Raw genomic sequence first — 68,466 nt, 5'->3', positions numbered from 1 at the left:
GGGGGCAATCAGAGGACCTCACACCAAGGTCAAAGGCATGGAAGTTGCAGGAGGCCAAGAGCAACCAGAGGTCGATCTTCACACTGAGGCTGCCAGGGCCATGGGGCTCTCTGAGGCTGGCTCCGGACTCCCTGCTGACTGATAGCAGGTCCTTCCTGCTCTCTACTGGGGTCAAGAGCCAGCGCCAACCTGCGGCCCTTATCAATGCCAGGGCTGGGCTGTCTGCCTGAGCCAAGGGTGCTAAAGGGGACCGATTTAGCCTGCCTGGGCAGAGTGGGGGCATGATCAGCCCTGGAGGGTATCCAGAGACAGGGGGCCAAACTGGCTGCTGCTCCTTCCCTGTGGCCAGCCAGCAGCCCACACCCCAACATGGACCTCTGTCTGCCCCTTCCTCACCCCCACTCCCCTGGACACTCCTCGCCTCCTAGGGTCTCTCTGCTCCGTCTCTCCTAGTGAGCTTTCCGGCACACAGATCCCCTACATGGCCTGCTCGGCCACTCCTGGTGAGCTTCCCAGAGCACGGATCCCCTGTTGTCCCCAGGTTCCCATTGAACCTGTCTCCTGCTGTGTACAGCACATCTCTGGTTTTCTTCTTGTGGTTGATGTTAAAAATAACTACCATTTTTTTTTAAACTGAAAAACAACACACATTCAGAACTCTGCAGTCAAGGTGTGGGCAGGGCAGTCTTTTCTGGAGAATCCCAGGCAGCATCCCCTGCTATCCCCAGCACTGGACACCACCTGTGCCCCAGGGCTCATGCCACCCACTGCCCCTACTCCACCTCTCATTCCCACCTCCCTCCTCTCTTCTGCAACCCGACCTCTTAGAAAGATCCATGGAAGGGCCACCTGAGCAGTCCAGGATGGAGGCCTATCTTGAATTCCTTAATCCATCAATCTGCAGAGGCCCTAATACCACATAAGGTAACATGCTCTGGCGATTGGGACATAGGCCTATCTGCCCCCGTTCCTCAGCCTGCCATGAGCCTCAACACCAGAGGCTCTTGATGCCTGGGTCCCTGAGCACCTTACCTTCCTGATCCATTTCCTGACAGCATCCCCAGGCCAGGTCCCTCTCCCACCCTCCCCAGGCAAAGCAAAGTGCCCTGCACTCCTTCAGCCAGGGCATTTACCAAGGCCTGCCGGCCGCAGCACTGCTCGGGACAGCAGTGAGCAAGGCAGCCCTCCTGTCCAAGGGAACAGGTCTCTCCAAGTTGGACAGCGTGGTCTTCCAGACACAAAGTGGCTGGTGTCCCACAGTCTCAGATGTGGCAGAGCTCGGATTTCAGCCCAGCCTGTCATACTCAGAGCTTGGGCCCTTTCCACAGTAACACACCTGGACTTGAACTTGGCCTGCTCTAGACTGACACTTCAACTTGTCCTCTAGACACCAGAAAGGGCAGCCCAGGCACAGGGAGGCAGGTGACCTGTCTGCAGTGCGGAACAGGCTGAGAGGCTGGGCCCTGCCCAGTGCTCTTTGTGCCCCCCCCCCCACCTCACTGGTCCCTATAATCTCCCAATTCAGAGATATGATTCATGAGCACCTGGCCTATCAGCAGCCCTTGGGCACTTCCTCATTCCTCAGTGCCCCTGCACTTGCTCCCCATGGGCGGGGATGCACCCAGACCCCCAAACGCCTGGCAGGCTGCTGTAGTGCTCTGCTCCCTCCTTCAGCCGCCGCCCCCTGCCAGGGAACCACTTCCCACCTGCCCTCCCACCTGCCTGCCCACCCTCTGCAGTCAGAGAGGACGTTTCCAAAAGTCCATCAAAGCCGGCTCCACCTCTTCTGTTGCACTTGGACTAAAATGCAAAGTTCATCCCAGCCTCCAAGGCTCTGCACCGGAGCTGCTGCCCTTGCCCCAGCCCTCTCACACCCAAGGAGACAGCCTCCCAGGCCACACCTTGTCCCCATTCAACCTGCCTCCCTGGGAGGTGCATGCCTGTGCTCTTGGCTGCTGAGTCCTGACACCTCGTCCTGTGCTCAGCCTGGAGCAGGCTCAGGGACTTTTTTCAAACAGATGATGAATGAATGAGTGAGCGAATGTCTTATCCTGGTCCCAGAGGGCCCTGAGAAATGAATAAAGCCACCTGCACTGTAGAGATCAGAAACTGGGTCTCAAAGAGGGAAGCAGCAGGAAGCCAGGGAGAGCTCAGAGATGACTGGCTCCTTTGCCACCGTGGCATTTTCCCACACAGCAGCCTCCAGGGACCGCTGGAAATCACTGCACCTCAGGGTGGCGACTGCCTGCCTCCCCAGCCCTGTCACAGGCCAAAAAAGTGAGGCTGTGTGCCACAAGCATAGGAAGTGGCTCAGAGTCGGTGACACACCTGGACTGGGTCCCCTGCGCCCCAAGGCATGTCCTGTTTGGCCAAAGGTGGAGGGCACAGGGAGGGGTGGGGCTGGCTGTCTTCTGCTCCAAACCCAGCCCCGGGGATGCGCCTACAGCTTCCGTGGGCAGCAGACGGAGCCTGTGTCTGACACACTTCTGCAAAAGAGCTGCTTCTCGGAAAGGAAGTTTCCTCCCGGGGCCCAAGTTGTCGACTCCTTCAAAACCCAAATGTGTCAACTTGTGCAATCCCGCTCACCAACTGGTATGTTGATGTTAACATTTCTGAGGAGTTCCTACGAGTGCCTTTGGCACGTGAGCCTCAGCAGCTGCCCTCAGACTAAGGGATGAAGGCTGCCCCTCCTGCATCTGGACTGCAGCTGGCTACCTGCCTCAAATAGGGGGTTTTCAGCTCTGCCTCTGGTTCAGGCTGCCCGGGGTTTCTCCCAGAGCGGGGTGGGGCAGAACCCTGTGGGTCATGGCCCCTGCTGGCTGGAGGAACCACTCACCATCCGAGGGGCCTGTCCTGACCTACAGAATGGTGGCAGGGGTCTACCTTGGCAGGCTGCTGGGACAAGAGTGAGGACAGCAGGCAGTAACACAGTCCCTGCGCCCCCAGCCACCTCTCCTCCTGCCTCCCTCCCACGGCCCTTTCCTCCTTTCTCTGACTCCTGCATGCAGAAGTCCAACCCTCTACAGCTCACCCACTGAAGGTATGCTCCACACTCAGTATGCTCAGAATTGGGTAGCCATCCTTACAATTAAGTTTGGAACATTCCATCACCTCAGAAGAAACCCTGTGCCCTTAAACTGTCACCTCTGATCCCCACATTCCATTCCCTGCACCCCCCGGGTCCAGGAGCCTGACCCGCTTTCTTTATGTAGATTTTCTTGTTCTGGAGGGTTCACATCCGACGTGGTCTTTTGTGTCCCATTCAGTTTCCAAGGCTTGTCCTCACCACCTTTTCCTTCTTCTGCTCCTTTTTATGTTTGCCATGCTCAGGTCCTCCCGTCCTCCCATCCTCTTCATCCTCCATGTCCTCCCCATCCTCCTCCTCTTCTGTCCTCCCTGTCCTCCTCCTCCTCCTCTTCTACATCCTCTCTGTCCTCCCCATCCTCCTCCTTCACATCCTTCCCATCCTCCTCCTCCTCTCTGTCCTCCTCCTCCTCTTCTACATTCTCTCTGTCCTCCCCATCCTCCTCCTCCACATCCTCCCCGTCCTCCCTGTCCTCCCTATCCCCTCATCCTTCCCATCCCCCCATCCTCCCCGTCCTCTCCTTTTTCCCCATCCTCCTCTATCATCATCCCACTTCTCCTTCACAAGTGCTCAGGCTCCATTGGCACTTCTTGGCACTTTCTAGGCCTGGGTGGAGGACTCCAGGTGTGAGGTTCTGTCACACCCACCCAGTTGCCCAAATCCCCAACTCCCTGCCAGGAGGACTTAGGGTGACCCTCCCCAGAACCTGCCTTCTGCATGCGGGCCAGCAGAGCAGACAGCTACAGCCAGTTAATCCACATCTTCTGTCTCTTCAGAGAGTTTGGGAAGTGAGACCCTCCAGCCCCAGGAGGTGAGGGAGAGGAGAGCAGAGAGGAGGAGGGGAGCCCTTCGCAGCCTCAGAGGTCAAGGAGAACACGCCGTGGCCCCCAGGAGTCTGGAAAGGTAGAGAACTTGCGCTCACCATCTGTGGTGGCTTTGCCAACTGGAGGCCCTGGCATGGCCTGGCTGGTCCCTCTCTCTCCCAGACTGCCCCTGCCCAGTCACCTCCTGGCTCCTGGCTCCTTCCAGGACAATCTGGCTGGAGCTGCAGGGCTGTGATTGAAGGAAGAGAGCTGTATCTCCAGGCCACCACAGGTATCTTTGACCCCAAGAAAAGGAGCACCTCCTTTCCCCCCAGGGCCCTTCCCTGGGGGACCCAGCCCTAGGACACAAGCTTGGCAGTCACAGGGAAGGCCAGACTCAGCTCCTCTTGACCAGAGCAGCCAGTGCAGTCCTGCTGGCATGGGAGAGTCCGTCCCTGCGGGTCACACAGGAGAGTGTGCATGGCCCAGGGCAGGGTCCCCCAACTTCTTCTGCAAAGGAGCAGATAGTGAATCTCACACCCTAAGCCCACAATCTGTTTCAGCCACTGCCCCACAGGCCCTCCAACCTCACCGACTGCATGCAGGACAATGATCCCATGGGGGTGGGCTGAACAAGCTGCCCAGGCCGGCAGCCCCAGTGTGGCAGAATCTACCCTGCTGGGTATAGCTCACACTCTGAGGCTCACAGAGGCCGAGGGTGCCTGATGATATGGTTTTCAGGACATGTCTGTCACCAAACAGCATAGGGCCATACCAACTCTGCCACTGTAGACAACACATAAACAGATTGGTGGCTGTGTTCTGATAAAACTTTACTTATGGACACTAAAAGTTAAGTTGCATAGCTTCATCATGAGTCATGGAATGTTACTCTATTTCTTAATAACCAGGTGGTAGGCTAGATTTGGTCTCTGGGCTGTCATTGGCCAACCCTGGCATAGGAGAAAGAAATGAGTACCAATTCAGCCCCTTGCTCTGTGACAGGGAAGTGCCTTGCCTTCTCTGAGCCTCAGTTTGCTCATCTGCAAAACGGGGATTAAAATGCCACCCTGGGAAGACTGTGGTGAGACTTTAGCTGCAATTTTTGCAAGGTGCCTGGCACAGCGTAAGTGCATAGTGAGCAGCAGCTTTGATCATTGTTCTTCCCATGGCCTCTTTGCAGAGAAGCAGCTGGAAAGTCTGGGGCAGGCTCTGTGGACTGTGTCCCAGCTGTGCTACTGAAGCTGGGTCCTGACCCCAAGACTCATGTCCCTCATCTGAAAACAGGGGACTTGGATTAGCTTCAAGGACCATTCCAACATAACTATATATAAATGCTTAACAAGGGACAAAATTATGCCCACACCCTCGACCCTGCTATGTCAAGAATCTCCTGGCAAGGGGCAGGAGAGCCTGTTTCTTATGCTAATGAATTGCTCAGAGTATGGAGGTAAATCCAGTGGAATGTGTCCTTGTCACAATTTGAGTTGCAGGTGCTGGAGCTGTGGCAGGCCAGGCATAGGAAAGCTCTGCAGAGAGCCCAGCCTCAGGGGTGGGGGACCTGGGTTTCTCCAAGCCTCTGCATGGGGTTTATGGCTGTATGACCTTGAGAAGGTTGCATCCCTCTCTGAATTCTAATTCTCTCATGTGTAAATAAGAGATACTGACAACTGTGCCTACCCCTAAGAAACAGCAATGAATCTCAGGGCTCTCTGCTTTGGGGTGACACTGGTGTTTACTGAACTCACAGTGGCTCTTTGTGACAGAGTATTGGGGTGCTGGGGTGTGCCTGAGATCCAGAATGGCAGGCAGGGCCACCACACCATCAGCATATCCACTTCCCCTGAGACTGATCCTGCAGACAGCTGCCAAGCATAGGGAAGGCCCTTCAGACAGGGTGTCCTGGGTCCATGGATGAGAAGGTTCTCCCTCGTCCAAGGTCTGCCATCATTACAGGGGGGCTGATGGTCAGTCGGTGGCAGTCCCTTCCCACACTGAATCAGGAGATGGAGTGTTTAGAAGACTTGATTGTTGAAATGGAGTGAGCACCACTGCTCTGGCCAGGTGAGCCAATGGGGTCAGCTTGCCCAGGAGCCAACTGACCTTGGGCACCCCACGCTCTTTATCTGTAAAAGGTGTGGCTAGCACCCATTGGAAGGATGGAAGGGCAGAGATTAGTACCAGCATGGAGGGGTCCAGAGACCACTGGTTCAGGCCAGCATGGGGTGGGCTGGGGAGTTCCTGCTTGGGCAAAGCACTTCTCCATCTCTGCCTTGCGTCCTCTTTGTGCTGTTTTGCTGTGATAAGAAACTGAGTATAGAGGAAACTCTGTGGCCACCATCTTTGTGCAGAGACTCTGATTTGTTGAGCTTATTTTCCTAGAAACTGGGTTTCTGGAAACAGAGTCACTGGCTGACGGGAAGGGATATTTTAAACCTCTATTCACCCTGCCTGTTCCCAGGACCAGCCACATGGCTTCCCTCTCCAAGGTGTCACTTCCACAAAGCCACCTGCAAGTGGGTGCTGGAAGTGCCATGGAGGATGACTCGGGCAGAAGGACAGACCACGAGGAGAGGCCCTGGGGTGTGAGGTGGGCAGGTGCAGGGAAAGGGGCAGGAAGACTGAAGGAGCCCAGGAGGGGGTTCTGAGGGGAGCCCTGTCCCACACCCAAGGCGTGGGCCATCAGAGACTGTGGGCCCAGCATGCCCAGGCAGGGAGCCTAGCCAGGATGCAGTGCCCAGCAGGCCTGGGGCGATTCCTGCTCTACTGTCATGGCTAGGTGGCGACGCATGGCAGGCCTGTTTCCCTGTACCTTGCCAGCCTCGCAGGGATGGGAGGTAGTGAGTGATGGGAACTGACTGGAAGTGTCTTGGCCCTCGGGGTCTTTCTCCATCAGCTCCTACTGGCATGAGTGGCCCAAGCTTCCAGATGTCCTCCAATTTTAAAAAAGAAATCCGATTCAAGACAGGGTTGGTCAAGCCAGCCAGCCTCAAATGGAGGCTGTTGGAGAGTTTGAGCGACTGGGCAGGGTGAGCCCAGGCCAGGACTGGGGAGCTGAGTGTGACACAAATACCAGGGAGGAGGAGTGGGGTAAGGGCTTCTCTAAGCATGCTCCTCGCACTCTGGGGAGGATGGGCAGGAGCTTCCAGCTTGGCAGCGGGGCCAGCCTGGGCCCTCCAGAGGCTGTGCTGTACCCTTTATTTGCTGCAAGTTCTGGGAAAATGACCCAAGTTCCTCCTCTGTCAGAGGTAACATAATAATGTGTCATGTATGTCACATGTGTGTTGGAAGTTACGTGATACCTGGCATGTTAAATGCCGCAGCCTTGGGCACTCTCATTGTGGGTTACTCAGCAATCCGAGTCCACAGCAGGAACTGGATGACAGGAAGGCAGGGGAGGGCCGACCAGGAAGCCACACTCCCCAAGCCTTCATTCTCCTCCAAGTTATGTGCCCAACAAGCTGTGACATACCCAGCACTGGCTTACCAGCTGGGTGACCTCAGGCAAGTTTTCTAACTTCTCTGGGCCTTTGTCGCCTCCCCTCTGTGATGAGGAAATTGATAATACCTGCCCCATGGGTTAGTATGTCAGGGTCCTGAGAGCCAGGCCTGCACACACGCTGCTCTGAGGGTGGTAGTTTTTCTGTGGCTGCTCTTGGGACTCAGTGCACAAGGTTGGGACCCAGCATACGGGGCATGGAGTCAGCATGTGTCCTCGGTCAGGTCACTTACCTGGTGGAGGGCCAGTTCCTCCTCTGTGAAGATGTTGGGGGTGGTGCTCAGCTGGCAGGGCTACTGGGAGGGGCCTGTCCAAGCAGAGGACATGCTCAACATGCATGCTGAGCCCCACGCTTTACCTAGAGCTCCAGAGAGGACTCCACCAGGCTGCACAGCCACCCCCTTTGGCCTCTCAGCAATAGGGCACACTCCTGGACAGAGAGTGTTGGGCAGCGTCTGTTACTTCACAGAATAGCCGAGATCATCACCTTAGAAGTGGGATAGATTGACTTTGGCTTGTGGTGTCAGAGGTTTCATGGTCAGATGGCCACGTTGCTCCTGGGCCTGTGCAGGCTCAGTGTGCCTGGCACATGGTGGAGCAGGGCCATCACCTCATGGCAGCTGGAAGCAAGAGTGAGCCAGGAAGGGGCCAGGGTCCCAGTGTCCCCCTCAAGGCATGCCCCAGTGATCCAACCTGGTTCCCACTCCTGCAGGACCCACCACCTCCCAATAGCACCACAGACAGGTGACCCAGCCTTTAGCATGGGGTCTTTAGGGACACTGCAGATCCAAACTATAGCAGAGGAACAAACTCCCTTCTGCCCCTGGACACTCACTGCCCCACACAGTTTGTAAAATCTCAGAGAATGTCCTGTCCAGGCCACAGACTGAGGCCCTACCTGGTCAATTCCTAACTCCTCTGCTCCACAGCCTTCAGTAGTACCCAGTGCCTGTCAGATCTCACCAGCCTCTTCAGGCAGGCTGTGATAAGAAACCTGCTGGCTGCAGAACCCTGTGCCTCCCCTCCCTCTGCATCCCACATTCTTCTCTGTCCTCAGAGCACAGCTCCCAGCGCATGCTGCTCCCTCTGCCTGGAGAACCCTAACAGCCCCCAACACTGCTGTGGAAATTCCCCCCACCGAACAGGCCCGACACAAATGCCACCTGCTCCAGGCAGCTGTGAGTTTTTGATGACCCCAGGGCAAAGCACCTAATGACGTGTGCATTGCAAGAAAAATTTCACTTTTCCCATATTTCTCACGGCTCCAACCTCCCTTTCCCCAGGTCTATCCTGGGCCTAGGCAGGAAGCGGAGCTGAGACCCAACCGCAGGGGAATGAGCTTGGGTCCAACCCAACACAGGGAGCCTGTTTCTGAATCGCATCCCTTCACCAGTCTCCCGTGCGCGGCTGCTGCCCAGATGTTGGCTAAATGGCAGTGTCCCCCTCTGTCTCTCCAGAGGTGAGAGGGTGTGTGCAGCCCAAAGCCCGCCCGCGGGGAAGGAAGGGAGGAAGCCACAGTGGGTCAGCTGCGCTGCTTTCCCCGCCCTCTGGTCGCGCAGGATGCGCTCCAGAAGCCTCAGGTCTGCGGAGACTTGCTGCGCTTCCGGCTCATCCAGCCACCCAGGCCCCGACTCCAGGGTGGAGGGGGGGCGGGTGCCGGCGATAAGACACTGACTTGAGTCTGGGAGACAGACAAGGGGGCAGGGTCAACTAGCCCCGTGGTAAGAGCCTTGGCAGAGGGGCTGCAGGTGCTAGGAGGGCACAGTAACCTGGGCCACCTGAGGCAGCTGCCCAGAGGTGATGCTGGACAGCCGGAATCAGGAGAGGAGATGGCCATTTGAGGAGGTAAAGGACTGTCATGCAAGGACACCGACGCCAGTCACGGCAGGATAGGAAGTACTGGGCGGTTCTGTCTGAGAGTGCGTTGACCCGCGGTGGAGGGAAACCCAAAGGGCAGTGGCGCTGCTCCTGCTGGGTCCCAGCCACCCAGAACCGGCCCTTGCAGGCAGCGGGTGCTGTGCCCTGACCCCTGGCGGCCTGCCGTGTTATAACAACCTCGTGCAGTGAGATTCTAGCAACATTTAATATCCTGGACGCTGCTGAGGTAGCAGAAGTTTAGTTACAGACGCGTGGGATGGGAGGGACAGGTGATCAACTCCGAGCTGAAAAGACCAAGGGGCTGCAAGCCTGCCTGGGTCCTGGAGCTCAAATGTCACAGGCATTTGTTTTTCTCCAGTTTTGGACTCGGCTTCCCAGGGTCAGACTCTCCCCAGGAAGCCACCAGGAGGCCAGGCTGTCCTTCTGTCGTGCAGAAGTTTCAGGTTCACGTTTCATTGTCTGGCTCGGGGTCATGGATCCCTCTGATCCGACTGTCACAAGCAACTTTGGAGCCAGGGCAAAGGGCAAGAGGTCACGTTAGCCTGGGAAGATGGGGAAGGTTGCCTCTCACAGAAGAATCAGGTGCTGCAGCTGAGAGAAGGGGAAGTGGGTGGAAAGGTGCAGGGGCTGTGGGAAGCACCTAGCAGCACCCAGGGCTCCTCTCCTGCACTCTCCAGCATCCCCTGCATCCCCTCAGGCCCAGGCTAGGGCTCAGGGGAGAAGGGCACAGGGCCCTGAAGGGATGCAGATCACGACTCTCAAGTGTGTGAGGGTAAGCTGGGATCTGTGTCCCTTCAGCTCACCCTGCATGGCTGGAAGGTCAGCAGAGGGGGGCACTGCCTGCCTCCAGGTCTTTAAGGTTAACTACTCCTGCTACAATGCTGCTTTGGATAAACATTTCATTTTTTTTCTTAATAGAAGGTAGATATTTCATATGATGTAGAGAAAAGAGAATAAGGTCAATTTAAATCAAGAAAGAAAAGAGAGGAGAGGAATGTAGAAGGGGAAGGCAAATGTAAAGCATTGTAGAAGAAATAAGTGAAAATGCATCAGTAATTTTATTGAATGTAAACCGAATAATCTGGCCAATGAAAAAATACCAAGATCATCAGATTTGATTTTTGAAATCCAAGCAAGTATCTTAATAAGCACAGACTTAAGGAAATAAAAACATTGAAAGTGTGAGGAAGAAAAAAATGTATACTAGATACTACACACAAATATTAATCAGGAGAAATCTAGTAGCTATATTAATACCAAAGTGAACTTTAAGCAAAAAGCATTACTAGAGATAAAAATGGCCACCATATTTTGATAAAAGATATAATCCAAAATCCTCCAGAAATATAATATTCTAAACTTGAACGTGCCAAATAATCTACTTCTAAAAATAAAGTTGACAAAACTACAAAGAAATAAACAAATCATTATAGTACAAAATGTATAACATACTTCTCTCAATATTTGAAGATCAAATATATAAAAAAATTAATCAGGATATGTAATATTTTGAAAACACAAATGAAAAGCTTATAAATCAATATTATTGAATAAAACACTACTTCCAACAGCTAGAGAATCCATATTCCTCTCAAGCATGCATAAACACTTAAAAGATTGACTATGTACTAGACCAAGAAGCAAGAATCAACCTATTTCAAAGAACTGTATGCATACATAATAAGTCACTGACTACAACTAAACAACAACAAACCTTTACTTATTTGCAGACACATTTCTTAGTAAATCATGGGATGAAGAAAATTCCTTATGGTCATTAGAAAATATTGTCAGGTAAGCAACAACGAAAACACTGCACATAAAACTTAGAGTACACCTCCGAAAGCTGTACTTAAAGAAAAATGTGTAGCTTGAGATGCTTATAATTTAAAAATAAAGCTGAAATGTGATGAACTAAACATCCAATTTAGAGAGTTAAAGAAACAACCAAGATAGTAAATCTCAAAGAATTCAAAGATAGTAAAGGAAAAAGTGAAGGCAAATTATCAGCAGAAGCCCATGGAACAGAAGACTGAGATTTACCAGCGAAGAGCAGCAACAGCAAAAGACTAAAAAAAATCTGGCAAAACGTACTGAAAGTGCAAGTGATACAAGAAATACAATAATGAGAGGGATATTATCTTAGATGTTGCAGAGCTGGAGACCAGTAATAAGAACACTGGGATCAATGCTCTGCCCATGGCAAAGGAAAATGAACATGAAGTGAAAGGTTGAGGTAGCACTATCAATCAGCAGGGAAATCCACCGGTGGTCTTTGGATATTAAAATTGGGGTTGGGAGCCTGGAGGGAGCAAGTAGGAAAATAAAATAGCCCCGAGTTTCACGTGATACACAAAGTCAATTCCAGATAGGCTGATGGGTTAAATATCAAAACCAAATATTTAACTTTTAGAAGAAAATGTGGAATATCTTTCTGACCTTGGGATAGGAAGGGATTTTTAAAATAAGAACCAAGATGTGAAAACCCAACCGAGAGATGAATTTGACTATTAAAATTAAGGAATTTCTGCTTCCCAAAAGACAAATCACTTAAGATAATAAAGTCTTGGAAAATCACGTGTTCAAAGTAAAATGTCAGAACACAGAGATGAACAAAGAAGCAGACCAACATCTCATTGTTCCTCCACTCCACGTCTTTTTGTTACATGTTGATTCCATCATTAGATGTTTTTCAATTGAAATACATTAATCATCCAAAGAGACTCTATATGGATATAAGATCTGTCTCCTTAATGGATCTATTAAAAGGATCTATAAAAACCTTTATAAAAGACAAGCCAGAAGTGGGTAAAGACTTGCAACACAATCCAAGTATTCAGACATAAATAAAGAGCTCTGTGACAGGCAGACCAGGAGAGGGAGGAGGGGAGGAGAGGAGAGATGGGAAGAAGACGAGGGAGGTGGTGGGGGTGAGGGCCTGGGCAGAGACCTGAGCAGCCTGCGGAGGAAAGAACAATGCGAGGACTTCAGCCTCTTCAGTAATCAGAGAGGCATGAATTTAAAAAGAGGGCTCTATTTCGCACTCACCAGATCAACAAGGTCTGAGCTTGATAGGATCCCATGCTGGTGAGGATGTCACCCGGAGCCACTGCACGGCTGTGGGACCTGTGGGATGGGAAGGGTCCTGCGCCTCTGGAGAGCAATTTGGCCAACCTCCATGAGCCTCGACTCCAGGCGTCACAGGAGGAATTGGAAAGCGTGCATCAGGACCAAGGTCCAGGATGCACCAGGCGGTGTTGTTGAAATGGTCAAGACTGGGAACAGTCTGGGTGGTCATCAGGAGATGAGTGGATGGACCAGTTGAAATGCATTCATACCACGGACCCAAGCACTGAGAAATAACAGTGGGTGCTCCCGTTTAATCTGAAAAATATCATGTTGAACAAGAACAGAAAGTTAGCTGCAGGAAAAAAATTCCCATATCACGATAGCACTGGGCTGGCAGAACAGCCCAATATGTTGTCTAGGGATGCAGACGCGTGTGCTAGAGCAGGTCAGGTGCTGGTGATGTTCCGTCTCTCACCCTGCGCTGTGGTCCATTGGTGTATTTTAATATTCTTTAAACCACGTACATGTGCTTTATAGAGTCTCTGGATGACAAGTTGTCTCATTTAAGAATACCTGATGACTGAATCGCGTGTAACAAAAGACGTGGGATTGGAGGAGCCATCTAAGACGCTGGCTTTCTTCTTTCTATCCTTCTCTGTGTTCTGACATTTTATTGTGAGCGTGGGGTATTTCTAAGGCTGTGTTCTCTCAAGCGACTCTTGAGCTGCTAGAAGAGGTGGCTATTTCCCAGCCTCTAGGAGCTTTTCTTTGACAACTCTACTAATTCCAGTGAGAGTGATTTCCCCAAAGCCATGGCCGCACCTGGAATGTGAGTCTAAGGGCTGATTCCTGCCTGCCTGCTCAGACCTGTATACTGCTAACACAGAAAAGGGTGCTCCCGAAATGCCAGAAGTGTGACATTCAGGTCCAGGCAGGAAGGGCGTCCTGGGGCTGGGCCGGAAGGGAGAGCCCAGGCCACAGGAGCCTCCAGCCACACAGAGAAGGCAGGGTGGGGCTGGCTGTGTCCTTGCTCCGAGCCTACAGTCAGGCCTCCAAGTCCACAGCCACCTTCTCATAGACTCCAAGGGAAGCACAGAGCTCCCTGTCTCTGTCTTAAAGGAAAAGGTGCTGGAGTCCTCTGGTGGCCTGAGTGCTCACAGCTGGTATTAATGCCACCTTCCCAGTGCATACAAGACAAGTTGCAGAGGCCCAGGAACCCTTTCATTCAGACTTGGAAACAGGGTTGGAGAGTGGCCCAGTGGGAGAGCGCTTGTTGGCATGTAAGAGACCCTGAGTTTCATCCATGGCACTGGAAAAAGAGTAGATTCAAAAATAGCAAACCTTAACTGAGCTCCTACTGTGAGCCAACCTGTGTGTGCTTTTATACATATTTTACGACACCAAATTCCTCCAAGAATTGGGGAGATTGCTGGGCATGATGGCACCCACCTGTTATTCCAAAGCCTAGGGAGGCTGAGGCAGGAGGATCACAAGTTTGAGGCCAGTCTTAGCAACTTAGTGAAACCCTAAGCAACTTAGTGAGACCCTGCCTCAAAACAAACAAACAAACAATAAAAAGGGCTGTGGAGATGTAGTTCAGTGGTAAAGATTTCCTGGGTTCAATCCCCAGTACTGAAAAAAGGAGGGGAAAAAAAGTGTTGCTTGAGAGGCTGAGGCAGAAGAGTCTCAAGTTCAAAGCCAGACTCAGCAACTAGTGAAGCCCTAAGCAACTTAGTGAGATCCTGAAAAAGGACTAGGGATGTGGCTCAGTGGTTAAGCACCCCTGGGTTCAATCCCCAGTACCCAGTACCAAACAAACAAACAAACAAACAAAAACAGAGAAAGAGAGTTGAGAAGGTGACTATTTACATCCACTTGAAGTTCAGAGAAGCTAAGAAACTTGACTAAGGTGTCCAGCATATCAGAAACAGAGTTGGGATTTGGAACAAGTCACCCCATATGTGGAGGAAAGAAGCATATGTTACCTGTGCCACTCTGGGCAGCGAAGAGGGGTCCCCGTCCTGCCCCTCACCCCTTCCCAAAGACCAGCTCAATAGTAACAAAGCAGAGCAGCTCCGACCTGTGCTTGTGTCTCCTCAGGAAGCCAGCGCTGTCCTGCACCACGTGCGCCAACAGCCTCCTGAACTGCTGCAAGAGCCTATGGGGACTTCGGTTCCTCCACAGGCAGCAGCGATGCCCCTCAGAGGAGCTGTCGGGGGAGCCACTGCCCGAGGACACCCCAACGACACTATCCCAGGAGGCTGTCTAAACCCTGCTCCAGGACCCTGAAGATTCTGCTCACCCAAGTTTGACCTCTGGAGCCCCCGAGGACCCAGCCTCCAAAGCCACGGAGAACTGGGGGCTCCCAGCACACACAGTGGGTGCTGTGGTGCCTAGACCCGGGCTAGACATCGGCTGTGTGCTCGGCACCCCACCCTCGTGCTCAGGACTCCTCTGGGCTGAATCCAGGGGTTCAGAGCACACGTTGGTGCTGGCCCTAAGTGTCATGAGTGGAGACAGTGGGATGCACAGAGGTGCGTGCATGCGGGAGCCCAAACACATATGCGTGGGAACCCGCTTGTCCTCTAAGCAGGGCAGAGGGTGCTGCATAAACAGGCCTTTCACCCTCTCATGGGTCAGTGGGACAAAGGGAAGGGAGCATCTGGTCTTCCATGAGCATCTACTATGTGCAGGCACCTTACCTCACCTGTGTGAGCTTTCATAACCCTTTAGCATGTCCTCAGGGAAAGGGTCACCATCCCAACCTCACTGAGGTAGAAACTGAGAGTCAGAAAACTACAGGGCCCCCCTGGGGCCACTCAGCCAGACTGGAAGAGGCACTCAACAGATTTTGGAATGGATGGGTGGGTGGGTGGATGGATGGATGGGAGGGTGGATGGGTGGAAAGCCATGCTCTCGACCCTGCACTGCCCTGTAGTAAAGAGGTGAAGCAATTTCCTTGCCTCAGCCTACCCTCTCCTGGCAAAGCCTAGAGCCCTGGAGCCTTGGGATCCTTTTGAGCTAAAGTCTGACCCTCTCTGCTGCTTGTTGGTGTGCATGGACTCCCGGGCACCGGTGTGCTGACTGGTGGAGGTGATCAAGGTGGTGCTGGCCCAGGGGTGCCTTTTGCTGGCTGTGTTTCTTTGGGCACATCTCCTGACCCCCCTGAGTACCTCTTTACTCCTCTGTTCAAGGGGGCAAGTTTCTCCTCCCTATCTGTAGGGTTGTGGGAGAGACCCCTGGAGACGGGGAGGTGAGAGCCCCAGGGGCATGAGAGTGTGGGCAGACTTCTCAGCAACATCTCTCTTTACTGGATCTGCCCCTCCATGATACCCTTCCTAAGCTTCCAAGATTCTGTCTGGTTCCCTCCCTCACTGTCCACCCAGGGCTTCTCAGTCCTCTCTGAGCTCATCACTGTCCAGCCGTGAGTGAGCGGCAGCCATTCTCTATTGCTCCGTCCAGCACCCTCCCCTCACTCAGGGTGTCTCCCTCCGTGACTTCACCTACACCCAAGGCCTCAGCTACGAGGCACCAGGAGCCTACACACAGATCCTGGGTGTAGCCAGCCTCCTCGGGGGCTGCGACCCCTCTGCCTATGTGCCCCCTCTGGCGGGATGTTCCCAAGACACACCCCACCTGAGTGTCCGTAACCACACTGCACGTTGTCCCCGTACCTGCTCCCCCAGGTTCCACTTCTCATGCAAAAATCCCACTGGGGCTTCCATAGCTGAGGGGGCCTCGTTTGCCTGCTTCCAGTGTCCAAGCTCTCCAGTCCTAGGCCCCATGGGGTCCGCCCTCCAGCTGATTCTGTCTGCCCTGCTGTCACTCAGCCCAGGGCCTTGTCTCCAGTAGGACAAATGGAACAGCTTCTGACGCCTCCCTTCATGTCCCCACCCCCTTCCTCCAGCCCCTCTCCACACATGGTGGCCAAAGCTGATGGCCCACAGGTGCTGTATATGCCCCGCATGCCCAGCCTTCCCTCCTGTCCTCGGCCCAGCCTTTGCCTCCTGGTTTCTGTATCTCGCTGCTCTTTCTGGCAGCCAGGCATGCTCAGTGCTGTTTCCATGACGACATGCTCTTGCCCTTGGGTCAGTTGACTTCCTGCAGATCTCAGGCACAACTGCCCTTCCTTGAGGAAGTCTTCCTTGTCTCTTCACTGGAAGCCCTTGGCATGGTGGGCCACTTGGCTGACTCCTGGAACATCATCTGCCTCCCCTGCTCATGAGTTCTGGTGACAGTTGTCTGTCTAGCCCCTAGAAGAGTGTTTGGCACACAGTAGGAGATTCATGAATGTTTGTTAGATTGGCGAGCAGAGAACAAGAAGAGTACAGAGTATGGTCAACGGCCTACCTGCCAATAAACTCAGAGACTTGGTTTGTCCTGGTAAGCCCCAGAGATGCTTAGTTTCTGGGCTGTTTCTTCTGGAAGTCCCAGAAACCTCTCTTTTGGAAGTTCCCCCAGGAGTCTGAGATGGCTGGGTCTCCAAGTCATGCCAAGTATTTGGAGGCATAAGATCTACAGTGCAAGCAAACTGCAGCCTGATCACAGGCACGGCCAGTCAGGGCTCCACCCCAGGAGCCCATTAGCCACCTGCCACTGCAGAGGACTCCTTCCAGCCTGCATCTGGGCTGTCCTGGCCCCTCTGGGGACCTCCTGGAGACTCCGCTGGCTGCACAAGTGGGGTACCTGCTGCCCAGAGGCAGCATATGTGGTAGACCTGAGTTAGCATTCTGTGTTACCATCATGTTCCAATAAAGCTATCAAAACGCAGGCTGCCTTGCTGTTTCATTTTTAAATCCCCAGTGAAGAGATACTCCCAAACTTCATCATACAGTATCTTGATTTAGAGTCACAATGGCCGGGCGGGCATGGTGGTACACTTCTATAATCCCAGCAGCTCAGGAGGCTGAGGCAGGAGGATTGCAAGTTCAAAACCAGCCTCAGCAAAAGTGAGGTACTAAGCAATTCAGTGAGACCCTGTCTCTAAATAAAGTACAAAATAGGGCTGGGGTGTGGCTCAGTGATCGAGTGCCCCTGAGTTCAATCCCTAGTAACTCCTCCCTCCCCCGAAAAAAAGAGTCACAATAGAATTCTGAGGTAAAGGCCAAATTAAAAATTACCTTAAAAAGTTAGGGAGTTTCCCCAAAGCTATGATTTGTCTTAAGACCTCCTTCAGAGGCCATAAAAAGTGAAACCACAGATGGGCAGACCACAGAAGGTCACCTCTCGAGGCTCTGGGTGGTCATAAATTTCTGAAGATATACCATTCAACCCAGTACACAACCAAACCGAGATATTGAAAAGGGAACGTGACTTGCCCAAGATTCTCTTTCCTGCTCACCTGGGGAACCAGCAGCCTCGATTCTGGCCAGTGCCTTTCCTTTTTAAGAGCCTGTCATTGGAATCTCTGGGATCATTCCTTGCACAAAATCCATGGATATTCTCTTGACCTGGTGTCTCTCATCACCCCACCTACAGACTGCTGCTTCCTTGCTCGACAAGGTTTCTATTTAAAAGATGTCTCTTTCTCCTAGGTAACAAAAGCATCTTGGCATCTGGGAACTCTGGAGACCTGCCACTGCATGGAGTCCCAGCCATACACCTGGTTCCCAGACGGCTCTCACCTCTCTGGCTCACACCTCGAACCACCCGGTAGGGCAGCAAGGCTTACTCAGGGCTAACAGGAGAGAGACAGAGAGCGCGCCAGGAGTGGCTTTTTATTGGGGAACAAGAAATTCAGGGGAAAATTCCATCCAATGGAGGTCGAGGGGGGGCAGCATTCCAAGGTCAGGGTCAGTGATTGGCCTCAGGGTCAGTGGTCAGTCACACCCCCACACGGACAGGCTCTCGCACCAGGAGAGGGTGGGGAAAGCTCTGACACAGTTTAGCCAGAGCGCCTCACACCCAATCCGGGAGGTGCCCAATCACGTGGGAGAATGGCTCCCCACACAGATCTAATAATAATGCTGTATCAGCTGAGCTCTCAATATTCCATCTCTTAAGAGAAAAATCACTTTCCACTCCCCTGGCCCACAGAAGGAAGAGCCAAATTGCTACAGCCTTGGAATCACTGAAATCCTGAGATGACAACTTACTGGAAGTGGAAGCCCTTCAGGTGTCCACAGAAAGGCTCCTAGTAGCACAAGACCCACCCACTCTATTTGTCTACGCCCTCTGACAATTGGTGGGCGGTGCCTCTTCCCAGCAGCCAATCATGCAGGGCCGTGGCACACAGGTTTCCCCCCCATGACGAAATGTGGGCGGGGCCAGGAGGGATGGTATATAAGAGTCACAGGGCGGGGATCCTTAGTGTCTGGCCCATCCGCTGGTGAGGTGACAGAGCTCAGGCAGGAGAGCGTGGGAGAGCCAGACCAGCATGGTCAACAGAAGGCCATGCGCGCTGCTGAGGTCACAGCCGTGTTGGTGTGGCCATTTTGCTCTGAGCTGTGCTTGGCGCCCACATGTCGTCCTCCCCAACCTGCGAGGAGCGCGTGGTCGGTACACAACCCTCGTTGTCCCCAAGAGCTGTCCTCTGTGATATGCCAAAGACTGTGGGAAATCGCAGATTTGCAGATATATTGCAGTTATCATCTAGGTTGTAGACAAGATCCTGCCACCTGTGTCTTGGATGTGTTGCAGAAGAAATGAAGGGGCTTTCAGCGCAAATGCCCAAGGAAAAAAACATGAAATACAGGCAGGGAAGTGGGCGCAGGAAAAGGTCCTGGCAGATGTGGGATGTTAGGATGCACTGTGTGGGCCACTCCTGCTGCTCCCTGGGGAAGATAGAAATGGGGGGAAATTGATTTGCTCTCAAAACGTGGCTTCTTGTGTGCTATTTTGAAGGGTGAAGGTCTTCATTTGGTGACAAGCTCAAATGACAGGGTTTCTCCAGCAGAGGAAACTCCCAGTTCCTTCCCCTTTCTGGCATCTTCATTCTTTCTACCAAACTCAGTCCTTCTCCCCAGTGCCAATCCAATAATGAAGGCATGGTTTTGAGAAAAAAGAAAAAAAGTTTTATTACTTTGCTAGCAAAGGAGAAGCACAGGGGACTCCAATCCCAAAGGCTGTGATTCTGCCCATCAGCAGGAACCAGGGGGTTTTATAGAGGTAATTCAAAGGCTGCATTCCACATTTTCTCTCGTGGAGTTGTAATTCACTTGTTAAATTGGGAGATAGTTATTTCTGAGATCTTCTGGTTCTATCCCCAAAGTCTGTATTACTTCCTTCCTATGGTGGGTGTGTGCTCAAGGACAGACAAATCATCCTAAAGTGGGGAAGAAGGGCTGGGGATGTAGGTCAGCAGCAGAGTGCTTGCCTAGCATGTGGGATGCAAGGTGGTGCAGGCCTGTAATCCCAGCGTCTGGGGAGGCTGAGGCAGGAGTTTTGTGAGTTCAAAACCAGCCTCAGCAAAGGTGAGGCGTCAAGCAACTCAGTGAGACTCTGTCTCTAAATAACAAAATACAAAATAGGGCTGGGGATGTGGCTCAGTGGTTGAGTGCCCCTGAGTTCAATTCCCGGTACCAAACAATTAATCAGTAAAATGGATTAGAAAGATTTCCTCTAAGATTAGGTAGGAGCAGGGAGAGGAAAAGAAAGAAATATGTTCATTTTAAAAATAAGTTGCAGTGGCAGAGCAGCAAGGGTTATATTCAAGTATAAAGTGGACCACTGCTACAGGAGGAGGAAGGAAACCCGGGATCAGGTGAAATCACAGAACTTGGGAAAGCGTGAAGGCATCCATTGGGAAGAGGAGGAGAGAGATCTACCCATGATAGTCGCTTCCGTCTAGGGCTGAGAGGCAGGCCAAACTGACCACTGCATTTAGCTACATGGCCATCAAACAATCTTGAGAGGAGCCATTGCAGGGCTTGGAGAGAACAGCTCCAGGCGGAGCCATTTGAGGAGAATGAAGAGAGAATGAGCCTGCAGATCATCTAGGCAACTCTTCGGAAGAATTCTGAAGCTACCAGAGGTTAGAGGCTTGCCTCGTGGTCCAGAGGAGGCGCTAGTCTTCTGCAGCACGTGTTTTCTCGCTGGTGGCAACTGAGAAGGGAGCTCAAGGGTGCTAAGAAGGTAAAGAGGCTAGAGAGGCCACGTGTCTGTCCTGACCGGAGGGCCAGGGTCTGTGCCCAGGAGGGCTTGATCCTGGCCACCCCTCGTTCCCCTAAGCCTCTGGCGGTCCCAAGCAGCCGCTCGCCACCCAGGCAGCTCACCACAGGGCGCTGCTCGCGTAGGATCACCGCTGCCGGCAGGGGGCGCGCGGGCGCCCAGTGCGCAGGCGCATTGCGGCCTCCCTCCCGCACCCCAGCCCCTCCCGGGACTGGCCGCAGTTCCGGGCGAAGCCGACGCTGAGGGGACGGTTTCTTAAAAGAGAAACGGCGGGGCGCGCGCGAGGTGGGCCCCGGTGTTCCCGCCTCGCTCCCGGCCTGCGCGCGAGGCCAGGGCGCAGGCGCAGTCGTGAGGGCGGGTGGGGGCGCACAGGTAAGACCCATGCGGGAGGGCAGCGGCGGGGCCCTGGCCGCCTGGAGCTGCCAGCGGGGTTGGCCAGCCCCTCGCTCCGTGAGCGTCGAGTGCGGCGGCCCGAGGCGGGGTGGGGGCACCGTGCGGCCCACCCCCGACCTGGCCGAGAAGAGCGCCCAGTTGCACGCCAGAACACCATCTCTGCCCCCCGGAAAGCAGCAAGGCCGGTGAAGTGCCCGCGCCCCCGCCTCAGCTGAAGTCTCCCCTTCAAGTCTCCCACCCCTTCCCGCAGCTGGCGTTTGACACCTGAGTGGGCCGGAGGGCGCGGGCCATTGTCCTGACTTTCATCCTGGCCCTGACCTGCACCCAGCGACGCCCCCTACAGCGCCCCGCGCGCACACCCTCTTGTGCAGGGCAGTTCGGCTCCAGTGGCGGCGGCTGCTGTTGAAATAGTTGAGTTCTGCCCGAGGCCCCGATGAGGACAGATGAGCCAGAGGGCGGTGGAGCAGGGGGCTCTTCCCCCAGGACCCGCCGGCAAGGAGCATCCCCTTCCCCTCCAGGCCCGGGACCCATGGCTTCCCCAGCAGCGGACGCGTCCTGCCTGCGGCGGGAGAAGCGGAGGCAGCTGGACGCGCGCCGCAGCAAGTGCCGCATCCGCCTGGGCGGCCACATGGAGCAATGGTGCCTCCTCAAGGAGCGGCTGGGCTTCTCCCTGCACTCGCAGCTCGCCAAGTTCCTGCTGGACCGGTCAGGGACGCGGGGGCTGGGGGTGGGGGTGTCGGGAGGGGTCGGGGCGGGCCTCAGGCAGCAAGCCTCTTGTCCCCTCCGGGGTCAGGTGCAGCAGCTGCTCCTTTCCACCTTCAGGTTTCTCACTTTAGCAGGATGACCTGAGTGATTTGTGGCCTCCCAGGGTCCTTCCAACCTCCGTGGCCCCAGCGAAGAGGGGTCATTAGGCCTGGACCCTTAAGTGTGTGGCCCAGGGCTGAGGGTGATGGTCACCCAGGCTCTGATCTGACCTGCAGCTTCTCCCTCGGCAGGTACACTTCTGGCTGTGTCCTCTGTGCAGGTAGGTAGAGGATGGCAGAGGAGGAGCCAGAGGGGACAGGAGCAAAGGGATTGGTGGTACCCAGAAGACAATGGTACCCAGAGACAGTTGGCTGGAAGCCCTGAATGAAGTGGGAAGGGGGATGGAGTTGGGGAGTTAGTCTTTTGGGCACCTCTGGGATGGGGAGCAATGTCTCAGGGCCTCGGGGTCTGCGCTCTGAAGGATGAAAAACTGCACTGGGGCTTCTGGGGACAGCATTGTCTAAATGGTTTTCTGGGTGAGAGGAGGGACCTCCTAGCCCAACCTGACTGCTCCCCCAACCCCTCCAGGTCCAGAGCCTTTGCCCCCCAAGGGTCTGCAGTATCTGGTGCTCTTGTCCCATGTCCACAGTCGGGAATGCAGCTTAGTGCCTGGTCTTCGGGGACCTGGGGGCCAAGATGGGGGGCTGGTGTGGGAGTGCTCAGCCGGCCACACCTTCTCCTGGGAACCTTCCTTGAGCCCTACACCTCCAGAGGTGCCCAAGCAGACCTCTCTTCCACGGACTAGCCCAAGGAGCTGGAGCCCCGAGGCCAGGAGTGGGCAGGAGCCTGCAGGTAGGCCAGGGAAAAGAGGCTGTGGAATGGGTGAGATCCTAGGTGCCATCCCCAGTACCATAGAAAGAAAAAAAAAAAAGAGTTGTGGAAAATATGAAGGAAAAGGCTTTCAGGTCTCTGAGACAATCTTGTTTATTTTCTTCTTTCCTTCCTTTTTTTTTTTTCTTTTAGTAGTGGGGATTGAATCCAGGGGTCCTCTGGGATAGGATGGGCCTCCACAGATGGTGGCTAAGCTACATTCCCAGAACTGGCCTTGAACTTGCAACCCTCCTGCCTCACCCTTCCCAGCAGTTGGTACTACTGGTGGGCACTGCCACATTTGGCTCAGAACCTTGTTTCTAAAAACAATCCTTTTATGGCAACAAGGAAATAGTCCTCACATACATTGTTAGATATGGTGTGTTGTCATTAGTGGATAATAAAAAAATAGGTAAAAAGGGCAGGCACAGTGGTGCACACCTGTAATCCCAGTGACTGCGGAGGCTGAGGCAGGAAGATGCCAAGTTCAAGGCCAACATTGGCAACTTAGTGAGATCTTATCTCAAAAGAAATTGAAGCTAAGGGCTTGGGGTATAGTTCAGTGGTTGAGGGCCACTGGATTCAATCACTGGTACTGTAAATAAATAAATAAAATCTATCTGTAATTGTATAAAATGTTTCTGGAAGGACACATAGGAAACTGGCTGCCTTGGGGAGAGCCGGGTGACTAGGGGACAGTACTGGAAAGAAAGTTCTCACTGTGTGCTTGCTTGCTTGCTTGCTTGCTTGCTTTATTTATTTATTTATGGTCCATGTGAATAGAACTTCTGAACCAAAATGCATCTTCCCACTCCAGTAGGCTCTTGGCCCTGCCCCCTTCCTAGAGGGCCTCCCCACATCTGTCCTCATTCCTTGAGCCCTGTGTTCCCTCCTTTGACCCTGCCTGTGTCAACAGGTTTGGAGTCTGCGCACAAGAGGACTCAAGAAGCCAGGGTGCCCAGGTGAGGATGAGAAGGAGGAGGGACAGGACGGGCCTGCACAGATGGTGGTGTGTGAGAGCAGGACCTCAGGCTTGCTTTCCTTGGCCTGCAGGGGGGCGGGACCCCCACCGGAGGCCTTCCTGCCCTCAGGAGAGGAAGAGGAAGACAGTGAGGAGGATGAAGAGGAGATGCTCAGCGATGCCAGCCCATGGACCTACAGCTCCTCCGAAGATGAGCAAGTTGGGATGGAGGGAGGTGCTGGGTGGAGCACAAGAGTCACTAGGTGCAGACTCGAGGGATGGGTTTGCTGCTGGGGAGGGCTGGTGAGCCTTTGCAAAGACAGAGGAACTGGAAGATGGGCTCCAGGGGAGACTGTGGGCTGAAGGCAAGTATGAATGGAGAGCCTGAGGAGGAACAGGGTTATTCCAAGTTTGAGATTTTCAGTTTAGGGTTAGGGTTGTCAGGGCTGGCTGAGTGCCCAGAAAGGTAATGCCCTTCTCTTCGTCTCCCTTCAGCAGTGAGCCAGATGACACCAGACCACCCCTTTCCCCTGTCACCCCGACACCCAAGGAGGGAGAGACAGCACCAGCCCCTGCAGCTCTCCCTGTTCCTGTTGCTACTCCACCCTCATCCACACATACCGAGGGTGCCAGAGATCCTCTGCCATCAGAGGCTGGGGTGCAGCTGGAGCTCAGTGGGACACCTCCAGTGGCCCAGCAGACAGAGCCACTGGCCAGGTAACATGACAGCCAACAGAGAGGGCAAGGGTACCCTGTGACTGGCCCTCCCTCAAGACCCTCCACTCCTTCTTTGCTGCCCTTAGCCCTACAAGCCAGGCCTCATCTGCCCTGACACCGGACTGGGATGAGGACACTGCACAGATTGGGCCCAAAAGAATTAGGTAGGACTTGGAGGAAATGGTGCTCTGGACAGGGTCAAGAGGAGAGGAGTGGAGGAGAACAGGCGGGAGTCATTCTGCTCCCCCTTTCCTTTCCTAGGAAAGCTGCCAAAAGAGAGCTGATGTCTTGTGATTTCCCTGGCTGTGGAAGGATCTTCTCCAACCGGCAGTATCTGAATGTGAGGGACCCAGTTGAGGCCCCGTGTGTGATGGGGCTGAGGAGGACTTCAGGGTTTGGTCAGGGGCATGCAAGCCCTTGGGTTTTATCCCCAGCATTGCAAAAAAGAAATAAAGGGAGGGAGTGGAAGGAAAAAGAAGGAAAATAAAAGAAGTCTAGGTGTAGGGGGAATTGGAAGCCAGGAGGAGGAAGGCTGTTGTGAACAGGCAGTTTCCTACATTAATCTTTAAATGAGATAGATAACCAGTAGATGTGGAAAACCGAGCCACGGGCACACAGCTCCTGCCCACTCCTGCTTGCTTTGTGGGTCCTCAGAGGACTACACAGTGCCTGTTCGTCAGTCACTGGGAGGTGCTGGTGCAGTTCTAGGTGCTTGACATGTGTGGTCTTGATCCTCACAGACTTGCTGTGGAGTAGGTGGTGATATTACTGCCACTTTGCAATTAGGGAAACCCAGGCTCCCTGAGAGGTTCAGCATTACCAAGGCTTCTCTGCTAGAGCGAGGTGGTGCTGGGGCTGTCTCCACACCCCTGCTGGCCTGCATGGGTAGACTAGAAGGACTGGGCAGCGGTCCTGTCCCCAGCCTCTCTGCCCAGGAAGTTTGAGGAACAGTGGGGAAGAGGACCAGGACCCACAGTTGGCCAGAGCCCATGGCAGAGGGGGTCCTGAGTGTGGTGTGAGTGGGAGGGACCAGAAAATGTCTCTACAGGAGGCCACATGGGAGTCATGGGGGTGCCTGAATGCCAGTAGCTGAGCAGAGCCCTGGCAGGGGCAGATACCTGAGCTGGCTGAGTGGGAGGCCGAGGCTGCTCCAGAGGTTGAACTGTGGGTAAACAGGATGGTGGTGCAAGGGACAGCTAGGGTGGAAGTTAGCTTAGATGACAGGAAGTACTCAAGATGGGGGCATGGAGATCTGAGAGCCCATCTCCTGGGCATGGGGTGTAGCCCTGTGGCAAGCGCTTGCCTGGCATGTGTCAGGTCCTGGGTTTGGTCCCCAGCACTGCCAGAGGGAGGGTCAGAGAGAACCCCTTACCCCTAACAGTACTCTCCACTGGGAGGCTGTGGTGTGTGTGTTTCTAAGCAGGTTAGAAGGGAACCACATATTCATATGACATTAGTGTGCATCAGTGGCTGAGCTGTCAGGTGGTCAAGGCTGTGTTGTCCATTAGTACTGACATGGAAGAGGACAGCCACATTCACCTAGACCACTCTCCCCTCCAACAGTGAGTCAGTGGTGGGTGGGCAGGAGTGTCACTCAGCAGTGCTTTGTACAGGGCCACTGTGGGGCATCGAGCTGAAGAGGTGACCAAGTGGGAGTCCATGTCAGGATAGGGTGGGGCACAGCAGAGTGGTTGGTGTGGGATGGATGTGGCGCTGCTCCTGGTGCAGGCGAGGACAGGTGGCGTGACCAGGCTGTGACAGGGCTGTGGTGCGGGAGGTGGCAGAGGTGCCTGCCTGCCCCTCAGCTCGGTCTGTCTCCCTGAGGAAGGCAGTCATCCTCCTGGCCCTCCTCCCCTGCCACCCCTTCCTCCTCAGCACCACAAGAAGTACCAGCACATTCACCAGAAGTCCTTCTGCTGCCCAGAGCCCGCCTGTGGGAAGTCCTTCAACTTTAAGAAGCACCTGAAGGAGCATGTGAAGCTGCACAGTGGTGAGTGCTGGGGTCCACTTTGTCTGTCTCTGGCCCTCCCCACAGTGTCCCTTCTCTTCCCTCTGTGTCCTTTCCTGCCCCTTGTGTCCTTCCCCTTCCCCTGTGGTCTTCACTTCCCCCTGGGCCTCCATCTTCACCTGCCCCACGCTTTCACCTTCTCCCCGTGTCCTTCACCTTCTCCCTCTGTGAACCTGCTCTTCCCTCTGAGGGTGGCTGTAGGGTCGCCCTGCATCCCTGTGAATTTAGTCCTGGTCTGCTTGGACTGTGCCCGGGGCTGGGTATGGCAGTGCACAGCAGGAAGCCCTCGGCCCACAAGCACCCACTTACTGATGAAGAATGACGAGAAGTGACGCTAGGGCAGCGAGGAGGCTTGCTGCCGTAGGAAGTGAAGCCTGAGCGAGCCCTGAGTGAAGAGAGCGTGGAGACCCTCTCCTCAGTCCTAGGACCGAGCATGGGGGAGGCCATATGGTCTCACCTGTGGTGCTCTCAGGGAGGGAGGAGGCCAGGAGGTTGGGGAGGAAGCTCACAGGAGTGGTGGCCTTGGAGACCACCGCAGGACAATGGGCTCCTGCCTCCAGTGAGACCATACCAAGGCCAGGTCACAATGCTGTATGGAAAGTAGGAGGACCACGAATGCGTACAGCGTGGTGCTTAGCTGCCAGGCAACTATGGAGATAGGCAGATGGTGATGGTGGCCTGGACTGGCCATGGTAGTTGGTGAGCAGTGGCTGGAGGCTGGTGTGTGAGTGACAGCCAGAAGGCTGCTGGGCAGGACGAAACTGCCTCGGGTGGGACAGGCAGCAGGAGTCAGGGGTAGCTTGGAGGACACCAGAAGAGCAACAGGCAGAAGGTGGAGAAGTGTCCTGTGAAGGAAAGTACAGCCCAAGAGATGCGAAGTCACAGCAGACACATCAGGCCAATCTGTCTTGAGTGTTGGGAGCCCCCAAGGAGGGTCCCCACAGAGAGGTGGGAGAGGAGCCCTGAGCATGGTGCACCTGGCACCCTGTCTTATGGGTGGCCTTGGAAGAGGTGGAGGAGGGTCCCACAGAGAAGTGGGGAGAGTGGGCCTGAGCATGGCACACCTGTCCTGGGCCTGCCAGGTGGGCGCAGGGGAAAAAAAAGGTAGGATCTGAGGGGTGGGGGACAGCGAGTGCTTCAGGAAGGAGGGTTGCCAGCTGTGGCCGTGGGAAGCTGTCCTTGGCTGCAGGAAAGTGTTCTGGCAGGAGGGGTTGAGCAGCTGTGGGAGCAGCGCAGTCATCTGGAGAGCTTGGGGTTTGCTGCAAACATGGGGAGAGGATCTAGACCTACGGGCCTGTGGACTCAGAGCAGAGGTGAGAGTAAGCCCGCAGAGCAGGCCTTGCTGACACCTGCCAGTAGGCCCTTGAGTGAGATGGGCCTTGAGGGCTGTGGCCAAGGGTTGGCATGCAGGTCAGCTGATGGCCCGGTGGGCAGAGGGTGGGGTCCACTCTGCTGGTTTCTTCCTTCTTGGTGGCTTGGAGAACAGGAGCAATACTGAGCAAGTGTGGAGAGCCCAAGTGTTGGAGGCGAGTGGATGGGCAGAGTGTCCTCTGGATTCTAGAGAGTGGGAGAGTGGACAGGCCAGGGGACTGCAGATGGGTGGTGAGCCCCTGAAGCTGCAGCTATAGATGAAGAGGCCACAGGAAGGACAATGCCCCTACACATGTACAGGCCTAGAGCAAGTCCAGTTTGTCTGTCCTGTGTTGGATGGGAGTGAGGAGTGGGCAGATTGGTGGTATCAGTGAAGGACTCCTAAGATGGCCATGAAAACGGAGCTGAGGGGAGGGGGACATTGACAAGGTAGTGGGGCCAATGGACCAGAGGCCTGGATGTCAGGAGATTATCATAGCAGCACACAGTAGGAGGCCCTGGCTGGAGCCAGGATGCTTGAACTTGTGAGTTCTGAGGCTGCACAGTGCTGAAGTGTGACCTGAGGAAGACAGGTGGTGAGGTCAGTGACCCTGGAGAGAGGGCCTGGAGTCAGAGCTGTATGGATGGACGGGAGTGACAAGGGAAGAGTCTGCAGGTCTGTAGAGGATAAAGGGAAGAGGTCTGTGGGTACCAGGAGAAGCAGGCCCAAGGCATGGTGGTATGGGAGAACCACAGCAGTCCCTGTGAGCTGCTGGAGATGCAGTAACCAGGGGCAACAGGCGGGTGTGGCTGGAACTAGCAGGGAGCAGACTCTGGAAGGAGAGGACAGTCATTGCCAGCAGTATAGGTGTTCTGCAGGACCCTGAGCAGGGCTGGAGCTGTGGTCTGCAGGCCTGCATGGGGAGATTATTCCAGATGCCAGGAAGTATCCCTGGGGCTTGGACTGTAGTCCTGCTTTCTGCCCCTGACTCCAGGTATCCTGTGGCTACTGCCTGGTGTTCCTGTTCACAGGGACACAACTCTCCATTCCTCTGGCAAAGACCCAGCTCCAGGGCCCATGATGAGGTTGCTGCAACTCCACAGGGAGATCAGGGTTTGGGTGGAGAGGGGTGTGACAGTGATGGAGCCTTCCAGCTGGATGTTCCATTCTGTGCCCCTCCCCACTCAGTTGTCCCACCTCTCCATGTAAAGGAAGTCCAGACAGGCTCCATGATTTGGGCACCTCCTTAGAACAAAACCAGGACTGACCCCCAGGACTGCTGCATTCTGTGGGGGATAAAGGGCAGGGTGGGCCACGGAGGGGCCGTGGGCCTGGGAACAGACACTGGAGTGTGCCTCGTGTGCCCACAGACACCCGAGACTATATCTGTGAGTTCTGCGCCCGGTCTTTCCGCACCAGCAGCAACCTCGTCATTCACAGACGCATCCACACCGGAGAGAAGCCCCTGCAGTGAGTGCCTGAGTGCTGAGGGTCCCAGGCGGGGCCCAGCAGGAAGCCCTGGGGGAGTCAAGGCAGACCTAAGTCAAGGCTTACCCCTTCCCTCCTCTGTCCCTGGCTGCAGGTGTGAGATCTGTGGGTTCACCTGTCGCCAGAAGGCCTCCCTGAACTGGCACCGGCGCAAGCATGCAGAGACAGCGGCAGCTTGGCGCTTCCCCTGCGAGTTCTGCGGCAAGCTCTTTGAGAGGCCAGACAGCGTGGCTGCTCACTGCAGCAAAAGTCACCCAGCTCTGCGCCCAGCCCCACAGGAACCACCAGGCCCACTGGAGCCCTGTTGCCGCGGCTCTGCTCCTGAACCTCTGGGGTCCACTGAAGGCTCTGGTGCTCCCTCAGCAGTGACCTTTCCCCCTCAGCTGGCTTCAGGGAGCCAGTCCCCAGGGACTGCACAGGACTAAAAGCCTGGAGGATAACTGCTGTTATCTGGTCCCAGAAACTAGGCCATAGGGAGTGCAGGTGGAGGCACGGTCCCTGAAGAGCCAGGCTACTTTAGTCTTCCTGAAGGAAAGAATAAATGAGTATTTTACATGAGCACTTTGGGCAGAGCACATTTTAGTACCTGAGATGTAGGAATGCTGGATTTCTTTGAGAGCTGGATGTGAGAGTATGCCAGCATGCAGGACAGATATAGGCCCCCTTCTCTCTCTGCAGGCTCTCACCTAACCCCACCCTGATTTCCAGATTCACTAGGTACTTTGGTAGTCTTTCCTGGGGAGTATGAACCTACTCTCATCCTTGAAGAGAGAGGCTGTAACAGTATGGAGAGAGGGTCCTCACAGAGTGGTGGGACTAGCTAAACCAGGATGAGGCACGTCATCTAGGTCCTTGGAAAGGGGTGAGACCTTAAAACTATAGAAGGACCTGGCTCTTAGATACTCCCAAAGTCTGGGAAGACAGCAACCTCAGATTTGACAAAGGGACTCTGGGCATCCAAAACCCAAACAACTCTTTTATTTCACCAGCCATAAGCAAAAAGTCACAATTCCAGGAGTCTCCGTCCTGCTTCCACCTGTCTGTGAACCTGTTTCCCCATGGTTCCAAATTTGATTTGGAAATAATATTCTGATACTCCACTTGGCAGTACTTCGCTTTGTGAACCCACATGGTCTTGTCCCACATGCCAGGGCAAAATGTCCCCCACCTGGCTGGAAAATATTGTCCTGATAGGAACCTGAATTTGCTCAGGGGACATAAGGTAGTCATGCTGAGGGTCCTGCCCGGTCTCATCTGGGTGAGCTACCATTCCCAGGGAGCAAGCAGCTCCTGGCATGGAGATGCTGTTCAATGAATTGGGCTCCCATCTCCATCTTTCAGGCAGAGGGAGAAAGCAGTTTAACAGGTACAACTAACTGGCAAGACCACAGAGCTGGCAAGATGCAACTAGCCAAATCTGTGACTTTACCTAGAGAGGCACAGCAGCAAAAGTATTGGGGAAAGAGGCCGAGGAAATGCACACTGGCATAAGGAGAGGGGAGAAGACCGCATACAGGAGGGAAAACAGGAAAAATACCAGAACACAGGCCAGTAACAGGACACAGCTCTGGGACCCCTTGCACACTGAGTGAGGGCTGTCCTGATGCCCTCCCCCATACCTGGAGAGAGGTTGGGAGATTCAAGGACTGAAGATGGGGAAAGAGCCTCTGGGGAAGTAAGTGCAGAGGTAAGGCAATCCTGGTAAACAAAGGGCCACCAACAGAAGTGCAAAAGGCCAAACCTGTGAGTCCTCCTTTGTCCCTTGGCACTGTAGGGGTGCTAGCCCAGGCCCCTTCAAGAAACCTCCCAGCAAGTCACCCTCAGCGGGGACATAAGACCCCTGGCTTTTCCTGTCCAGTTGGCCCCATAAGGACCAGATTTGTGCCTCCTGCAGCCTCATGGACAGCAGCACGGGCACGTGTATGGGCCCGCTGATGCTGTGACAGTGACCGGCTGTGGCTAAAGCATTTGCCACACTCGGCACATTTCGCTGGCCGCTCACCCAGGTGTGTCTTTCGGTGCAGTGCAAGCTTGGAGGCGACGCTGAAGGCCTTGCCACATTCAGGGCACGTGTGTGGCTTATGGCCTGCGTGATTGCGCAGGTGCACGTTGAGATTGGACACACACGTGAATCGCTTGCCACACAGCTCGCAGCCATATGGCTTTTCCCCAGTGTGTGTACGGCGGTGTTTGGTGAGGTCTGAACGGTCGCTGAAGCCTCGGCCACACTCGGGACATGGGAAGGGCCTCTCCCCGGTGTGGATGCGCTGATGTACCACCAGGTCATATCGCTGCCCAAAGCCCTTACCACAAGTGGTGCATGCGTGTGGCCGCTCCCCACGGTGGCTGCGCCGATGGCGAAGGAGCGTGGAACTCTCGCTGAAGCAGCGTCCACAGTCACTGCAAGCATAGGGCTTCTCGCCAGTGTGTGTACGCTGGTGGCGCACTAACGTGGCACTCTCCAGGAAGCCCTTGCCACACTCTGGACACTTGAAAGGCTTCTCACCCGAGTGCGTCTGGAGGTGGCGCGCTAGCGTGGAACTCTTGCCGAAAGTCTTGCCGCATACAGTACACTGGTGCATGTCCGTGGGACGGGGTTGTGGAGGCATGTGGGCTCCAGGGCTGGGGACAGTGTGGACGCGTGCATGACTGCGCAGCCCTGCACTGCTGCGGAAGGCCCGAGGACACTGTGTACAGCGGTGGGGCCCGCCAGGGGTGGGGACAGCTGGGTTGCCAGTTGGGTGCGCCCGTGCCTGGTGGAAACGCAGCGCGCTCTGCCGGAAAGCACGTGCACACAGTGGGCAGCGACAAGGTTGTTCGGGCGGGTGCCTGCGGCTGCGATGCAGCAACAGCGCAGGTAGGTGAGGGAAGCGGCCACCGCATAGGCGGCATGGGTAGGTGCGGCTGCGCCTACGGTGGGCACCCAGGTGCAGGTCGAGTCGGCCGCTGTGGCGGAAGCTCTGGCCACACTCGCTGCAAATGTAGAGCGTCTGGCCTGCGTGGGTCCGCCTATGAGCACGCAGGTCGGCAGCCTGTGCGCAGCGCTCGCCACACTCCAGGCAGCGGAAACAGGTGTCACCACCATGGGCACGCTCATGCCGCAGCAGCACTGTGCTGTAGCGGAAGCTCTTCCCACACTCGCTGCATGCGTAGGGTCTGCCCACTGCCACAGTGCCTGAAGCCGCCAACATGGTGAGGGGCGGCCTGCAGGAAAACGTGCTCCTTGCTCCAAAGGTAAGTTTTGGTTTTCCTAAGAGGGAAGAGGGGGAGGCCTCAAAACTGTGTCTTCTAGAGGTCTTTCTGTCACCTGTAGGCGCTGCTTCTATTCCAGGGGCAAGTTGAGGCCAGCTTCACCCTGCTGCTAAACTCTGCAGGGAGAAAGTCATGTGAGTCCAGCAGAGCTGCCAAACCCCGCTGTCGGAAGGGAAAGGTTAACGTGAACGCTTCCTGTGACAGGTTGTCTTATCCTGGGGATCCCATCAATATGAAGGGAGAGTTCTGTACTACCTGGAAGGGAGGAGGGATGGATCACATCTGTCCTGGAGAGCAGAAAGGTGTGGATTCAAAGGGGAGTTTAGTTCAGTGCGGAAACCCGGCACCCTCAACACCTCTGGAGAGGGAAGAAATGGGAATGCCTGGCCTGTTCACTGGCAGGCAGGGTGTCCCGCCTAGGGAAGCATTAGGCAATGACAAGGAGGGGTGGAGTATTGAGAACCCAAGCCAGACCATACCAAGGAGTCCTCTGCCATCACTTCCTGAGCATGGACAGTGAACTACCCAAGCCTGGAAGGACAAAGAGGCCACATACTAAAAAGCACAAGGGCATGCCACAGAAGCAGCAATAGTCTGGCAAAGGGCACACATCTGATGTTATGGAAGAAGCTCAGCCTGGGCAAGCGAAGGTATCCGAGAAACCCCCCAAAATTGTTCCTTAGCTTTGGACATCACCTATAAACAACTACTTAGTACATGCCCCAGTTGAGAAAGCAAGTCAGGATCCAGGAGAGAGGCAAAAAGGAAGAATGGAAAATTCACAAAACAGTTATTACAAGTTAGTGGTGTTATCCAAGAAGTGCTTTCCACATTTTCAGGCAAGGCTGGGGGAAAGAACGGGACCTCTTTCTAATTCTCAGCTATACAAATTTGTCAACACTCTGCACACTTTCCTTACTGCTGCAACCCTAGGGATCTGAGAACATGCAGAGTGAGAAATCTCCAATAGTATTCCTAACAGGTTCTCTGGCATCTAAGCAGGATCAGCCTTTTTTTAAAATGCACAACTTCACAAACCCTCCAGCTAAGAATGTAAATGTGGCTTCACCTCCTCATCTGGTCCATGAGTCTATCACCAGCCCAATGAGTGGGGACATTGAAGATTATGTATAACCCTTAGTTTAGCTTTTTTTTTTTTTGGGGGGGGGGGGGACCAGGGACTGAGCCCAGGGTGCTTAACCACTGAGCCACATCCCCCAACCTTTTTTATTTTTTGAGACAGCATATCTCTAAGTTGCTTAGGGCCTTGCTAAATTGCTAAGGCTGGCTTTGAACTTGTGATCCTCCTGCCTCAGGCTCCCATGCTGCTATAATTACAGGTGTGTACCACCGCACCTGGCCTAGGGAAGATATTTTTAATGGATATTTTCAAATATAAAAAACTAGGAAGAATGAATCTTGAACCACTCAGTGACCAATTTCCATTCTTTTTTCATCTGTGACACCACTCCACGTTTTATTTTTGTTTTTGTTTTGGCCAAGAAATCCAAGCCATCTTAGTAAAAACACGATTTTTAAACAAAATCTGAAAGCAGGGTTTGAGCACCACTGCAGACCAATGAGCACAATGAAAGGATCCTCCAGGGGAACCTTTCACCCAGGTTTAACTCAGTCACCCAGGTTTTACCAACTAGTCACCCAGGTTTCACCCAGTCAACCAGGCTGCTGATTTACTGAACATCAGTTCAAAAGAATGCTTGCCTGCATGGGAGTGAAATTCCTAGAGACCCAGTGGCTGGACCCAAATGCCAAAGAGGGCAATGCCCATGGCCTGGTGAGTGGCCTGCCTCCCTGGAGGTCTCCAGGAGGCATGGCACTCCCAGCCCATACTTTTGGAGCCCACACTCTCTGAGGCCATTTCTTCCAGGACACATGTCCAACAAAAGGCAAATGCACCAACACAAACACACACCTAAACAGTGGCTAAACAAAAATACCGTTTCCTCTTGTCACTGACATGGGATATGAGAGGTTCCACTGTAGAATGCAGGTTTGGTGCTCCGGTACCAGAGTGGGCCTTCAGGTCTCTCTTCCAAACCTCACCCCATGCTGGTGCTCATCACCAAAACAAAGGGACTTGTGCATGGGGCAGAAACCTGGAAGAAAAATATAAAGTACCATTGTGTCCAAAAAGAACAAGCAGTAGACCACTCTCACTATGACCCCCTGGGTATGCGTAAGTTTTAAAGTTGCTATGCTGCCAAATTCTTTTACTTTGGAAAAAAGATGAAGTACAGGGAAGCTTGGGAAAAGGCAAGGGGGTGACTGTGGTCTGTGAATTCCTAACTGTTGAATACTGACAATATTTCAGTGTTTCATGCATTTAATACTTATAAATTCTCCACATATAACTAATAAAAATAGGTACTTAGAAGTAAGATAAGCTAATAGAAAAATTAACATTCATGGTAGATTTAAGATAAACTTCTAAGTTTCATATATCATTTATTTATTTTTGTCTTAATAGACAGGTATTTTGTGCCCTAACTAATTGATCAGAAATTACATTTCAAGGGCATTAGAATTAATCCTCCATTTAGGCCGGTCGTGGTGGCGCATGCCTGTAATCCCAGCAGCTTGGGAGGCTGAGACAGGAGGATAGCGAGTTCAAAGCCAGCCTCAGCAAAAGTGAGGTGCTAAGCAACTCAGTAAGACCATGTCTCTAAATAAAACACAATATAGGGCTGGGGATATGGCTCAGTGGTCAAATGCCCCTGAACACCCCCTGCCAAAAAAAAAAAATAAGAATTAATCAGCAATGAGGACACTAATTAACAATCTACTAGAGAGTCTTTTCCTCTGAGCCATGTCCTTCAGTCAGAATAAAAAGAATCCTCTTTCCTGGTACTCTGTTTTGCAACACCAGCATTCTTGGGTGGGAACAGAGACCCAGGAAAGTTGTAATTGACAAGAAGCGCATGATCATCTTGCCATTTCTATCCATTACAAAGTTCACAAAACTCATTGTGTGCTGTGGCCAGAGTGGTCAGTGACTGGCGCGAACCAGGTCTCGAGGATCCCCTCTCCAAACCCTTCCAGTAGTAGTTTTGTGACTTATTACAGTGAGGCCAGACTCGATACATAAGATTTTGCTTGATGTAGACCTGCCAGTCACACTGCCAGAGAAGATGCAAGAAGTGAAACTGAGGGAACGCTTGAGAACTGTACCATCTATTCCAGCAGCCAAGAGCTACACGTGGCCCCTGAGCACTTGAAACTGAATCCAAAGGGGGATGGGCTGAATGGGTTAGATGAACTCCTCATTTCAAAGACAGTATGAAAAAATACTACAAAATATCTCATTAATAATGCTTAATGTTGATCACGTGGAAAATATTTTTATATTTTATATATGTTAAATAAAGCATACTATTAAAATTTCACCTATTTTTAAAAAATTTAAATTACAAATACAACTTATTTTTCATTTCTATTGGATAGCACTTGTCTATATAACCTTTCCAAATCCTGTAACATCTTACCAAAGGTAGCCCACCTCAAGGTCTCTGGAGTGCTGATTGGAAGATTGTGTCCACCTGACTTCATGCCACCAAAACCACGCAGGAGCCTTTTCCAAGGCTCTAGCAACTGGCCACCCACTCCAGAGAAATCCACCTGCTCTTTTGGGAAGTGGATGTCTGTAATGCTATGTAGAACTGGTTGGGCCTTGGGGTTGTGACCACTCAAAACATTCTCCCACCGCTACATATTTGTGGATGTAACCCCTTTTCATCCTGCCAATAGTCATTACCCATTACCCTCCTCTGATCTGGGGTTCCCTTATGGGCCTGTCCCAGAGTCATCCAGCAGAAGCACGTAGGTCTGAAGACAAGAAAGGTCTGTCACTTTCCCTGAAGCAGCCCCCACAGGATCTTAGAGGGCCCAGCTGACCTGTAACTGCTCACTGAGCAGTGGCAACATACCTGACTGTTTGGTTCAGTGGGAAGTATGGTGGACAGGTGAGTAGGGGGTAGGATGCTGGCCCTGGGGTTTGATCTATGTGCCCAGCATTTACCTTAGAACCCTGGTCTAGGAAATGGAACAGTGTTCAAAAGGGGACAGGACCTGGTGTGTGGGAAGACAGAAAGGGGGAGCTGCATCCAGGAGAGGTGCCTTCTGCTGGATCTAACTCCCTTAGGAAGCTGAGAGATGCCATTTCCAGGTTTCTGTGACATCCCTAGACTACCTGGAAATCAGAAGTAAATTAACCACTCCTTACTCTGGGTGGTTGTTTATTTCAGCCTGAGGAGCCTGATTTGGGGCCCTTCCAGGAGGTGCAGTTCCTGCCACTGAGAAAATCCTTGCCTGCTTCATTCAGGCCTCTTCTCAGTAACTAGCCATAGAAAAGGTGACCGTCTTATTCTCCAACCCCACCACTCAGCTCTATTTTGAATTAGCCAAAGTAACAGGGCAGTGATTCCCATCTACCTTGGAAAGATTCCAGCCCTATTCTGGGAGGTGAGGATGGCGAGTGGAATTCAGGCAACAGAATGGCCCTCCGCCTTCCTTTTTTCTTCTCCATCAACAGCAAGGCCCAAGACTTCCAGAGAAGACATTCCTTCCACTTGGAGATATGCTTAAGAGCTAGTGGAAAGAAGAATGACAGCTCCCTTCCACCCAAGTACCCATGTCTGATAATGAGCCAAAGACATTCTTTCAGAAGTTCTGGTTTTACAAAGATTTTGTTGACAACTTAGAAGTGCAAAGAAGGTGGGTATGTAGGCAGGTCTGAGAGAGTGTACACTGTAGTTTATCCTGTCCCTCTGCCATGGGCCCAGAGTGGCCAAGGCATCCCAGAACCAGGATCAGAAAGACTGTTAGGTCTTCAACATACTCACTGGGTCTATCAAGGTGTACACATCTGGCACTCAATGCTTTTTTAAAAATGAACAGATGGCTTCCTGACAGGAATAAGTCCTGAGAAATATGTTCTTGGGCCATTTTGTTGTGAGTATCCGGGTGAATTACACACAAACTAAGACATCTACAACACCACTAGGCAATATAATCTTCTATAAGATTAAAGGATATGGAAAACAGACACCAGAGAGAAAGGAGAATGATGGCCCCCAGGGAACTTCCCTTATCTACAACTGTTCCCCTACAGCCTTCCTGCCCCTACCTAAAGGAGCCCACCAGTGATGACCCAGCTCTGCTAAACCCTATAAAGCTCAGTTCTTTCTTGTAGCCCCTTGCTATTTTCCCTTTGAAAAATTGTGCCCTTCCATAGCCTAATAAAAACATCGATGACGATGACCATGACCGTTAAGGTCAGCCTCCCTTTCTCTTTTTGTATCACCTTTCTTTTGCTTTCAGAAAAAGCAGTCCGTCCTGATAAAATTTTTCTTCAGTCTGTGGCTGGGATTCAGTTCTCACAAATGTTAGGTTTCTGGAGGAGCCAGCTTTTTTCTATAGTTATCCTATTCTCTATAACCCTAAATACTATGGAGTTGGGAATGCAAATTGTTTAAAGGAACCAGAGAGGCACATGTCCTAACTCCTGTTCTTCCATTACTAATTGTGTGACCTTGAACAGAGAACTCAGGGTGTCACCCTCCTGCCTGGGAAAACAGTTTCCTCGGGGTGGAAAAGTGTCTAAGTTTGAGAACTGCAGCTGACTCGAGTTGAGGGCCTGGTCTCCTTGGACTGCCTTTCTCTGGAGAGGCCCTAACACGGCGGACCTCTGCCCCGCGGAGGCCCTGGCCGCACACCCCGCCTTCCCCACGTGGTTGGAGCAGCGTGGCCCGCGCGGCCGCGCACCCGGGGCTCCCGAGTAAAGCAGGGAGGCCAGCTTCGCCTTCAGCCTCGGTGCTTGGTACTTAATGGGAGTTGGGGGACTGTTCACGGAATGAGGAACGTGGCACCTGAACAGGTCGCCTCCGTGGGCCTCCGCAGCCTATCGGGGCGCCCCAGTCGGCGCGCCGGGAGTTGCTGGGCAGATGGCCGGGAGCCTTCCCACCGCGGGGCCCGTCCCAGCCCCCGCCCCGCCCCGGCGTTCGGCACGCGGAGGGAGGGGGTAGGCGAGTTCCGCGCCCGGCGGCGTCACTGCCCCTTTAATCCGGCGAGGCCCCGCGTGGCCGGCGACGTGGGGCCTCCAACGCGAAGGTCACCGGGGCAGGGCGGCGAGGACGCGCGGAAGGCTGGCCTGGGCGGAGCGGGCCGCACGCGGCGGGGCGCGGACCAATCGCCGCTCCGCTGCGCCTGAACGTCACGCGTTGCCGAGGGGCGCTTCGGCCCGGGCAGACTCGAGTGGCGGCGGAGGGGAGAAGCCGGCAACTATAGAGGACCGCCGTCCCCGCCACCCTCGCCCTCCCGGCCCCCGGCCCCTCACCGGTCGCGGCTGGCTCCTCGGACGCCGCGCGGCTTCCACTCGGCAGGTCTACCGACCCGCTTCCCGGACTCCGAGACCCGGGCGGGGAGCGCGGCCGCCGAGCGGGCAGCGGGAGGTGCCTCGGGGCGGAGGTCACGTCGCAGGCCCGCTCTCCCCGGCGGCCGGTGTCGCGGGTTGCTGGGGAGCCTAGGGGATACACCTCTGCCCGCCCAGCTCCGGGGCGGCGCAGGAACCCTGGGGAGGGCGGGCCCTGCGGGAAGCCCAGGAGGTGCCTGGTCCCGCCCCTAGATCCGCCCCTGGACGGGCGCAGCGAATCCCTGCCTCCTCCCCTGCCCGCCTGCCCGCCCCTGAGCCTCATCCAGGCCAATTGGAGTAAAGGGCGCCGAGCACCGCGCGCCCCCGCCACTCCCCGGGCCGCCTTGGGTGAGCCCAGTCTTGAGGCTGGTGCGCTCCGGGCTAGCGGTTGGAGTAACCTTGCGTGCTGATCCCGGGCCGGCCAGTGCCCGACGCGAACCAGGTCTCGGAGGGCCCGCTCTCCAAACCTTTCCAGTAGCAGTTTAGCGACTTATTACAGTGAGGCCAGACTCGATTTTGCTTGACGAAGACCCGCCCAGGGTCGCACTGCTAGAAGCTTGGGCACCCCTGTTATTCTTGACAACCGCCTCTCCATGAGCTTGCGGACAGAGCGCCCTGGTCAAACGTAAATTCTAGATGTCTTCTTCCTCTGGCAGATACTATTAATGTGCCGGGAAATGTATAGTGTTTCAGCCTGGCTGACCCCTTTGCGGGGACTGTTGATCCCCTCAAGATCCTTCTTCACTGATTTTCCTTTCGAGATCACTTAGAATCATCCGTCTTGTTAGACATCTAGAACTCTGATCCGGAGGCTCTTAAATCAGTGTGCACTGACACCTCTTACACTTGGCCAAGAAACTCTTTCCATCTTCTCTACTTTAATTCCACATATTCATAGACCCTTAAAATTGCCATTTCCTTAAACTTATATTGAAATTCTCTCTCCACCCTTCGCTAGGGGTTAATTGTAACACGCTCCCCTGCAACGTTGCTATAGTTGTCTAAAGTAGCCTGTGGAAGGTTGCACCATAGTTAAAGGAAAACCCTTTGTCTTACTGAAGCATGAATCATGAATGCAGGGTCCCTACCCACAGATGCTCCATGAGTATATGCTGCCTATCACAGCATGGGATAAGAATAGGTCTGACAATAGCAAAGCTGAAAAACAAGACATAGAATGCAGACCTGGAATGATGAGGGCCTGACCAAAAGGTTTTTTACCCTACCAATTTACATCAATAGATGACAATTCCCACAGTGGTTCATAATTCCACACACAGATACAGCTGTGAACCACCAGTTGAATCCCCCTGAAGTTATGATTGTGTCCTATTCCTGATCAAAAACTGTCAAAGTGAAGTTTGTCCTTCTGGTGTGGCATTTAAGACCTTCTAACCTGCCTTCTAGTTTGTTTTTCCCAAGTTGCCACTAAACTAGACCATTTCTCTCCCACTTTCTACATTTCCTTCAGCTTGGGATACACTCCTCTCATTCCTCCACCTCTTCTTGTCTGTCATAGTATGCTTATTACCCTTTAGGGTTGGTTCAAATGCCAGCTCACCCTCAAGATGAAAACTGTACCTCCTTTCTGAAGATCACTGGAATTGGCCATTCAGCAATGCCTTAAGTATTTACTGAAAATCTGTTAGCTTTGCAGGTCACAAGATACTTAGGACACATTCTCTGTATTTACAGTCATTTACTATGTATTTTCAAATAATACATATAGTTTATCTCCCTTACTAAACTCTAAGCTTGCAGGCAGAGTCAGTGTCTGAGTGAACATTTCAGATTACCTGCTAGGAATTGAGCAGAGTATTGGAGAGAAAATAGAGACTGTCTTTTGAGGACATGCTGGGAGTGTGAGACAGACCCCCCACAGACATTTCCATACCATTATGAATGGGATAAAGTGGTATAATAGTAAAATAAGAATAATTCTGTCATAGGTCATTAGTACACTTCAATGACTCAATATGCAGTGAAGACTCATATTGGGATCTGTGGATGGAAGTGAAGAATTTCCACTTCCTAGATTTCTGCCACTATATGTGATGACACTGGTTTGTGCAGAGGAACTGACTGACCAGGAAAGGAATAGGCATGTACTAAATCCATACCAGGGAAAATAGGGCTTAGAACTCTGGAGCACCCAGAGGGAAGCAGGACTGGAGTTCTAAAAATTGAGGAGGTGAAGGTGTAAGGAGAGAAAACTAAGAGAAATTTTGGGCTAAATCAAGGAATTCCTCCCTTTCACAACTGTTGATTGATTGATTGATTGCAGGGCTAGGGATTAAATCCAGGGTCTTGAGCATGCTAGGCAAGTGGTCTACCATGAAGCTACTTCCTCAGCTCTCCCTCCACAAGCTCTTATTGTGGTCCACGGTCCACACCTGGCTGGGTAAAAGAATATAGAGATGAATAAAGTATCACATACCCATCTTGTATTCATGCAATATGGTAGAAAAATCTACCCCAGACCCACGTGTTGGCTTCCCTCAGTGGGCTGGGGAAGGGCCAGGGTGTATGAGGGTTCATAAAAACTAGGAAGTTAGAGGTGAATGAGGTAAGCTACGAGACTGGATAGCATGTCCAAGAGGTTGTAGGTGTACAAGCACTAAGGGCAGAAGCCTAGAGCATCACTCTTCCAAAAGGAGGAAGCTGTAGAAGGGTAACCACTAAAGGCTTTAGTGGTGATGGTGGGGGGGTCAGGACAGGGTCAAGTTTGGGATCCTATGTGAGGAAGTGGTGGACATTGCCCCATGCTGGAGTGAGTCGAATAGTATCAAGGCCATGGGGTTTGGCTAGAGGGCACTGCCCGTGGTTTCAGACAGACAGGTTTACCAATTGGTACTCAGTTATGGTTAGATAAAAGCAAGAAGTTCTGGTGTGCTCTTGCACAGAAGGGTGCTGTAGATAGCAACAATATCCTGCACATTTCCAAAAGCTATAAGAAAGCAGTTGGAAAGTTTTCAACATAAGAAATAGTGCTTCAGGAGATAGATGTTTATCTGATTGAAACATTACACAATTATACAACACACATTTATTGAAACAACACATTGCCCAATTAATATGTATTATATTTAATATATAGATTAAAAATAATTCAAATTAGAAAAAAAGATAGCAGACAGTCTAGAGAGTTGTCATGCAGAGCAAGCACAGAAAGCACCTGCTTTAGTTAACACCAGCTAAGGGGCAAATGAAAGGCTATCAGGACGGCACAGAAGATTCCAAATTCCTTGTTTGAAACATGAGCCCAGTGGATGTTCAGTGTCTAAAATCAGATTCAGAAGGCTTGCTATGCTACTAGGACAGAAGACTATTTCATTTTCATTTATCATGCTCCTATATTGCTAATACAATATTTTCCCTTCTTGAAGTGTTTGGATTTCAGATCCCTGTGCAATAAAAATGTTTGCCTCTAGAGCACAGTGGCTTCCAGTGCGTCCTTAAATAACTCCATAGATGTCAACTGACAGTTTTCCAACAGCGTAAAGACCAAATGCAGAAAATTAATATTCAGTAATTTAGAATGACGAGAAAAGACTGGGTTAATTAAATACCAAATTGCAGATTTTATTTTATTTTTTGAGAGAGAGCGAGAGAAAGAAAACTTTTTCAGTATTTTTTTTTTTAGCTTTCGGCGGATACAACATCTTTATTTGTATGTGGTGCTGAGGATCGAACCCTGCGCCGCACGCATGCCAGGCGAGCGCGCTACCGCTTTAGCCACATCCTCAGCCCCAGATTTTATTTTTTTAAGTATGAATATTTTAATTAATGTCATGCCTAATATTATAAATCCAGATCAAAATGGACTTCAGAAAATAAAAGAGGATGAACAAAAATTTACAAATTTCATCAATAACACACATTTTAAATTAAGGTAAACAGTAATCTCAATAAAAATTGCTTGTTGTCTGTACTGCTTATAGTCTGCACTTGCCCAAGGTCTCAGGCACTGATTCCATCAATAAGACACTACTTATTTTTACCATCATGTGGGTAAATTAACTGTGAATAGCTACAGTAAATTAGATAAACATGATACAGCACAAAAGTATTTCCTAGTTCTTCATGGTGTCTAGGTCCTTAAATATGAAATTTTTTAAAAAGATAAAATTTATGTTCAAAATAAGATATTGATAATAAACCTAAAATCATGGTGCAGAAGTTTCAGGGGAAAATCTATCTCAAAGTAAAATACAAGGTAGGATAATATCAACTTTTATAATTTAAACAACTTTAGGGGTCAACAAGAGTTGTAAATATAAGTTGAAATGACATCAAATGCAAATCTATAGTAGCTTTAATTTTGGTTATTTTCAAAATTCAGGCATTTAAAATGTAAGCACATACACTTAAATTAACATATGGTGTGTTAAGATTTTAAGTAACCTTGAGTACTTTTGTGAGGCTTTATTGAGGCCACGAGGTACTATCCCTGAGACCTGGATTATCTGAAATCTCACACAAGATCTGCCTCTTCCAGCAGCACAACCTCAGGCAATTTATGTAATCCTCTTGTCCCTCAATTTCCAAAGCATGGCTACCCTCGTGGGGAGGGAAAGAGTCATGGTGACTGAGGTTTGCAAACATCAGGAAGTCAGAGGTGAGTGGATGAGCCATGAGAGTGGGTGGCACTTCCAAGAGGCAGCAGCTGTAAAATGCAGGCATAATTTATCTACTGGTTGTGGATTGCGCAGAATAGTGCCCAGTACAAGGAAAGGACAGCAAAAATGCCTGTCTTCTGGGTTTTTTCCCATTACACTTTGCAATCCCTCCCACCACTTCTTCAGGCAACCACTCATTTGCTTTTGTCCCTAAACATGATTCAACTAATCTGATTAAACAGATTGATAGAGGTATTTATTAAATATATAACTGATGATAGAAGTTGTTGGAGATAAAGGGTAGTTTGTATTTGTTGGGGAAAAAAAGAAGGAAAAAGTTTTTAATGACAAAGACGGTTTAAAATAAGAATGTGAGGAAATAAATAACCAATGAAAAGTTAGAAGAAAATTACTGAACTAAAAAGCTTGACTTGTGACACTACATAGCAATTTGTGGTACTGCTATCATCCTTATTCAGCCTTCATGTTGTCATGTTTCCTTCATTAAACTAGTCAACAGGACTGCTGGTTGGCCATCTCTTTGTGCCAGGGGCTGGGAGGGGCTACGCTTGTGGCAGGAAGATTAATTAGACATATGCTGCTGTACAGTACATTAATCATTAGCCGTGCATGTCTATGAGTCAGGGGGAGGATCACTTGAGCCCTGGAGTTCAAGACCAGCCTGGGCAACATGGCAAGATGCTATGCCCATTCTCTGCCCATGAGGAAGAAAAACAAATTAGTTTGTCAGTCACACTGGCCACATTTTTGGTGCTCAACAGCTACACGTGGCTAGTGGCTCCCATTTGGGCAGTGTAAATACAGAAACTTCCATCATCATTGAAAGTGCCATTATATAGGGCCCATCCAGAAGGCTCTTGAGGTACACTGTGCATGGTGGAAGTCAGAAGGACCTAAGCTGAAGCAATGGCAGTGAGGAGAGGAAGGATTAGAGAGACTTCACATGATGAAGCTATGAAGGGAGACACATTGAGGATGTCTTCTAGACGTCTACCTAGGACAAATTCTGTAGAACCATTCACCAACACAGTCAATGTAGAAGGAACAGGATATGGGGAAAGGGAATGAAGTCAGGATTAGACAGTGAGTGAAGGCAAGCCTGGCACCAAGCAGTGATGCCTGGGAGCCTGCTGGCTGAGTGCAGTCCATGAGTCTCTAGAGGCAGTTTCAAGGAAAGAGCCACAGACAGGAGTAGGGCTGGACTTGTGTGAAAGCATGCAGGAAATCAGGTGGCAGGAGGTAGTCACAGGCTAATGTCATGGCCTGGGAACACTAGTGTTTAGGATAGGTTTTCAAATGTGAGTGGGTCATAAAAATCAACAAACTGCATCTCTACCAGCATTAAAAAAATTATTTAAGTATTAATGTACTTTGCATGCAATTTAAGTCATATTTTCCTTAAACATTAATTTATTCACACACATATGCAATCATTAGCTTGTAACAATGGTATATTTCTGTGTTGTGGTCCAATTAGCTTGGATGTCATCAATTTATAGAAAGAGCACCACAGACTATAAGCTACGTGGGAACCATAATGCCTTTTTTTTTTCATCATAATTCAAAATTGTGGCACACAATAGTAAGGACACTGCATGAAGAAATAAAACAACTCACAGAGAATAGGAAACCTAGGACATGGGTGACTGAGAAGGCCAAGAATAAAAGAGAAAATTAACCCAGTGGGCCAAGAATAAAAGAGAAAATTAACCCAGTGTCAGATGTCAGTGCCTTGGCTATACTGAGAAAACAGATGACCCTTACTTCTGTAATTTTATGAATTGGCAGGGAAGTTCACATCCAGAACTGAAAAGGAGGTGAAGTGGACATGAGACAAGTGACAGGGACATTAAGAGGGACTGTTTTGTACTAAGATGTGAAAGTTTGATACAAAAGAGATTATATAGTAAAGGCAGGCTCTAGAACTGTGGTATCCAATAATGGAAAGCACTAGGCAACATGGCAATTTAAATATAAATTAATTAAATAAGAATAGACTTCCTGGGCTGGAGTTGTGGCTCAGTGGTGGAACACTTGCCCAGCATGTGTGAGTCAGTGGGTTCAATTCTCAGCACTATATATAAATAAATAAAATAAAGATCTATCAACAACTTATAGACATCCTTACTCACACTATTTCCATTTCAAGTGCTCATTGGGCATGTGTGGCTAGAAGCTATCATAATGCATATAGGCCTGATACAGAACATTACCTTTGTTGTAGAAGGTTCTGCTAGACAGTACTGCTTTAAGAGTTTTAATTCACATATAAAACAAGTTTAGACTAAACCAGTGTATAGTATCCTACAACCGCTTTTTACCTGAAGCATTATCCAAATCCAGCAGAAAACCACTAGGGGATTATCTTACAAACCATACATAATAAAAATTACATTTGGACTCACTGGGTTAGAGTGACCACTGGGAGGCCAGTGGAGACATGGAGAAGCTGCTGAATCTCAGGGTGTTTTTTTAGGGAATCTGGGCAGTATATACATTTACAATGTTTTCTTAAAATCCAACAAAGATCTGTGACAAGCAGTAGCAGCTCATGATTGAAAGAACTGAACACACAGAAAAAGATGTGGACTAGGGCTCATAGGTACTGGAATAATGCTGAATAGGAAAAGTTGGAAAATTCAGGCTAGGGTAGACAGAAAACTAAGTGAAATGGGGTCATTACAGTGAAAGTCTTGTTCTACAAGATTGAAATGACTGGTAGAGAAAAAATGTTTACAACGGCTACACATAATTTCATGGATTATATATGGTACCTCAATAACAATAAGGAATGTGGCAGAAAAGTGAAGCATTATTACCCATCAGATAATGCTGACCTCTTAGGATAAGTCACTTTTGAAATTTTAAAATGAATATTTCCAATTTCAAGGAAAAATCTCATTTAAATCACCTTTTTTAACGGAATATATTTGATTCTACTCTCTGCCATCCTATGATGGGAATGGAAACCAATGCCACATGTATGCTAGGCATGCATTCTACCACTGAACTACATTCCCAGCCTACTCCGTCCCCCAAATTTAAAAAAAAAAAAATATGGTAATTCAAGGGATTAGAGGATGGAAGGAGGGAACTGAGAACGGCAGAATTCTTGGTACATAACACCTCTATCCCAACCTCTGCACTTGGGAAAAGAAAGAACTCTAACATAGCCCATAGCAACAATAGTCATGTTCCTAGGGTGACCCCAATTCTTTCCCCATTAAAATGCCTGCCTGCCTCAATGCAGCTAGGAAAATTACTGTTTGTTCTAGTCATTATCTGGTAAGATGCTCCTAACTTCCTTTTCTTAAGTATTAACTAACAAGCGCAATTGTAAATCCTTCCTTCATCCCTTTGCTTATGTATCTCACCTCTTTGAGATGTTTACTCGGGGGTATCCTTCTCAGGAATCTGAGACCTATTCCTTTAAACATAATCACCAGGAACAACAGGTCTCGATCTCCCAGTCTCAATGAGAGGCGACAGAAGACTCTTTGCTTGGTCAAACTTTAGTCATTCGTCTGAACCTTATTTTAGGCCCAACGTACATGTGTCCGTAACATTAGGTGTAACAAAGAATCTCCAGTTTAACAAGAACACCCCCGCCACCATCCTGGGTGTCCGATCAGCCTTCTGCACCACCGCCAGTCCTGCACTCCCAGGAACCGTTAGGCTGGTTTAGCCACCCACTTCTTAACCCCCGCTGACCCTACATGGCTCCTTGGCTACAGGTTGATCCACGCTGGAACTGGAGTGAGCTCCCTCTCTCCCTCCCTGCAAGGGTCTCTACACCTGCTTTGATGCTTAGTGATTCCGAATAACGCCTTCTTTCCCTCTTTAAGACCAACTAACTTCTTCCCTCTGACTGCCCTGAGACCCGCTCAGCCTCGCTCGTCCGTTTCTCCCTGGACACACTGGAACACTTCCCTACAAACAGGGAAGGGGCTCTGCTGTCCCCGACTGTCGGAAGACACTGGCGACAGCTCCGTCCGGCTACGCTCAGGTTGGACAAGCTACTCCGGGAAGAGGAAGGACTCGGTTGGCTGGTGGGCGCACCCCCCAGAGCGCGCGAGGGGCCTGCTCCTCGGCCCAGGGACACGCCGCAGGGTCGCGGGGGCTCCGCGCCAACGCCGAGCCCCGCTCGCGAAGCTCTTAGGCGGCGGCCTCCAAGACAGACCTGCACTTTGCCGCCGTCCGCCAGGCTGTCATTGCTCACGGTCCCATTGACGCCCCTGCAGCGAGAAAAATCCCGCCAGGAAGAAGACCTCCCACTCAACCGCAGCCCCCGGACCTCAGCGGCCCCAATAGACACAGCCGGAAGTTCCCGGACCCACTTCCGCTGTCGCTCCCGCCCTTCCGGGCGGGGCCGGAAGTGGTTTTCCCAGAGTTGCCGTCCAAGATCCGTAAAGCAAAATGGCAGCGCACACTCTGCGGACACTTACGGGCCTCCTGTTTCTGGCCTTTCTCTATTCACAAGGAACCTTCGGTTTCCATTACCCCATCTATTTTCCTTTAGAAAAGCACTCTCAAGTCTGGCTTCCACTCAGCCTTGGCGGAGAACGAGCTGGAAGCCGGGAGGCGAGGCTGAACGCTACGAGGCACCATGTTGTACGGAACCGAAGGCCGAGGAATTCGCGCTCGGCCGGGCAGGCGAAGGAGAGTGGGAGGGAGGGCGTTGTTACCTGCTGGCGCATTTCCGCTTCCGCCAGGCCCCGTCGTTTTGGTTGGACCGGCTTGTTGCGGGGAGGGAGGGGGAAGGTTGTTTGCTGCCCAGGAGCTCTGCGCAAGGGAAGGTAAACTGAGGTAAGGCTGTGCCTTAAGGGGAGCTTTTGTGCCTGGATATGAAGATGGCTGGAGCATGGTCCTCGGGATTGCAGAAGGATGTAGGGTTGGAGATGGGAGGCTCGTGTTCCGCAGGGTTGGAGAGAGGAGAGGAGGTGGGGCCAGGCTGGGGGTAACAGGGTGAATTGCACAGCTGGAGGAGTGGGGTGGGGCGGGCGGAGGAGAGGGTGGGGGCTCGGAGGGAAGCCCCGAGGGCGCTGGTTGAGCTGGGGTGGGAGCTGGGACCGGGGTCAGAGTCGGACCTCAGGTCCTGGAGAGCTGAGGAAAGAAGTTGAAACTGGGGTCCAGGCGGACTACAAGAGCGTGGAGAGACGAAAACGCAGTTGTTGGGAGGCTGGGAGGTAGACGGGGGCTGGTGGCCGAGGCCCTGATGCTGACATGGCCATACACTTGGCCTTGTTTATCCAGCAGCTCCCCAGAGACGCCTCGAAGCCTCTGCTCCAGCCTGGCCTTCTCTCTCCAGCTGGCACTACAGCCTGGAGGCGCCTTCCTCCACCCTCCCGAATGGTGCTGCTCTTCGCTGGCCCCGGCCCAGGATCCAGGCCCCCTTTGCCCGCTGCCTTGGAGCTGTTGCTCCAGTACCGTGTTGGTGGACTCCTGGTGGAGGGGAGAGAAGAACTTTTGCCCGGACGGGGTTTTAGTTCTAGGAATTTCAGCCTCTGAGTTTGAGGTTCTTCCTGTGCCCACTTTATCAGCCTTTTGAGAAGACAAACACTTCTCTTTGCCATCTAGAGCCCAGGAACCCTCAAACTGGGGCCCTGGTCCCAGCATGTCAATCCTCTCTTGTGCATAGGGCTCTGCCCTCTCCAGGTCAGCATGGCTGAGTTCAGACAGGTTCCAGGGGGGCGGGAGACCCCACAGGGGGAGTTGCGGCCAGAGGTTGTTGAGGATGAAATTCCTAGGAGCCCAGTGGCGGAGGAGCCTGGAGGAGGAGGTGGAAGCAACAGCAGTGAGTCCAAATTGTCCCCAAGAGAGGAGGAAGAACTGGATCCTAGAATACAGGTGAGAAGACTGAGTCTGGGGAGAGAAAGGATGTCCAGCCAGCAGTCTTCCTGAAGAACTGTCAGATGAACAAGAGCTTAGTCTTCTCTCCCCAGTATCCTAGGGCAGGAAAGAAAACAAGTTTGTCAACACAGCATTGTAATTTAGTGTGGCAAGTGCCAAGAGAGGTGTGTGTGTTTGTGCACGTGCGTGCAGGGAAGGCCCTGAGTGCCAGGGTGTGTTGCTGAAAGCTTCCCTGCAGGAAACCCAGGGTCAGGTTGGCCATGGAAGCCAGAGGCACACTTTAGGTCAACCAGAGTAGAACTGTTGTGCTTCTTTCTAGGTGAGCAGAGGGGCCATTAGGAAGTGAGGGATCTTTCCTTCTTTCTACCTTTTTCAGTAGTGTCTCCTAGGAACATTCCCTTCTGTAGGCTGTGAGACCTTTCAAGTGTTAGGAAGGAGGCCCTGGTTTGGACCTAGGGTAATCTTCTGTGTTCAAGGCTTTCCGTCAGCCATGGGCAGTCCATAATAACACGTTGCCGGCTCTCAGGATGGGGTCTACCAGAGCAATGGAAGAGCAGTTTTTTTGCCTTGGGTGTTTACAGTCCAGCTGGAGAGCAGACAATGGGTGAGGAAGACTGGCCCCATGTGGAGGAGCTCCCTGGCCTTGGTTCTAGTTCTGGGTTGTAATGTTCAGGGCGTTGGCTATGAAGGTCTTTCTGGAGAGTGCTTGGACAGGTGACAGCCATGATGCTCCTTGTATTTGGGGCCTGATCTGCCATTTGGTCAGGTTGCATCGCCAAAGTTCTGGTATCAGAAAGTGACTCACCCTTCTCTAGTTGAGCAAGAGTGTCCCAGGCTTGAGTTCTTGGGTTTCTCTGTGAGCAGACCTTTATTGGATCACTGCAGTGAGTTGCTAAGAAATAGAATCTGGTCCTGGCATCCTATGGCCATTGTGGTCTGAGTTCCCAGGTTATGTGCATGTAGGTGGCTCTTAGACTTTGCCCATGTTTATAATGGAGCAGAGTGAGCCATTAATTTCTGCTGTGAGTGGGTAATTTATTTCTGTTGTGCCTCATGGACACTGCATTGAAAACAGCTTGAGTGTTCTTTCTAATTCTACTGATATTTTGTCCACTACGGAAATAAGTTGTACTAACAGTGTTGAGCTGTACTATGAGCTGTGGTTTTTAGGAAAGTTGAAGCTCAGTTTCTTCATGTGTGAGGCAAGGGCTTGGTCTGGCTGACCTGCATGGCTCATGTTGGCTGTGCTCGGACACAGGTGTACAGTCCTTTTCTTTTACAAATTCTTTTGCTTGTCTTTTGGTGAGAGTTCACAGTGGTGCTTTGGTACAGAGCTCTCTGTTCTTGAGGAGGGCCTCTGTCAGGCACCCTTCCTCCTGCGTCAGAGAGGTCTCTAGGAAGAGAATCCAGTGCTGTGGCTTCTCTGCTCTCCTGCTTCTGTGCATTTTCCGGTCTCTGCACTGGCAAAGGCACAGAATAAAGAGTCACACTTGCACCAGACTGTCTGAAAAGGCGGCTGCAGCTTCTGAACGTGCTATGTAAAAAATATTAATTAAAATTAAATAAAATAAAAAGTGATTCTTCTGACAGTGCTGTGCTGAAGGTGCAGACACAGAGCACATCCATGGTCACAGGCAGCTCTGCGAGGGTGGAGTGTCCTGAGGACACTGTGGAGCTTGCAGGCTGCATGAGGAGGAAAGGCCCCTGGCAGCCTCCCTCGTTTGAGGCCATGAGTGTGGCAGGCCATCATGCCAGCCTCAGCAGGGGTTAGTGTCTTCTCACCCTGTGGGAGAAGCAGCCTGGTGTGAGAGACATCCTTCCTGGAATAGGCCATGGCACTTGACCCTCCAGTGCTTGTGTCCCTCTTCTGGACATGGAGGAGTTTCGGGCCTGTGTCTTTCGAGGTCCATTTTAGTGTTGACAGTGACCAAGACCATGTCGCCTACTGATGTGTTTGGGTGCTTTAAATGGCTGTCTGTTTTTCTGGATTCTCATTGCATTGGATGGGGCTCCATCAGAACACACGAGGGAGCTTTCAAAATCATCCTTCCCTGACTTGCCAGTCATTTGGATTCTCGCAGGTGGGTACAAAGTGACTCTAATGCACAGCCTGGTTGGAGTTCACTGGCACATGGGTATCCCAGAGGGCCCGGTTTTTGCATTTTCCAAAGTTCCCAGAAATGGCTATCCATGGGGTGAAGCCCTCAAGCGGACTGGGGCCCCTTGGCCACACATGCCTGCTGTCTGTGGGACCACGCTGGAGGATGGAAGGAGGCTGGTTGGCAGCTACCTGTGGTGTGCTTTCTCGCTCAGGAAAGGTCAGTGCTGCGTCCCTGTGTTGGGACTTCAGTGGAAAGTTCTCCAGCTTCCAGAGAGAGTGTTGCAGTGGGAGGAAGGGGAGAGGAGGGTGGTGCTGGGTGGGTCTGGGTCTTCCCTACGTTTTCCTCCATCTCCTCTGTGGTGGGCACATTCTTCTTTTGCCCCCCACCCCCAGACTCCTTGGAGTGACTTCGCAACGTGTGTCCTCATCTGGAAGTGTTGGTCTAGCTGGGGGAGCCATGCCCGGGTTGCTTGAGTGTTTTTGATGGCTTGCACTAGGTGGGGCGGGAGCCTCTGTCCTGAGTGCCTATGCCTTTGACTCAGTGGCTTGGCATCCTGAGAGTGCAGCCAGTGTGCCCGGGAAGGTCACCCTCCCTGCTGGCTGCTGCTCACTGATGGATGAGGCACGCTGACTCAGACTATCCTCCCTGCGTTCTGTTGGAGCTGAGAGCCAGGAGTGCTGGTGGAGCCGGCCAATGGCCTGTTGCCTATGGGCCAGGATGGTGCCTGGAGTGCTCGGTGGCTTCCCGCTCAGCTTTGCTGTGTGTTTGCGCCCCCTTTTCTCTCTCTGCAGGCCTCTCTGCTGCCTCTCCTGTCTTGCTGGACCCCACAGGGCAGAGCTCAGCAAGTGGTGTGTTAGTTGTAGGAAGTGCCTTTGGGGTGCTGGTTCCTATGTAATGAAATGATGTCTGCTTCTGCCACAGGCTGGTAGCAAGAGCCCTTGTCAATTTTCCACCAGGGACAACTTAACACTGAGTCCTTCTCCTCATTGTCTGGGAGTTGGGGGTGGGGAGCACTCTGGGTCATGGAACCAGGTGGGGATCTGATCCTGGATCTTGCTTGGCTCAGATGGACACTGCAGGGTGAGCTTGGCCCGCCTCCCTCTTCTCTCCCTTGGAATAAAAGCTTACTGCATTCCTGAGGCCTGTTCTTTGCCTACCCAGTGGTGATCACAGCAGTCCTGTCTTTTCTGAGCCATTCGTGGAAGGACAGCCTCAGTCCCAGAGGATGGCCACAGGGTCAGGACAGTGAGATCAGACTCGACTCGGTCACCATCCCCTCTCGTTGGGTTGTCCCTCTCTCCTCGGATGAGCTGGGGAGGAGCCTCATGCTGCAGCTGTTGAGGGAACTGGCCCCTCTCTCTGTGAGGCAGTCAGGAACCTGCTGGCCCACTGGGAAGGACCCTCTCCCACCCTGAGGTGGGGGCCTTTCTGGGGCCCTTTGGGGGATTCCATCAGCTCAGGGTGAGGTCCCTGTTAGGGAGGTGCTCTCTAATTAGAGCTGATGCTGCTCCCTAGGCATCCTCTGCCTCCTCAGCCTGTCTGTTGGCTGCCCATCCCTAGTGGCTTGTTCTGACACTGGATTGTGGTTTACTTCCCCCTATGCACCGACTGTTAGACTTGCACTGTCAAATACAGGAGCCACATGCTACTGTCTGAAGTTGGGATGTGCCCTCGGGATCAAATGCATGTGGATTTTGAAAAGCATTTAAAAAAAAAAAAGTGGTTCATATTTTAGGTTGATTGCATGTTGACACAACATTTTAGTATGGGTTAAAAGCAGTGTGTCACCAATGGAGACATCCCTGTGGGGCATGTATTAATCTTATCCCCGAAGCTTGATTTTCTCTTTTTGTGTGTGTGTGTGTATGCGGGGGATGACCAGGGATTGACCTCAGGGCACTCAACCACTGAGCCACACTCTCAGCCCTATTTTGTATTTTATTTAGGGACAGGGACTCAGTGAGTTGCTTAGTGCCTTACTTTTGCTGAGGCTGGCTTTGAACTCCTGTCTCAGCCAGCCCCCTGAGCCTCAGGATTATAGGCATGCACCACAGCGCCCAGTGATTTCCTCCTCTTTAACTTGGGGGTTTACCAGGCCCACAGGTGGAGTTTCAAGGGTCGTGTTAGATGGTACCCAGTAGGTGTCTGACAGGGACATGTTGGGACAATCCCTCCTCCATGTCTTTCCCCTTCCCCGGCATCTGGCCTGCCTCTCCTGGCCCACTGGGTACTGTCTCTCTTCCCCTACTCTAACCACGCTCTCTGTGCAGGAGGAACTGGAGCATCTAAACCAGGCCAGTGAGGAGATCAACCAGGTGGAGCTACAGCTAGACGTGAGTCTCTTTCTTCACATCCTTGGGCTGGTCTCCGGGGATGTCTCCATTGGTGTCTTGCCCAGATGGAGAGAGTGAGAGGAATGGGTGTGTCTGAGGAACCAGAGGCCTGGGAGCCATGTGCATGTTCTTCCTCCGCCCTGTCCCTTTGCCAGGAGGCCAGGACCACCTATCGGAGGATCCTGCAGGAGTCAGCGAGGAAGCTCAACACGCAGGGCTCCCACTTGGGGAGCTGTATTGAGAAGGCTCGGCCCTACTATGAAGCTCGGCGGCTGGCTAAGGAGGTAGGACTGCATGAGCCTGACCTGGACTCTGTGTCTGCACCCAGAGGGCAGAGCACTGGGGCAGACCTGGCTCTGCTTCAGATCAGCTCTGGGCCAAGAAGGCTCCTTCACCACTGTGGGCTAAAGACCTAGAAAATAGGGGTAGGTGGGTGCATTCTGCTCCAGAAGCTGTTCAGCCTTGCTGGTGTTGATTTTATTTTATGTTTTGCATAGCTGGGATGGAACCAGGGCCTGGCTCATGCCCTCCCACTTAGCTGCCCCTTGACCGCCACCTGCTGCTAAGTACCTTCTGTGCATGAGGGCTCAGGCCCTAGATGCATCTGATAGGGCCAACATCTTCCACTTCCTCTCTCTCCTCTTCCCTTTGGTTCCTGTCTTTTCTGTGTCTTTGCTTGACCATCCTTCTTACCCCCATCCATCTTTTTTCTTTGCACAGATAATGTGGATTCATCATTGGAACAAGAAACAAGAAAAATCCAAAATCTCTCCCAATTCTATCATGCACTTTATACTCAGGATTTGTTTAATCCAGTGTGGGAAGGTGCTAGGCAAGGGGACAGCTGCCTTGAAAGAGTTCATGCCTTAGGAGTTGAGGAGGGGACCTGCTATGCCATGCAGGGCCACATGGGGGAGCACCAGGGTCATTGAGGCAGAGGTGACTGGGGAAGCCCAGCCCAGAGCCTCTGTTGTGGTTTTGTGGGAAGCAGTGGCTACAGCAGGGCAGGCGAGTCTGAGTGGATTTTGGATTGGATGGTGCCGGGCTCTGGGCTCTGAGGGTGTTCTCGTTGTCTGTAGCTGACTCTGCAGTGATGTAGGGCAGGGGAAGTATTGGCCTGAGTAAGAGTTTGATAAAGGAGATGTCTGGTTGGGATCCGGGCCTTGGATTAGCTGGTTTACCTGTGAAGGATGTACACACACAGCAGCTGACCAGGTCCAGGCATTTTTATAGCCCTGGGAGGAGCAGTCCCCTCTTGACCATCAAGGCACCCCAATGCTAGATGATGGAGAAATATAGAAAATAAAAGGTATGAGTAACGCAGCACAGATAGCCACATATAACCACATGGGCTTTCTTTGTAGTCGCTTTGGTGTATTTTCTGCCAAAGTAGGTTACACAATGTATGCTGTTTTTGTCCCTTGTTTTACTTAGCTTTATGATATGGGCATGTGCTAGGCAATGCTCCACCACAGAGCCACATCCCCAGCCCCCGTGCCATCATCCTTTAAAGACGTAGGAATATTTTCTTGTTTTACTTGTTTAGTATGTTTTCTCTGAGAACTTGGGTTAACATTGTTTCCAGTTTTTTGCTTGGTTAGTATAGGTTGAGTGTTCTTTTCCTGAGATGTTTAGGACCAGAAGTGTTTCAGGTTTGTTCAGATTTTGCAGTATTTGCAAAATACATAGACATAATGAGATATCTTAGAGATGGGGTCCAAGTCTAAACATGACAGTTATATTGTGACATAAACACCTGTGGACATTGCCTAAAGGTACTGGGGATTGAATCCAAGGCCTCACACGTGCTAGGAAAGCTCTCTACCCCTGAGCTGCATCCCCAGCCATTTTTGTTTTTTATTTTGAGGCAGGGTCTTGCTAAATGCCCGGGCCGGCCTCCTGAGTAGCTGAGCTTAGGTATGCACCACCTCACCTGGTGTACCCAGGTGCTTTGGCAGTTCTGTGCCTGGACAGTCAGGTGGTGTGCCATCTTTCACTTGTGGCATTGTGCTGTTGCTTAGAAAGCTTCAGATTTGGGAACGTGGTGGGGTCTTGGACTTGAGTCAGGGACACTCAACCCACGTGATTGTGATGAATGTCTTGGGAAATTATGTGGTGATTTGCTTCAGCTTGCTCCCGGGATGTGGAGTTGATCCTAGAGAGTGACTTTCTGTAAGATTCAATCCATGTTGCTAACTACCTTCCAACTGAAATGGTGTGGGTTTTCCCAGGGCAAAAGGCACAAGCAGACTTTGAGTGATGGATTTCACAAGCCACCATCTATGGGCAGCATCATTCCTTCTGGGGTTTTGGGTTTTTTCCCCAGTACTAAGGATTGAGCCCAGGGTGCTTTAACCACTGAGATTCCTCCTTGGGCCATTTCATTTTATGTCAGAGACAGGGTCTTGCTAAGTTGCCGAGGCTGGCCTAGAACCTGGGATCCTCTTGCCTAAGCCTTCAGACTCTGGGATCACAGGTGTGTGCCACCATGCCTGGCTAGTAGCATTTATTTTAATATTCATTTCTATGTTTATTTCTTTTCTCATCCATTTCCTTACGATATGTTCCCCATAGAATGCCACTTCAGTGGCATTTAACCTAACATTGCAAGTTGGTCTTTCTCATCTTTCATCCTCAAGCCTGAGGTGGGTCCTCCTGGTGGGGGCTCCCTGTACTGATGGCCATCTCCCCCCAGGCCCAGCAGGAGACACAGAAGGCAGCGCTGCGGTATGAGCGGGCTGTGAGCATGCACAATGCCGCCCGGGAGATGGTGTTTGTGGCCGAGCAGGGAGTCATGGCTGACAAGAACCGACTGGACCCCACGTGGCAGGAGATGCTCAACCATGCCACCTGCAAGGTGGGTGGACGTTGCCAGCAGGTCTGTGCACGTTCTTGTCCTTCCTTTACTGTCCCTTCATCCCCTTACCTCCTCATTTCTCCCTCTCTCCACCACTCCAGCCTTCTCCGTTGACCTCTGGGGCTTCCCATGTGCCCTTCCCTCTGACTTAGAATGGCATTGTATCAAGCTGTCGCCTCTGGGTGTGGGCTGACCCCAAGGTCTCACCCAGTGGGTGTCCTGGTCCGGCACTCACATCTCGTGAGGCTGAGCTCTGTGACACCTTTCTTCTGTTGCACGATGTGCAGTTTTGTTGCCATGTACCTTGATTTTTGCAGTGTGATTTATGTATCATTTCCAAGCGCCTGAAAGTAGACTGGGGACAGGAGGATCTCTGGCTGGGCTTCTTCTGACCTTCGGCTTGTACAGGGCAAGCGCCAGCTCCTGGGAGTGGCAGTGTCGTTGTTCTTTAGCTGCTCCTTGCACAGAGGGCACAAGCTTCTGCTGGGAGCTCACGCAGATGCAGGCATGGGGCATTGTGGGAGGGGCCGTCGAAACTACACCATGGGACATTAAGGGATGTTGGGCACCTTGGAGTCTGTGCTTGCCTGGAATATGGTATAATAGCCCTGCTAGACACCGTGGCCAAAGCTCTCCCCTGCTCCCTGCTCACCTGTAGCTCTGGACTGTGTACACCTGGGGTGTGGAAGCCTGGAGAACCCCATACATAGCTGTGATTCCCCACAGGCTCCTCCTGTCCCTGACCCCATGCCACAACTGTGGTGGCCGCGGGTGGACATTGTGCCCAGGACAGACATTTCTTCTGTGTTCCTGACTGAGATGGCTGTAGCGCCTTTCTTGGCGTCAGCAAAGCTGAGTGGCAGGTAGTGCAGGGACAACAGGCGGGACAGTGGGGGAGAGGTGGCTGTAGGGGCATGTGCTTGAGACCTGGTCCTTGAAGACCAGGAGATCAGGCAGCAAGTGCAGAAAAGATGGAAAAGACGCTGTCCTTAGGCCAGTGGACCCATGTTCCCCTGCAACGGCTCTGCAGATGGGGGGCTTGCTGAGGCCTTCCCATGCAGGTTCCCTTGAGCTTGGGCATGTGCCAGGGACTAAAGCATGTGTTCCAGCTCAGTGACACATGTCCCTTCCTCACACCGGCCAGGTGAATGAGGCAGAGGAGGAGCGGCTTCGAGGCGAGCGGGAGCATCAGCGAGTGACGCGACTGTGCCAGCAGGCTGAGGCGCGCGTGCAGGCTCTGCAGAAGACCCTCCGGCGAGCCATCGGCAAGAGCCGCCCTTACTTCGAGCTCAAGGCGCAGTTCAGCCAGATCCTGGAGGTAGCTGGAGTTCCGGGGGTTATGGGCAGGTGGGAGTGTGGGAGGAGGAGGGGCTGCACAAAAAGTGAGGGCAGGTCAAGGGATGCCACCTGCCGGGTGAAGCACAAGTGCTAGAATGACCCTACAGGAGAGGGGTGGATGGGGCTTGTCCTGGCAGAGAAACTGGTTGAAGAAGGGAGGTCAGTGGGAAGAAGAATTGGTGAAAGCCCTGGGATGGGGAAGAGGACCAGAGGGCCGGGGGGCATGAGACCTGGGAGGACACCCCCAGAAGGCAGAGTGGGCCTGGAGCAGGGCAAGACACCCAGGAATGGAAGGACCAACCGGAGGAGGCACACAGGGATTGTGCTGCAGGTCTGCTCTGTACCCAGCACTGCCAGGCCTCCAGGATGGGAGGCCATGGCCTAGATGCAGAGTGCCAAGTGGGGCCGAGGGATGTCCCGTGCTTACCTGTCTTGCCCTCACCTGTCTTGCCCTCTGCAGGAGCACAAGGCTAAGGTGACAGAACTGGAGCAGCAGGTAGCACAGGCTAAGACCCGCTACTCAGTCGCTCTGCGCAACCTTGAGCAGATCAGCGAGCAGATTCACGCACGGCGCCGGGGCCTGCCTGCCCACCCCCCAGGTCCACGGCGCTCCTCCCCTGTGGGGGCTGAGGCTGGGCCTGAAAGCCTGGAGGACGGGGACAGCGGCATTGAGGGTGCTGAAGGTGGGGGGCTGGAGGAGGGCGGCGGCCTAGGGCCTGGACCTGGCGCGGACACAGACACGCTGAGCCTGCTGAGCCTGCGCACCGTCGCCTCCGACCTGCAGAAGTGCGACTCGGTGGAGCACCTGCGGGGCCTCTCGGACCATGCCAGTCTAGATGGCCAAGAGCTGGGACCCCGGAGTGGGGGGCGCCGGGGCAGTGACGGTGGGGCCCGAGGGGGCCGCCACCAGCGCAGTGTCAGCCTGTAGCACGCTAGCTGGGGCTTTGGGCTTGTCTGCCACCGTAGGCTCATCAGGGCCCTTGGGCTTCTTCCTGCCCCTCGGATCCCATCTTTCCCCTGGAGGCCAGCTGTGTCAGCCCTCTGCCTGCCCTGCCTCCTCGGCCTCCCCTGCCCCCTCAGGAGGCAGTCCTGCAGGGCCCCTTCAGAAGGCTGCTCTCTGCACTCATCTCCTTCCCCTTACCCCTCTGAGACCCTTGACTTCCCACCTTCTGACTTCTTTCCTTCCTGGTCTAGCTTTGCCCCTCAGGGAACTTGGTCTAGAACACCTGGGAAGCTCATCAGAGGAAATGAGTACCCTAACCAGAGGGGTGCAAGGGGCTGCTGCTCCCCACCACCCCAAGGCGGCTCCCAGGGTGCCCTAGCTATGCTGCTGAGTCCTGCTAGCCATGTGCCCCGCCCTTCTGTCCTAGCCTGCCTGTGTGTGATTGGTGACCTTTCGCCTCTGGAGACACCACCACCCTCAGTGTGCCCTTTTGTGAGCTGAGCTGCTGTTATATGTGCCCTGTAGCAGAACTTGCCAGACGGAAGGGAGCCTGACCCCATTATCAGCATAGGGAATGTCATTCTGGACTGGCTCTGTATATGTGGTGTTTCTCCAGCTGGGCTGAGTCCTCAACCTTGCCCAGGTGCTAGTGGGTCCCTGAGGGGTCCATGTGGGAGGCTGATACGGTCCCCACCCCTTGCTCTTGCAGTGGAGCTGGGCCAGTGTTTTGAGTGGGTGCTGCTGAACTGGATCTCAGCACCCTCCTGTGGGTGGCGTTAGGGAATTGGTGCTCAATTGCTCTCCCTTGCTTTCCCTACTCCACGGTCCCTGGGGAGTGCTCAGGCTAGCCTGTCAAGCCTTGCCTGCCATGATGGGGGGGGGAGTCCCCTGGCTGAGGGTCCCAGCCCTCCTTGGGGAGCTGCTCCAGGGGTGGTGCTCCCAGTGTGTGTAGGGAAGCCAAACAGATCTGGGTGCCTTGGGAGAGCTGGTCCTGCCGTGTCACCCCAAAAGGACAGGGAGCTCTTTCCCAGCCTGGGTGCTGCTGCAGCACTTGGAGGAGGGGTGGGCCTTTCTGCACAGGCCTCTCCTGCACTCAGGTTGGAGAAGGAAGGTCACAATGAGAACCTTGGGGTTTGAGGTGGCCACTGGTGGGAAGGAGAATCAGGGGACATGGGTGTGCAACGATGAGAACCTCAAGGTTTGAGCTGGCCATGGAGGGGGAGGGGAGACACGGGTGTGTGTGAGTGCATGTGTCAGTGTGAGTGTGGGAAAGGGACTGCCTTGGTTTTATTTAAATAAAATAGTTTATGTAACAGTAACGTTTACTGTTGGTGTTGGAGGAAGGAAGGGAAAGGGACGTGGAGGACCAGGTAGAGCAAGCCAGGCTGTGGCAGGAGGGGAAGGAGGCCACACAGGTGAGTGGGGACCACCTGAGGAGCCAGTGTCCTGAGGCCATGCTGTGGGTACCAGGACACCAGGGAGGGCTTGGTCAGAGAAACCTGCAGGGTGCAGTAGGCACTGTGGGAACCAAAAGGTGAATGGACCAGTGTGTGGGATCCTTTATCCAAAAGCTGGTTCTCCTCTCCTGCAGCATTCAGAGCTGGCTCACAGTGAGGGTTATCTGTGTGTATCTGAAGTCACAATTTAGGTGGGAGGGTGGGAAGCGCCTGAGAAACTTCTAGTGGCCTCCAGTTGGGGAGGAGTGTGAACTGAGAAGCCCCAGAGGCCCAAAGCAAAAGGCTGGTCTGGCTGCAGCCAGCTGGCTTGTGACGCTTCAGACCTGGATAGAGGCTGGCAGCCAAGGGAAGGAGACAGCTCTTGCCAGGGAGGGTGGCAAGTGGGGCCAGGAGCGGGCAGGTGAAGGCCAGGAGCTGGAGGGACACAGAAGAGCAGTGGGTGCGTCAGGAGCCTCTGTACTGGGAAGTCACTGTGCTCCTTGACAGGGACTGCTGCTAGGTCTTGAAGACCACCTTTGCTGGCCTGGCAGGTGGGTGGGAAATGTTGCCTTTATCAATAGCAGTGCATGGCTGTCTGGGTGAGCCAGCTTGGTTTCATTTATTCATTTACTTATTTTGTGGTGCTAGTGATGGAACCCAGGGCCTTGCTCATTCTAGGCAAGTGCACTACCACTGGCTACACCCCAGCCCACATGGGCTTTTTAAAAAATTGTGCATATTAGAGGCGTATAACATGATGTCTTGATAAGCAATGAAATAGTTACTAAAGTGAAGTCTATTAGCATTTTCATCATTTTTTATAGTCTAAACTCCTGTGGCAAGAACAGCTAAAGCCTCAACAAGTTTTAGTATATAATAGTGTGGTTATCAGTCATGCATGGGCTTTCTGAGATGGCACTAAGCTGTACTGGCATGGGTCCTGTAAGGCTCCTTGGGGGAGGAGCACCAGAGGACTGTGCATGCCCTGCAGTTTTTCCCTGCAAGATCATTTGCCAGACCAAGTGAAGCCAGAATCAGAGAGGCAGTCAGCATAGATTGGTAAATCATCCTGTCAGATTAGATCATGGAGGCCAATTTTGAGTGAGTCTGGGAAGTGGGAGACTGCCCACTGAGGGATTGAAACGTTAATTCCTTCAGAGCCCTTCCTCCACCCTTACAGAGAACCTGCCCCTGCTCCAACCTGTTGCCAAGGTAACCTGTCCCAGGAATTGCCCCTCCCTCCCGGTTGTTAATGTGTCCTGGGCTGCTCCATCCTGCCCTTCCCCCTTCAGCCCACCTGTATCCCACCTTTGACCCTCCCATCCAGCATTCCTGGGCCTAGTCACTCAAGCAGGAAGGAGAAAGATAAGGGGAGGAGGGCATGAGAACAGAGGAAGCCTAGGACATTATAAAAAGGGCAGAACACCTTGCTTCTTGAGATTCCAGGATACCAGCTATGGCCCCCTTCTCCCTCTGAGAGGGAGAAGTCTAGGTTACCCCTTTTTAACTAAACCCTGCTTCATATGCTTGCCTGGGCTGCTTCTCTAATGTTCAGACTTCAACATGCGGGGAAGCAGGACTCAGGCAGGGTGGAGCAAGGCCAGGAGGTCAGAGCTGATGGTGGAAGAGGACAAGCCACAACCAGCAGTCTCCCTCTAGTCCTGATAGGTGCTCACCGGGTGCATCTCATTACAGGCGCATGCCTCGTCCCCATTGCTGTGTCCTCCCACCAAGGGGCTGGCACTTCAGTCTCCCCTGGCCCAGCACAGACCTTGTACTTCACAGATCATGAGGGGCTTTTGCTCTGTGTGCCTCCCCAAAGACCTACAGCATGTCTCTGGTACGGCAGTTGGGAGGGTAGGACCTCTTCACATCTCCAGTGGATGTCCCCTGGCTTCTACTCTGGTTTTTTGTCACCTATCCAATGGGACAGTGTAGGTCCGCAAAGCGTCCATCAAGGGGTGTTTTCAGCCACTTCTGTCAGCGGTTCTCAATGGCCTTGTCCTCATAAAAAAGTTGCACCTCCCTCATCTGACAGGTCCACAAATTGCTCTGCTGTCTGTGGTGGATCCATCTCACTAGGGGAGATGGCTTCTCCCATGTCACTGTCACATGCTGCTGGCAGGGGGCAGCAGCCACCTTAAGTTGGGAGGAGCTCAATGAACCTTTGGTGCAGGGGATGAGGCTTGTAGTGTTTGTCCTGCAGACACGGAGGTCCTCCCCGTGCACAATACAGAGGGGCCTGGGAGACTCATAGAGGCGGGGGGATTGTGGGCACCAGTGTAGAGGCCCCATGTCCTCCCAGACCCTGTGCATGTCCAGGAGACCTTGGAGTCACTGGCCCTGTGAGAGAGAGCAGGCAGTGTCTTGGGGTACTTGGTCCTTTGAGACAGGATATTTGGGAACTGCTGACTTGCTGTGTGCTCAGAGGTCACCTCCTGCTGGTCTTCCCTCCTGTCCTGCCCCTCCCTTTCCTGCTTCCTTTCCTAATCCCCCACTGCAACTGCCCTTGGTAGAGGGGCCAACAAAATGGCATATGCAGTTCATTAAGGAATATTTACCCAGATATTTCAGTATGCAAAACGCCATGGTGGGAATTGATGAGGGTCTAAATCAGGACAGCTAGATTTGGAAGCAGGCAGGTGTAGCCCCCAGCTAACTCAGGTGATATGTGGTCACTCTCATTCCAGACACTCAGACACTGTGATTCAAAGCTCAGGCATCAAAATTAATGAGCATGCTGTCCAAGAAAGATTGTCCTTGACTGGCCTTTGCCACAATGAGCTGTTTGCATGAGTCATGTGGCTCTTCTGGCCTCGGTATTCCTGTCTGCCCAAGGTGGCTGCACCTGGGGCCTTTCAGGATAACTAAGCATTAAATTATCCAGGTGGCAGGGTTGACAGGACTGGGGTCCCGCATGAGATTGGCGAGCAAGTCCAGGTTGGTGAGGGACTTGCAGGCAGCGCAGGGACAAGGGGTGACGGCTGTGCATTGCAGTTGAGGAACTGAGGCCTGGGCAATGGCTTTTACCAGGCAGGTGGTTGGTGGTCAGCACAATGTGAGTAAAACAGTTGATGATTCCAGCTCGGTTGGGAGGTAGGAGTGCCAAGAAAGAGGAACTTCCAAGAACCAGGATCGGGTGGAAGAGCCAGGCCCGGACTTGAGAGGGCCACACCTCCTTCCTCAGCCTCATGCTTTGTCCCACCTTCTTCCCAGGTCAGCCACGGTCCTTTCCACTCTTCCTTTAAAAAATAATTCACTTTACAAAATCAAACATTTATTTTTAAAAAAGGTGATAAGACTTAGTCTACCAGAAAACTACTACTTGGAAATGTTTCTCCTCCTCAAAGCAGGAACACCAAGAAAAATATTCAAATTTCACATCACCGATCAAAAGTGCTGACTTCTTAGATTGGAAAAACTTAAGCTCAGCAAAAACTAGCTTTGAACATGACTGAGCTTTTGTGTATTTGATGGTGCTGGGGATTGAACCCGGGGCCTCACATTCTACCACTGAGCCCACCCCCACTCCACCTAAGCCTGGAAGTCAGTAAAATACTAAGAATTCTGACTATGAAAGTGACACATAAGAAATCCAAAGAGAACAAAATGAACTAAATGAAAGAGGAAGACCCTGGGAGCCCCCTCTGTGGCCCTCCCCCATCAAGAGAAACCCACTGGATTGGGTACGCATCCCCTCCAGGCTTTCTGTTCTATATAGATGCAAAGCAGGTTGATCTGGCCTGTCTTTTACCTGGGTAGTCTTATTAAATAACTTTTTAAAAAACATCAATATCCCTTTTTAAAAATCATTCACACAAGTATGTGCTTATAATTCTAAAAAATGGACAGAATCTTAAAACACATTTAAAAATAATTTCTATTTTTTCACCACATGGGATGATAGTTCACTCCTTTTTCATACAAAACAAATGCTCTGTCAAGCCTATCTAAAAGAAAAAAAAAAGTCTGTGCTACAGGTACACATTGTGATCAGATATAATAGGATGCTCTTAGTCTAGGATTTCAATTGGATAACAATAGAAAGTTGGACAAATAATATACCTAGTACCCCTAAAATCCATAAATTCAGATCGAAACACTGCCATTTCCTATTTTTTGCTACTTGTTTAGCAAATGCTAATGGCATTCAATGCTGAGTACTTCACACTGTGTATTCAGTGGATTATGTGAACACAACATGCCCACCTGGAGTTACATTAAGACAAAAATGTTTTACTTGAAAGGCAGGAGTTGTGTAGCATTAGGATATTTGTCCACTGCTTCAGCACACTGATTACAAAGTGACAAGATGCCTCTATCCATGCAGATTTTGCAAAGCTGCTCTTGCAGGGGAGCTTGCTGCCCTGTGGTTCTCACCTGTCTGCAGTGAAGTGTGATTTGACCCATCTTGGGTTCTGCCGTTCTGAGAACTCACTAGATCTGCAGACCCCAACCTCCGATGATTTATAGTTGCTCCCAGATATCTGAATTATTTTGTCCAGTTCTTTCTTAATGTTCTCAAACTGAATCCCAAACATATAACTTCTTTAACCATAGAATTTTGAAAGGCAGTAAGTATAATGGATTCTTTCAGTTAGTGATGGTATTTTTTTTCAGCCGTTTTAACCAGACTTTTCAATTGAATGGGTTAAATGAATATCATTTATATATATTTTCCCTTCTCTTCTAAGAAACATTTATGCCCTGGCCCCCCGTTTGCATGCTGTTCCCAAGGGTCCTCACTGGGTTTGCGACCAGCAGCCCTCCTCCACAGTGAAGCACTTTACTTCATTGCCTTCACTGAAGCATAAAAATCCAGCTCTTGGAGGCTGCTCCTTGACTCTGACTCACATCCCAGAAAGAGACCGTGCTTCATTCTCTGCCATGGCTGGATTTGTTGGAGGATTTGTTGAATTTGTAAAATTCCTATCAGAATTCACACCAACTCACTTCCAGTGTTGTGGCCCAGAACAGAGCAGTAGTTAGGGCCAGCTAGCTCTCTGGGGCCATGGACATGGTCTGGCCGGTTCTGAAACGACTTTAGCTAGTCTTGACTACTCATGGTGGAGTTCCTCAGGCACCGGTGTCTGATTTATCTACAAGCTGTCCACTTCTCAAGAGTGCAGGAGTCTCCAACCCCCCATTTAAAGCAAAACAATTTCAACTTCCAGGTACTTTTGGACTTTATACTGACCATTTGGGACAGCAGGATTTGTAGGTTAATGTGGCACTATTTAAAAAAAAAAAAAAAAAGTTTTTTTTTTTTTTTAATAGTGCCACATTAACCTACAAATCTTCACTAGTACACACAGAACCGCTCCTGCCCATGCGGATGCTGGAACAGAACCACTTCTGGGGAAAATCGTCACACGTTGCAATCATTTCACTTTTCCTTCAGATTCTTCGAGCTTACTGGTGTCTGCAGGTATACAGGCTTAGGTATCTCAAAACTGGTCATTTTCTCTTGAAAACAGGTTTTTTCCACCTATTCCCTCCAAGAGAGGCGATCCACCCCCAGGAGCGGGCGGAAGCGGCGGCGCCCGGGTGGAGAGCATGGAGCCCGTCCCCGCTAGGGAATCAGAGGGTACGCAGCGGCCGCACCTGCCCCAGACCGGTGGCCGAGGGTACGTCCGCAGGGCAGCGCGCAGGACGCGGCTCCTGTTTGCTCTTCACTTAGCGGTTCTGCGCTGACATGCAGAAGGGCTGAGGCTCTCGGCTCCCAACAGCAGGCTACCCCACTTGACAGGGCTTCCCATTTCGGCCAGTGAAGCAGGATTTCTTTTCTTACTCTGGGGGTGGGGAAGGGACCGCGGCTTGCGCGTGCTGCACGCTGACCCCAAGCTCGCGGCCCGTGGGAGTGGAGGTTGGGATTCCCTGCGGCTGCGCAGTTCCGCGCTGCTACTGTTCCGCCAGGAGGTGCGGTCGTTCAAGGGTCCCCTCCCACCTCCTCCTGACCCAGCACTGCTGCCTTGGCGTCAGCCTCCCTCTCCTTTGGGATAGAGCGGTTACAATCCTTTTCCCCCCTGCTCCCCAGAGCGGGAGAGCGACCTTCCTTCAGCGGTCTCCTTCTCTTGATCCCTCTACTTAGGGCAGGATTTGGGAGCCTCTACTCACTAACCGCTCTTTCTCCCTCAGTAGTTGCATTTGGATCCAGCGGTAGGACTACTCTGGCTACCCAGTTGGAAGGGACTTGCCAGAAGCAGCATGAAGCCTGAGGATGGTCTTCCTGAGAAGAAGGGAAGCTATGTTTTCATAGCAATAACAAAACAATTCAAGGTTTAAAAAATAAATCAGAATAAGGGCAACTTGGTATTTAGTTGACCTGCCACTTGGATTTACTTTTTATTTGTTTCTAAATTGGTTTTCTTAAAAATCTATTTTCAAGACACAGAATGTGACAGAGAAAAGGCAGACCCAGAAAGATGGACAAATTGATCTGGAAGTAAAACACGGAGGGAGAGGGGATGAGATAAAACGTTCTGCAGGTAGAAAAACCAAAGAATCGGAGAGAGCTAAGTGCTAAGTGCTAAGCCAAGTGCTAAGGCTTGCTGCGTCTCAGGAGGCTGAGGAAGGAGGATTGGAAGTTCAAAACCAGCCTGGGTGACTTAGTGAGACCCTCTCTCAAAATAAAATGAAAACTGCTGGGGGTGTAGCTCAGTGGTAGAGCAACCACGGCTTCAATCTCCAGTGCTGAGAAGGAAGACAGGGAGGAAAGAAAGAGGGAAGGAAGCTTCAAGATTATATGCCCTGGGCTGGAGGAAGGGGCTTCAGAGATGAGAAGAAGCCACCATAGGTGACTTCGAGTAGCACCAGTGGTGCTCAGAGGTGCTGGACTCTAGTTGAGCCCAGGGAAATTTATTGCCCTCTCTTATTTTCACCTGCTTCAAGATTCCTAGTGGCGGGGCTGTTCCTGGAGCCTCCTGAATTCTTCAGCTGTCTGCAGACAAAGGTTTATGGCTGTGGTGTTGGGGAGATCACTGATAAGTCTTGTTTTGGATGTGACTCGCCTCTCTGGTCTCCAGGAGGGTTTGACATCCAGTACTGTGACAAGAAAACAGACTCTGTGAGTAAACTCAGGAGAGGTGAAAGGAAAGGGGTTATCTCCGTGGGATATCTTCTTTTTTTTTTTTTTTCCGTGATGCTGGGATTGAACCCCAGGCTTTGTGCGGAAGCACTCTACCAACTGAGCTATATCTCCAGCCCCCCTAGGATATTCTCTAACTTTTACTTGGATATAACCATTCTAGATGTCAGGATACATCTGAGGCCTTCACAACAGTTCTGCCCTATTAATTCTGGAAAGATCTGTGGGCCTGGCACTCAGCATAAGCTAAACAAGCTATAAGGTCCTTGTTTAGCATCTGGACAGCCATCTTAAGTGACATCTGCCATTTTAAGGAAAAGGTTTCTCTTTCCCTGCCCAAGAAGGCATTTCTGAGGGTGCACATTAGGACTGCCTGGCTCTGATACCTGAGCCTGCCCCATAAAAGTCCCGGAACCCAAGCCTGTTTTTCCTCTCTCTACTCTATAGAGAGATGGTCTTTATTTGTCAGCTGTGACAAATAAACACTTGCGTATATGTCTGTCTGATCTCTGTCATCTTTCATTTCTTGCTTGCCCATCTCTCCTTTCTTGATTTCCCTTCAGTCTTGGTTCTTCCCTAGAGATGTCTGCCCTCAGGGCAAAGGTGACCTGCCCCTAGGTCCTCAAAATGCAACCTGAGTCCCAGGAATGAGTGTCACCTGTGGGATAAGGGAAGTGTAGACCCTCAGCCCTCCCAGGACACCCTGAGTCAAGAGTGTGCCTCTCAGCTCTCAGGCGATCTGTGTGCATAGCAAATGGAGGAGAATGGGGAGAATCTCTACCTATCAAAGGCTGGAGGACTTTTTTTATCTTAAAAGTTGGCTGTGCAGTAGGAACCTTGGGAATTGGAGTCAGAGAGGCCCTGGGTAAATCCTGGTTCTCTTCTCCTGAATAAATGATGTAACCATTGTAATGACAGATTCCTGGGACCCCAATAGACCTCCAGGAGCAGAATCCGAGTCTTTATTGTGAGCTTCAGCCTGGACTCACAACCGTTCCGACACAGTGGTGGTCCCAGGGAGTGAGTTCTGGTCCTTTGTTCAGTGAGATTTTATAGGTTTGGGGAGGATACTCTATGCATTACAACATCACACAGCAAATCATTTCACACCGCAGGAAAATCAAACAACAACTCTTAACATTGATTAGCACATTCACTAGCAGGAACAAGTTGGATAGAGGTGATTGGTTAGTACAAGAGGGGCATTCCTTTGAACTGATTGGTTT

The 68,466-nt window shown here is 52.0% G+C and overlaps 3 protein-coding genes across 20 annotated transcripts; 2 read left to right on the top strand and 1 right to left on the bottom strand.

The window, feature by feature from the left end:
* Positions 1-20,656: 20,656 nt before the first annotated feature.
* Positions 20,657-29,533, top strand: Znf692 (zinc finger protein 692). Of its 4 annotated transcripts, none has more exons than XM_076856302.1 (12): positions 20,657-20,728; positions 21,087-21,541; positions 21,832-21,860; positions 22,169-22,432; positions 23,367-23,412; positions 23,504-23,626; positions 23,907-24,128; positions 24,215-24,292; positions 24,390-24,468; positions 26,004-26,118; positions 28,858-28,957; positions 29,070-29,533. In XM_076856302.1, exons 2-12 carry the CDS (start codon positions 21,270-21,272, stop codon positions 29,398-29,400), a joined length of 1,659 nt encoding a protein of 552 aa, XP_076712417.1. In that variant the 5' UTR covers positions 20,657-20,728; positions 21,087-21,269; the 3' UTR covers positions 29,401-29,533. The 4 variants fall into 4 exon arrangements, with proteins under 4 accessions (XP_076712417.1, XP_076712420.1, XP_076712419.1 ...); XM_076856305.1 differs by having other exon boundaries at positions 20,674-20,728; positions 21,355-21,541; XM_076856304.2 differs by having other exon boundaries at positions 20,675-21,246; positions 21,355-21,541.
* A 398-nt stretch (positions 29,534-29,931) lies between these two features.
* On the bottom strand, positions 29,932-38,791 carry Znf672 (zinc finger protein 672). Of its 8 annotated transcripts, none has more exons than XM_076856307.2 (3): positions 38,580-38,791; positions 36,677-36,832; positions 29,932-34,344 (listed from the first exon to the last, which is right to left on the bottom strand). In XM_076856307.2, exon 3 carries the CDS (start codon positions 32,164-32,166, stop codon positions 30,796-30,798), a length of 1,371 nt encoding a protein of 456 aa, XP_076712422.2. In that variant the 5' UTR covers positions 32,167-34,344; positions 36,677-36,832; positions 38,580-38,791; the 3' UTR covers positions 29,932-30,795. The 8 variants fall into 8 exon arrangements, with proteins under 8 accessions (XP_076712422.2, XP_076712423.2, XP_076712427.2 ...); XM_076856308.2 differs by lacking the exon at positions 36,677-36,832 and having other exon boundaries at positions 29,932-32,343; positions 34,161-34,344; XM_076856312.2 differs by lacking the exon at positions 36,677-36,832 and having other exon boundaries at positions 29,932-32,225; positions 34,161-34,344.
* Positions 38,792-48,014: 9,223 nt separating this feature from the next.
* Positions 48,015-66,426, top strand: Sh3bp5l (SH3 binding domain protein 5 like). 8 transcript variants are annotated; one of them, XM_077109447.1, is made up of 9 exons: positions 49,049-51,225; positions 51,316-51,462; positions 53,517-53,579; positions 53,735-53,863; positions 56,275-56,436; positions 57,581-57,754; positions 58,235-58,373; positions 65,631-65,780; positions 66,292-66,426. In XM_077109447.1, exons 1-9 carry the CDS (start codon positions 51,112-51,114, stop codon positions 66,369-66,371), a joined length of 1,158 nt encoding a protein of 385 aa, XP_076965562.1. In that variant the 5' UTR covers positions 49,049-51,111; the 3' UTR covers positions 66,372-66,426. The 8 variants fall into 8 exon arrangements, with proteins under 8 accessions (XP_076712431.2, XP_076712430.2, XP_076712433.2 ...); XM_077109448.1 differs by having other exon boundaries at positions 65,631-65,740; positions 66,292-66,360; XM_076856316.2 differs by lacking the exons at positions 51,316-51,462; positions 65,631-65,780; positions 66,292-66,426 and adding exons at positions 48,015-48,100; positions 61,849-62,832 and having other exon boundaries at positions 48,551-49,141.
* Positions 66,427-68,466: the final 2,040 nt, after the last annotated feature.

This window comes from Callospermophilus lateralis, chromosome 5 (genome assembly GCF_048772815.1).
Source record: "Callospermophilus lateralis isolate mCalLat2 chromosome 5, mCalLat2.hap1, whole genome shotgun sequence".
In the NCBI taxonomy this organism is placed as follows: Eukaryota; Metazoa; Chordata; class Mammalia; order Rodentia; family Sciuridae; genus Callospermophilus; species Callospermophilus lateralis.
The sequence above is the reverse complement of the archived record's forward strand: the minus strand, read 5'-3'. Positions and strand labels throughout refer to the sequence as shown.

Coding starts and splice junctions, on each gene's coding strand:
- Znf672 (XM_076856307.2), bottom strand. CDS start 32,166: ATGTTGGCGGCTTCAGGCACTGTGGCAGTGGGCAGACCCTACGCATGC.
- Sh3bp5l (XM_077109445.1), top strand. CDS start 51,112: ATGGCTGTCTGTTTTTCTGGATTCTCATTGCATTGGATGGGGCTCCAT. Junction 51,226..51,315: donor AGTCATTTGGATTCTCGCAG/GTGGGTACAAAG, acceptor CATTTTCCAAAG/TTCCCAGAAATGGCTATCCA. Junction 53,864..56,274: donor CTCGGCGGCTGGCTAAGGAG/GTAGGACTGCAT, acceptor ATCTCCCCCCAG/GCCCAGCAGGAGACACAGAA.
- Znf692 (XM_076856302.1), top strand. CDS start 21,270: ATGAGGACAGATGAGCCAGAGGGCGGTGGAGCAGGGGGCTCTTCCCCC. Junction 23,627..23,906: donor TACAGCTCCTCCGAAGATGA/GCAAGTTGGGAT, acceptor GTCTCCCTTCAG/CAGTGAGCCAGATGACACCA. Junction 26,119..28,857: donor GCATGTGAAGCTGCACAGTG/GTGAGTGCTGGG, acceptor GTGTGCCCACAG/ACACCCGAGACTATATCTGT.